Below are 70,966 nucleotides of genomic sequence, written 5' to 3' on the forward strand. Positions count from 1 at the left end.
TGTTAGATTTACGTTTATGATTTAATAAGGGATACTTATGTGTGAAATTGGAAGATTCCTTCAAGTGCTGCCATCTTTACACTGGAACTGAACATCATTTCCTGCCTTTTAGTATTTCGTGCTGAAGCAAGGGACAATCTGCGATCATCAGTATTTAGTGCAAAGCACAAGATATAAGAGAATTTAGGATGCTAGACTCGTTATGTTTTGGCTTTTATTTTCCGATCAGAAGACACAGAGTGAAGCCATTCTATAGAAAGGGCCATACGAGTCATCTGACATGTATGCTTTTGTTTACATACATAAATTGGAAGTTTGAATGCATCTAAAATTCTCAGACCCAACGAATAGAGGGTACCATCTCTTCTGAAAAAGACTATGAATAATCTAATCTTTTCAGGTTGAAGTTTCTTCCTGATAGTGTGGTGCTGTTGGAATTACTAAACCACCAACAGAATGTTTGTTCTCAAATGTTTCTGGTAATGGGACTGGTATAACTGGTAATGGAACTCAAGTACAGTATTTGTCAAGTACTTACACATGCAGTCAGGCCTGAGTCAGCAGGTCCATCCACACCAATACTCGGATGAGATGTGAGATGATCTTTTCTAAGGTAGCATGTCTACATGTTTACCTTTTATTTTTTCCTGCTGGTAATAACACATGCTCATGTTTACATGTTCAGTTAGATGTTTTCCTCGGCTACTTATGGTACGTGCTACCCATTTTGCATCTGTTATGGCGTACAATGACATATTAATTTGATGTGGTGTATTATGCCTCACTTTTGTTGCCTCGATTTTGTTCTGATAAGAACACAAGCTCATCTTGCCTCTCTTTTTTTGTCTCTTTTTAGTCCTGATAATTAAGAACATTTTTTTATCACACCTTGGTTTGATCCTGAATTCAATAGATGCGTACCCCTTTCGTATCCTCGTTTTGTTGCTTGCCAGAATAGATGCTTAACTTGGTTTAACCCTTTGTTTTGGTACTGGTAATATATGCTGCTGCAAATGATGGTTTAAACAAGTGAAATCCATTGATGGAAGTCTGAGAAAAAGTTTTATTGACATTAGGTAAAACAACAAAGGCCCTGCAAGTAGCATAGCAGAAGCTGAAGGACTGAACAAGCAGATTTCTGCTGAACAATGGGACCAAGGCCGCAGGTTCGCACGAGGCAGCATCGGTTTATATTAACCTCGGATTCCTGCTATGCTCTGTCCGTCCAAAATAGTTTCAGAATCTTTATACTGTTTTATCCAGGTCGTGGAAAATGAAGATGTCGTTGAGATTGAGGAGAAACAAATCTTGCTCCCATGAAAAGGAAGCTTCCTTTGGTACATTATTGTGTATTGTTATGGTTATAACTGGTGCATTTTTAGCTTAGAGTTGCTCCCTGTTTAGGTGAAACACAACCAAATTCAGTTATGTTGTCCAAGATTTTTCCAGTTTCACTCTGTGATTAGATAGATTGTTGTGAACACTGAACATTATATACTATCTTATTACTCTTAGATTTGAGCTAGTGGTCGTCCGTTCACCCCTCCTACTCATTGTTGGGAAATTACTGTTACTGCCCATCAATTTTATCTGGTGGATATTGTATCACATTTTTTTTCTTATAACTTTATAAGTGATTGAATTGTGTATATTGTGAGACAATTGTTATATTTATTTAGCTCAGATATAGGGATATGAAGGCGCAAGTATTTAAACAACTCATATGTATATTTTTTAAATTTCGTAGCAATGTGCTTGCATCTAGCTAGTTGACAATGTACTACTATACAAAATCTCTCTCCGTTGGAGGGCTGTGCCACATGGTCGTATCCGTGGAGCTCCCTGACCAAAGGCGGGTCGTGGTCCTTATGTAGTCCCTCAAAAAGCCTAAAATTACAGCTCACATGTGAAAGCGACATCTCATGCATTGGAAGCTTCTTCTAGAGAAGTTTGAAAGTTCATTTACAAAAGATAGCAAGTTCTTTCAAAAACTTGAAAATTCTTGTAGAATTTTTTGAAATTTCTTGTATAATTTTTGAAATGTTCTTACGGAAGTTTGGAAGTCCATTTAGCAAAAGGTCTTCTAGATAAATTGGAAAGTTTGATTATAAATTTTTTAAAAAAATCTTCAAAAAATATAAGTTTGTTTTGAATTTTATTCTCCAAAATTAATCTTCTTAATATTGTTTAGTTAAAGCCTCTTCTTTTTCTACTTACATGCTTGTGGTTGTGGGGTGATGCACTGATGCTGATGCATGCGAAACTAGAAGGAGGAACGTGACAGGGGGCGTAGCGGAGATGCCGTTTCCACATCGGGGCTTGTGGTAGATGCGTTGCTTTTGCCCTTCATACTGGAAAAACAAATACGTTCTGATAAATCGACTAGCCTAGCCCCTATACTATGAGTTGATACTATGATCTTTTTATGGCTCAACTAATTTCCTGGATAACGGAATCATATTGTATTTCATATGTTGTTTGTTCTAGAGAAATTTGACAAAATACCACACTTTCCTAGTACTTTGTCCCAAAACACACCTTTCTTTGAATTTTAGAATACTGCACATTTGATTGGCACTTCGGTAAAATACGATATTTTAGTTATTTAAGCCATCTTTTAAGGCAATGTGTTATGGTTCGGCGGGAGAGAGGCGTGGTGTGTGGCGAGCTAGATGGGAGCGACTTACGTTATTCGTCTCTCACTCCCCTCAACGTCTCCTGTCCTATGTTTGTGTAGGTATGAGCCTCACTAGATCGATCGGCTGGTCGATTAGACATAACCGAGCACGTGGAAAATAGTCATGAGGGTAATTTGGCCCAAAAAATGGCATGTGAGCCCAAATGAAAAAATGGCTTAAATAATCAAAATATGATCTATTTCTTTGGTCATGAGGGTAATTTATGCTGAAGGCAAAGAAATGTTGTGTGGCTTGACTCCTTCATGGAGGATGTAATCCGTCTAGTTGTCGATGATACTACTACTGAGCCTACAAGTTAATGTAATGTCTGGGTTCCTCTCAAAAGAAGAAAAAGAAATGTGTGGTTTTAGAAAAGTGGTGCATTTAGTCAGTGACCAAAGTAAACCCTACTACTTTTTAGTATGACCAAAATTTGAGATAGTGACCAACATTCTGGTAAGCCAATGATCCATTAAGCTATTACCAATTTTAGTTCATTTTTCATGTCAATTTTTGGCCAACTCATCACAACTAAAATCTCAGTCAAAATTTTGAGTAACCAAAGCAAGTTTGAGATAAACCCAAACATACCCGAAGAACCAGAAATTTTTGTCAAATTCCACCAGAATCTAGCCTTCTACTCCTCCTACTCGTAATTGCCCTACGAACTTACTCTATTTACGAGAAAACTGCCACCAACTATATGACCTTTGCTCTCTTCACAAAATTTTGCTTCCCCCATCCCTCGTTCACCCCCGCTCCGGCGCTCCCCACCCACCCCAGACCCCGCAGCTCGCACGCACAGGAGACGCGGCGGCGCCTAGGGTTTGGCCTTGCCGCCGGCCCCTTAGGCCTCGCCGCCGACCCGCTGCTCCCCTCCAGGATCCGCCCTCCCCCCGATCTCCGCCTGAGACCTCGCCCGTTCTCTCGCGCTGCCGGCGACCGCCGCCTCGTCGGACGGTCAACGACGACACCTCCACAGCCTCTAGCCTGCCCCGACCCAGCCCGCAACGGAAGCTCCCCCAGCTTCCTCTGCTGTCGACCAGCTGCCACCCAGCCTATTCCTCCGGCCTACCCCGACAGCTCCTTCCGCCCCCACCTGCCGGCCACGCGTGTCTGCAGCAGTAAGGTGAGCCCCATTTTCTCCTTTTTCACGCTGTTAGCTACGTGTTCAGATATGTGTTCGTCAGATGTATGTATTTTAGCTTGTCTGCCATTAGCTAGATTTGCATCTGGGTTTTGGATAGAAGTGGGATTGGATCACACGCAAGTCCAAAGAGCACATGTCCAACCACCGTCCACTCTAAATTTGTGGAATCTAACTCCGATCCACTCTTTATTGTCTCGCCCAAGTTCGCCCAATCTAAGTACATTTGGACATCCAAGGTCCAAATGGTCCTTAGTACTTATGCAAATTCGTACCGTACTGTACGAATTTACTGTACTTAGTAGGAATGTACTTACTTAGCAGGACATGGAACAATAAACATCAACTTAAGGTTTGTAAACGGCAAAATGACATAATTAATGACCACAAAAGGATATGCATGTCATCTGCAACAAAAACTCTGAACCAAGAAACTACAGTAATTTGCTGAAACTAGAATCCATCCAACATGATAAAACTAGGGACAGTGACATGCATGTCATCAGCTCAAATATGAACAGCTCAGTAATCAGTACTTCAGACAATAGGAATTAAAGAGTTTCGATATTTGTCAATTGTCTTGACAGCCTTACTGAAAGTTGATGTTAATGGAAAAGCAAGAAAGTCACGAGCCATCTTGGCTAGTATAGGATATTGCTCTGCATTCCTTTTTCACCACTTCAAGACAACACGTTTTCACCTTCCATGAGAGTGAGGAACCAGCAGATCTTCTAGATAAGTATCAACCTATGATCTTCTTGAGCGCTTAGGATGATTTGGTTGTTAATATAAAGCAAATCACAACTCCAACCCTCGTTTCCCCGGCAACATCGGGAGCATATTTGCTGATCCTCCCACCTCGGGAGGCTAAGAAATATTGCTCTGCGAATTACTTTTCATCGCGTAATAAGCATAATATGCTCTAAACCACCTGTGAACATTGGTGAACTCTTTGCTCAGCACGTCTGCTCCAAAGGCTCCAATGAAACAGTATTTCAAAAGAACAAATTTTTATAGGGGATCCAATAATGGTGCAACCAAAAGAACTTTACTAGGCTGATTCCAGTATCTATCAAACTTGGCCTTCATATCAGAGCACAACTTCTTTCTGAATCCCCCAAACCTCTTCTATGTACCTATGGGCTGTTGGAAATATTAGGTACGGAAAAACCTTTATTGCATCAGCAAAATTCTCCAGGAATCTCTAAAGTCTCTCAGCCAAGTCCCATTTGGGCAGGATTAGGTCCTACGATGTTTTGGGAATCGGCATATGCAATTAAGGCTTCCTTATTATAGTTTGAAGCTTCAGCAAGCAAGTTGTAGGTTGAGTTCCATCTTGTGGGAACATCTAAACTGAATCCTTTCTTAGGCTCAAGATCACATTGTTGTGGCAATGCATTAAAAGTGTGTAGCAGAGATGAGAGATCCAGATGATGCTACATACTTAATTATGTTTCTAACAGGCTCAATTGTATCATGGATAGCATCAATTCCATCTTAGACAATTAGATTTTAATGTGTGCTGTGCATATCTTTGCCTTCAAAAGTCCTGTTGGTCCAAAATTTGGCCTTCAGCTTTCTCACAGTAGCAGTATTAGACGTGAGTAAAAGCAAAATCTTTGTTGTACAAGTCCCAATCATAGAGGCAGTCCATAATTGTATCGCAGCAGCATTGTGAGGGTGTGGGACACTTTTAAAATTGATAGTACGCATGTCTAAATTTAATTCCTCATCAATATAACATGCAGTCAAGCAAATGTACCCAAGTTCTTGGACTGGTGTCCACATTTCTGTTGGAGCTCGAATTAGGTAAGCTGCTTGCAATCTTATGCTTCTCTTCATAGACTGAAAGGCGGTCATTTCTAAATGTATGTTGGCTGTGAACATGATGGCCTGGGTGTGCTAACTTAATCATTTTCTTGAAAAATCCGTTCTCTATCTTCTTGAAAGCAATGACTGTAGTGATCCAAAACTATTCATAAAATCCCTTACAGCAATTGGATCCAACACCAAATTGCCTACATCTCCAACAGACTCACTGGCACTGCAGTCAGTATCTGATGGGAATTCCTGGCACCCAATCAAGAATTGGTGCTTAAGATGTGATACACCTAGCCCTTGATATGACAATTCAGATTGAAGAATATGCAAATAACTTTTCCTTCCAATGTAGCTCCTCGAAATACTTCCAGGCTTTGGATCTTTTCCTAGTTCTGCGTTTGGAATGTTGAGTTATCTCATCTGTGCCTTCACCAATCAGTTCTTTGGCAATTTCGTGATTAGACATTTTGACACTAGCTGTTAACAGAACAACATAATGTGGTACTAACTAGTCCACAAGCTATATATATTCACCATTACCAGATTACTTTCAGAGGAAATAACCATGAGATTGTACATTAACAGATTTGTTACTTCAGCAAGCTAGTAAAACTAATGTTACTTGATTTTAACGTGAAAGCGTGCACTACATGACCTGGCATAGCTGGGATAAAATAACATCTACTTCCAGCTTGTTAAGCTATCCTGTTCCTTCATAATTTCTACCGGAGCCTTGTTAAAGTAAACGCTGCAGCCAATAATTTTGTCAGGACAGAATGAAGGGGATGTACAGCCTATTCAAGGAGTTTACCTTGTTAAAGTAATAACCAACATAAAGTCATAAACTAACCAACTGTCGTTATATATATAGAAAAAAAATCTAACCAACATACCTTATATGTTGCTTAATCAAGTGACCAATTCGACAAATTCATGGAGCATTTTGATCACCAGAGCGAAGATCTTTCACCTGTCTATCATCGTTCCGGATCTCAGTGGTGGCATCCTGGGTCTCTTCCTGCGATGGAAGCACGAGCACCAACCTCAGCCTCCCGACCACCATTCCTCTGCCTTGAGCACCGTCGCCACGATGCCCACTGTGACCCGGCCGCTGCCACCGTGGAAACCTCCCTGGCCATGGACACCAGAGCAAGATCTGTAAGCGGCCGCTGCAGAGTAGAGAGACTGATGCTGCCATGGAGTAAAGAGAAGAGGATGGGGGGGGGGGGGGGGGGTTGACGATGACGCGGGACAGGGGTCCACTGGCCAGCGGTGGACGCAAGGATAGGAAAAGCTGCAAGAGGGCAGGGCACGCTTCGTGTTCAGTGGACCTTGGACTGTCCGATATGATGTCCAACTGAGATCGACGAATCGGGCTGCAAACCCCTGCTTGTTTCAAACCCCGATCCTGATCCCCGATCCTGATTGATTGATCAGGATCGGGGTTCTGGAGCCTATCCCACCGAGTCCGGTAACTATTATTAGGGTATATTATTTCCCTGCACTGAGTACGACAATGCTGTTTATTGTTCACTGATTTCTGAATGTGTATCATGATATTACCATTCAAATTTTAGTTTATCTACTAGGTGTTGGCCTGTCAGTATATTTCTAATAATGGGAATTTGTTGCAGGCATAGGCTGTGCGGAGGTGCTATTGAATAAATTTACTGTCTGGCTAATTATGCTGCCTAATTATGAGTTATGCTTCTGTTTCCCGGAATCACTCCCTGTTGCTCCTTGTTAGTGATATCTTTAAATAATTTCCACCTCCACTACAAAAGAATCAACCATGCGGCTCTCTTCATCCCTTCAAGATCTGCCGACATTTTCTAGAATTGATGCTTTAGAAAGGGGCTCTAGCATTGGTGGTGATCTGAGCTCAGGGCGTGCAAAACCTGTCCGCACACTTCAAAGGGAAGGTCCTGTAGCAAGCTTTTCAAAAGAGAGAACACCCCCGTCATCACCAACAAATCGAAAGAAATGCATGAGAACTGTTGGTTATGCTGTTGTCCTGTTCCTATTAGTGTGCTCTATATACGCTTCTTTGAGATATTTTCATGTCTTTCTGTCGGAAGGTAGCTCTGAGTACTATGTGATTCTTGATTGTGGCAGCACTGGTACAAGAGTGTATGTTTACGAGTGGACCGTTAATCATAATGACGGAAACACATTTCCTATTGCTTTGAAACCTTTGGGGAATGCTCCTAAGAAAAAATCTGGCAAATTAACTGGGCGTGCCTATCAACGTATGGAAACTGAACCTGGATTGAGCAAGCTTGTTCACAATGAAATTGGGATGAAGAAGGCAATAGAGCCCCTCCTTCAAATGGCTGAGCGACAGATCCCTAGACGTGCACACAAGCACACACCTGTTTTTCTATATGCCACAGCTGGGGTCCGCAAGCTACCAAGTGCAGACTCAGACTGGCTTCTGGATAAGGCCTGGGACGTTCTGAAGAATTCATCATTTTTGTGTAGTAGAGACAGAGTTAAGATCATCAGTGGCATGGAAGAAGCTTACTATGGATGGATAGCTCTTAACCACCACATGAACATGCTTGGGACCTCATCTTCTGAAATGACATATGGTTCACTTGATTTAGGTGGATCATCATTACAGGTGACATTTGAGACTGACAAAGCCATGCAGGATGACACGAGTATTAGTCTGAGGATTGGTTCTGTAAATCATCAACTTAGTGCTTATTCTCTTTCTGGTTATGGGCTAAATGATGCATTTGACAAATCAGTGGCACATCTGGTGAAGATATTAGGAGGGACAGCAGGTAATGGCAAAGTTCAGGTCAAACATCCTTGTCTACAAACTGGGTACAAGGAAGATTATGTTTGTTCGTACTGCCATTCACTGAAACAAGATGGAAGTCCTAGTGTTTCAGGGAAGACAACAGGCTTAGAGAAGGCGGGAACAGCTGTTGAACTTGTTGGGGCTCCTCAGTGGAGCGAATGTAGTGCTCTTGCAAAAGTAGCAGTGAATCTTTCAGAGTGGTCCAATGCAAATTCTGGAGTTGACTGTAACGTTCAACCTTGTGCACTTGCCAGTACCTTTCCCCAACCACATGGGCAGTTTTATGCTATGTCCGGTTTCTATGTGGTTTTCAAATTTTTCAATTTGACTCCTGACGCTACTCTCATAGATGTTCTAAAAAGAGGCCAGGAATTTTGTGAAAAACCATGGGAAGTTGCAAAGAGTAGTGTTCCACCACAGCCTTTTATAGAGCAGTATTGCTTCAGGGCTCCTTATATCACATCACTTCTGAGAGAGGGACTGCAGATCAAAGATAATCAGGTGATAATTGGCTCAGGTAGTATCACATGGACTCTTGGTGTTGCTTTGCTAGAGGCTGGGCAGGCGTTATCTACACGGATGGATATTCAAGGATACATGATACTACACCGGGAGATAAACCCAACTATTCTTATTGCATTGTTTGTGATTTCAATTGTGCTGGTCATATGTGCCATATTGTGTGTTAGCAATTCGATCCCAAGATCATTCCGCAAGTCCTATTTACCAATTTTTAGGCAGAACAGTGGAGGTAGTTCTGCGCTTGGTATGGGATCACCTTTCAGATTTCATTTATGGAGACAAATCAACTCAGGTATGTGCCTAAGCATGTTTTCTATGTAGCTCTGGTTTTTCCTCTTGTGTAAAAGGTGTCTAGACTCCAATACTACAATTGTTTTCCTCTCATTTCTGTTGTCCACTATGTGTACCATATTTAGGACTTGAAAGTTTTTGTATCAACTGTTAGCTTAGAAGACAATATGTTACTGTTTAACCTTCTAATAACGCTTCTAAGAAGCAGCACATAGAAATCTTGCATGTCACAACACAAAGGATCTTTTGTGTTTTCACTAATACCTTGTATTAAGAACTCAATGAGTCAGTCGGCCTATTACAGGACTGTAATTTGTGTCTTTGTTCTTTCAAATCAGTAATGCTGTACTAGAGCGCGAGGATATTTGTTGTACCATGTGAAGTGAAACAATCTTGCAATTTCTGTTTGATGTATCAGTCCTTTTCTTTACTGTAGTTCAACGTACCAAATCTTTACATTTGCTTTATCTCTCCTTCCTCTGCACAGGTGATGGAAGAACAAAGACACCATTGAGTCCTACTGTTACTGGGTCAGAGTCTCATCCATTTAGTATGACCCATGGATTAGGAGGCAGCAGCGTCCAGCTTATGGAGTCTTCCAGGCAATCGCTTGGTGTAAATCATAGCTATTCTGTTGGGAGCTTAGGTCAGATGCAGTTTTCCAGTGGATTGTGGAACTCTACCAGAGGTCAGACGACACTTCAAAGCAGGAGATCGCAATCGAGAGAAGATCTCACTTCTTCATTAGCTGATCTCCATGTTCCAAAGGTGTAGCATTACATTTCAGGATGACATGACTAGTATGTGATCCCATGCCTTAACAACTTTGTGTAAATAATAGCTCCACACTGTTTGATTTCTTCTCTACCAAGATGTCAATTTTGTCGGCACACTGACAATTCAAAAAGGTTTAGGATCCACAGAATTTATTAAAGTATATGACTTGGCGCCTCCTGGAGACGATACATGCATCCATTAAACTGTATTTGTGCAATAGAACATGCCATAAAGATGAACTTGCAAGCAGTTTTGAGTGTTGTGCCAGAAGAAATGTTACACGGTTCACTGAAGTGGTTGGCCATGGGCTGCAGCTAATGTGATCAGTTCCTGGCCCAGAATATCAAGGTTTCCAGATTATGATGTTACTGCAGCATACGGAGTATACTCTTCAAAGGTTCTTATCATTTTTTTCTTCTTTTTTTTTTGTTCTACAACATAATGAACATATTTGTGGCCCTGTGTGTCATCAATGTATCATATGCGGTATGCTTTGTTAGACATCACTTGAAGTTTTGAAATCATCCATCGGTTATTCGAATGCCCTTATTTTGGGTACTCGCAGCAAAACATCAGTTAAGTTTGTTTCGTCATTAGGAATGGACATTTGGTTGGGATTTTTTTTACTGAGTAAATTAGTGAAACTGGGAGAACATTCAGTGAATTTCGAAGGTGAATTCGTCTCGATTTCAGAACGAGTCCAGAACGTATCCGTTTTTCATTTTAGGAGGAAAAAAAAAAGAAAAATCTCTCTCTGAGGACGTTACTACTTCCACTGCCTCTTCGGGCCCACATGACAGAACACGCCCAGGCTAGTTGGCACGCAAGATGGCTGGACCCAACCAAGTCTATACTTTCTCCGTTCAACAAAAAATGTTTTCCCCGTTCAACAAAAAATGTTTTAAGTTCGTTAAAATTTGAATGTATCTAGACATGACTTAAATTTAGTCGAAGTTGAGCCATGATTATTATTTAATTTACAGTATGCGGATGTCGGTCGTCCCTCGTACCTCCTCTCCCTCCTGCCCCCGCACGCTAATTTGCAGTCTGTATCACCGTCGTCCGTGCGTCCAACTCCCTCGCGAAAAAAACCCGGACGCACGCACGAAAGGAAAACCGTCCTTGTTCGTTCCGCGGCCGCCGCCACACCCGTTGGTCGTCTCCTCTCCCTCCTCCTCGCGACCTCACGTGGTCGCCTCCCCTCTCCTCCGCCAACTCCCGACTCCAAACCTCCCGATCCGCCGCCGCAACCAACTCCCGATCCGCCGCACGTCGCAGCCCGGGACGCCGCCGCCGCGTGCTCCGTCGAGGAGAACGCCGCCTACCCCATGGATGCCACCGACGAGGATGCATCCTCCACTGCCTCGCATCTCGCTCTCCCCTCTGTCACCACAGGCGAGGCCATGCCGCCGTTGCCGCTGCCGTCCATCGCAGCCTGGGAGCCGCTGCCTCCGTCCTCTGCCGCGGACGCCGCCCTCTCCCTCCCTAGACGCAGACGCCGAAGCAGACCTTTGTTTTGGATATTCAATTGCTTGACATGTACAAGTACTGGAAAAGTTGGAAGCAGGTGGACAAGAGAAGCCGACATTTAATCCCAATAATTTTCAGTGCATTGCAGGTTTGCTGTTGGTAACTTTTTTTTTGGCAAGGTTTGCTATCGGTATGTGTTTCTGAACAATAATTTATTTTATTTCAGAGCTTAGCCGATTATTTCAAACCACCGATGTCGTTCAGTCGTTGTCAGTTCGATTCTACGTGAGCTTGCAGCTTCACTTTTATTTAGCATTGGCATTATATTTCCAAGAATGATGTTTTCTTAGGCCGAAATCCGCAAAGAACTCCCACTAGAAGTTAGTGTCATATTTTTACTTATTTTCAGTTGGACTCTTGCTTTTTAGGTTGAGATTTTTTGAAGAACTATTCTTTAATCTAATGATTGGCAGATTCTACAGTGAGGCAATTGAGTGCAGAGTTTGGAGATCATCAGGTTACAGCCTGTTATTTTTCTAGAAATTTAATTGACTTTTTAGGTGCTCCATCTTGAGTAGTAGAGACGTCATCCGGATCTCCTGCCAATAAATTTGTGGATATCAACTTTTTATATGTTTGTATTTCCCACTACAAAACTTCTTTTTGACAGCCAGCTGAATCAAGAACTTATCATTTACGCTCTTAGAGATAGTTCGGCTGAATCAAGAACTTTTTTTTTGACAGCCAACTGAATCAAGAACTTGTCAGATTTGAGGCCCAGGAGTAAAATTTCAGAGTTGGAATGTGAGGATTGTGCATTGCTTTTGTGTCGATTGTATTTTTGTTGTCTGCCCGCATTGTCACAAGAGTAATGCCTCTTTATATGATATAAACAGTAATTAGACGTCAATTCTTTTGCTTTTGTCATTCTTATGAAGTGATAGATTATTTGTATATCCGTTGCGACGCATGGTCACTTAGCCAGTACTTCATGGTGTTGGACTCGGTTGTCAACACCCCACCGCACAGCACCAGCTTCCTTCCTTGAGAAGCAAGGCCGGAACACTGACGCCGGCGGCCTTGCTGCGCCGTCCTCCCGTACACTCCTCTCGCGTGCCCACCGCCGCCACCGCCAGCCCATCTCCATCCAAGAATCAACCGCAGCCTTTCTCCGAACAGCCGGCCTTCAGGTGCCTAACAACGTTAGGGAATTTCCTTTGCCCAAATCCACTTGTTCGATAGAGTTGTTTGATGGACGAAAAATTGCTGATGTTAGTAGATCCTAGGTCCCTCTTCTATCCGGACTTTATTCCTCCAAATTTTTTTCCAGTCGATTAACCCTATTTTTTCTGATTTGGTGCTGCAGGTCGTTGTTGCTGGAGCTCTTCTTTTTGGGCTCAGGTCGCTGGCCGGTCGACGCAGCGTTGCTGCACCATCGAGGGCTGCAGGTATCGGACAAAATCCCCTAAATTTATCAGCACTTTAGCTCCAGCCTCCAGGCACGACACTGTTTTGCTATGCCAAGACACTATTTTGCTTGCTGAATTTTGCACCATTCTCCCTGGAAGTGTTTGCTATGCCAAGTCACAGCCTTGGGTAGATTTTTATACTGCTTGTTGTCATCTTTTGCAAAATAAATGATAATTGAGAATGTATGAATATTTTACTTCATATTATCAAGTTTTAACACAAAGAACTAGGTCTCAGGAAACCATCAGGCCAGTTGTTGTCTCCCTGTTCTAGTGTACCAACCCCACAGGCCTAAGACTTAAAACTAAATGGTACATGATAGAGTTAGATGACTCCATTAGATAAATGAATCAGAACCTAGTATTCATATATTAATCCTGCTACAAAAGTTACTTATTCTAGTATTAGCGAGCTGAAATCTGAAAGTTGTGTCTCTGTTCATGATTATATTCTGTGAGGAATGGTTGCTTATATTCAAATCTGAAGTCGTGTCTCTGTTCTAAATATCATGTTGACGCACTCGACCTATTCACTTCAATATTGTGTTGTGCAGTGTAGAAATATACCCTATATACTTGTGGTTTTTTAAGTAATTATTTTTGGAATCATGAACTTCTCTAATAAGAGGTCAGACCATGGGTTAATAGTTCTTGTCTAAGGACATTCAGACTAAATAGGTGTAGCTTGATTATTAGTATTACAATGGGTGGACTGGTTCTTGGAACCTGAAGAAATGCTTGTGCAGCCAACATGGCTGTCTACAGGAGGCTTTTCCAAGTATATATATGAACACCTGAGGGCCAGTTCTTTTCGGCTTCCTGGACTGGCTTCTCCGAGAAGCTGCCCTCCCCCAACTTCCTGGAGAAGCCACCACCTAAATTTGATTAGGCTACCAAACTAGTTTGGCCTAAACTACTTTGAGTGCATAGCTGCCCTGTTTGTTTGGGCTTCTGCTTCAGCTTTTGGTGCTTCTAGCTCTCTAAAAGCACTTCTTCCATTTACACATGAAGCTGAGAAGCACGTCCGGAGGTGCTTCCTGCAGCTTCTGGAGGGAAGCACCAAATATGTCAATCTGTTAGTCTATGTAACTTTTCAGATCAATTAGTGATTCTTAATCCTGATAAGGGGCTTTCTGTTTACTCAACTTACAATGCTCTGAAACCAAAATAATAGGTTAAAGTTCTCCTGTTGCTGATGGCTGCTTAGGAACATCACACCATTTTAGCCTTAGACAATCTTTTGAAAAGAGGGTGGGATAGTGGCTATTATTCTGAGTTGTCATTCTTGCAGGCAACAAGAGAACTGAAAACATCACTCATTTGTTGTTCCTCTTTTTTTGGTACAAACACTCATTTGTTCATGTGAAGTATACGGGGACTGTTGTGGCTTGTTCTTTTGATATGCACAACATTCTTGAGATTTTGTCATCAGCTGATCCGTGATCCTGTTTATCTCTTTCCGAAACAGTGTCATAGACTGATCATGGTTGGTTCTGCCAGCTATATTTTGAGCCGTGTGGAAAGTTAGGGATAGAGCATGTTATCACAATATGTAGCTGGTGGATCCTTCATTACTGATTTATCAAATGTATAAGTATAACTTCGAGGTGTTACAGCAGGGGAGCAGGGTGTTGCGGCAGCTAACAACATGGCTTCTATCAGCATTGAGGATGGAGTCCTAGCACTGCATTTGGAGGCACCATAGGCTTACAGTTCTCCAGTCCGTTTGAGAGGTGTTGCTTAGAGTTAGCTAATAGTCAGAGTTTTGCTGCTTTATATGATACTCCCTCTGTTCCCTTTTATAAGCAGTTTTGGCAAGTCATTTTGGCTTGCCAAAACGTCTTATAAAAAGAAATTGTGGTTATACTATGGTAGGGAGCTTGATATGTGAACCTGGACAGCAGTTTGACTTCCCATCTATTATATACTAAAAGTACATGATGGAGCAACCAGAAAAAAGAAAGACCTCATAGAAAATCTCACAAAAAAGCAAAACATCTGGCCATCTATTTTAGTCTATGAAAACCGCAGCCGTTCGATCGTGGTAATAGGGTTTTGTTCAAAGTTCAGGGAATTTACCCACATGTGCCACGCGTGAAGTAAAACCACGCCCTTCCCCTGACCTGCCTAACCTCCAGCCCCGATCCGCTCCTCTGCTCCGCGGTCATGGCCAGGCGATCGATTTGCAGGTAGGACGCCCCCCAAGTCTTCTCCCTCCGTTCCTCTGCTGCGGCACCATATCTCTGACCGGGCAGTCCTCTTCTACGACGTCACGTAATCCATGACTCCAGGCTCCAGGATCTTCCTCGAAGGACAGACGGAAGTTGCCACTCGATCCATAGCAGGGGACAGGTTACAGGATCTTCCTCGAAGGACAGACGGAAGTTGCCACTCAATCCATAGCAGGGGACAGGCTCCAGGATCTTCCTCGAAGGACAGACAGAAGTTGCCACTCGATCCATAGCAGGGGACGAACGGCCGTTCATGTGTTCTGTTGTTGCAGACATGCAAGTAATCCATCAAGTTCTTTATTTCTTTCTCATATATATGAACTCTAATTAAATTTGATTCCTTCTGAGTTGATATTTGATCCCTTCTGTCATTCTGTGTACGTGTATTGATGCAAAATAGTGTTACCTTGATTCAATTTACTTTCATCTATGTTCTATCCTCCTATGTTGCCGTGGTCTATAGATATAGTATGTTTTTTCATACTGGTCACATATATTCACCCAATGCATACTTTAACTCGGATTCCTTCCACCAATAGCTTATATGCACAAAAAAAGGGGAAGCCTGATTTTTTCTCCATGTAGTGTTACAGTTTTGCAGCCTTGGTAGAATGATTTCATTGTATTCTATGAATTTTCTGCCATACTACTTACGCTAGGGAATACATTGCATCACTTTTGGCTGGAGGATACACAATAGCTGCATGTCAGGGCTATTACGAGGATTCTAAACCAACATACCTATACAGTCTATATTGTTTAGCACGGTAGATTGATTTCATTTATGAATAGAGGCATGCATACCATTACATGTACGGACTGCATGCTAGCTCTGCAAGTAATAGTACTGTGGTTCACGTTTTTAGCTTACAAATTGTTTATTGTGTTATCCACTTCAGAGGTGGATCGGCGTGAGATTATTATGTATCATGCAGACGGAACACAAAGCAAGAACTTCAGAAAGCAATTTATGATCCTTCCATAGGAGTCCACTGCATGTTTTTCCTTTATTTTCTGACCTGCAGGTACACTGTTAATATGAAGCCAAATACTTATCATATATATTCTGAACCACCCCCTTAAGTTTGGAAATTATGAAAGGTATGTGGGACATGCACTGATGGTTCATGGTGACAGACATCAGAGGCGCAATAATTTATTATGTTGTCTCCAGTTGCATTTAGATTGATGCAACTTCTTACTACAAATTAATGTCCATGTCTCCAACTGATATAGCCACTACAACATCAGCGATACAAACTGAGTCAGGGATTCTATATAAACGTCAGCAGCATGCAAAAATTACTATGTTAGATTATCACACCTTTTGTTTCAAGAGCAATTGTTTTTTATTCCCATAGCAAATCACATGGTATACACTGAAATCTATTACTCCCTCCGTCCAACAAAAGATGTCTCAAGTTTGTCAAAATTTGGGTGTATCTAGACATGACTTAGTGTATAGATGCATTCAAATTTAGTCAAAGTTGAGACATCCTTTATTGGACGGAGGGAGTATATGATTATTCACCTTTAAGAGACAGTTGCCAAAGGGTGTGGTTAGCATATATCAGAATGGCAGCATCAAAATATATGCCCTGGTTATTATAGTTTTTCTTAACAGTTTTACAAACTATATAGCTCAAAATTTTCTGCTGCTTCTCTTAAATTTCTGTAAGGAAAGTACATTCATGTTGTCCTATGTTTCCCTCATAATTCAACCACCCACAGCTGGTAGTATAATTCAGATCTGTTATTATACAACTTACCTTATTTTTCTTATGTTCTTATAGTTTGTGTTTGCTGGGGAAGATTCCCTAAAGTTGTTATAAAACCTACAGAGATATTTTTCTGATGCAGGTGTTGTCTGCAAAGGAGTCCATCAAATTCCTACAGGACGTTACATACTCAGATTTACTTCCTGAGTACATGTTAATCTGTTTTACCAGTTTATTAAGAATAGATGTTATTTTATTCATAATTTGCAATTAGCACCAATATAGCTTCTATCATTCTAACTTACTATATAATTTTCATAAGAGGTTCACATGCCTTTACTATGGTTTTCATGTTCCCAAAAGATGACTAAATATGTTTTATTTCAATACCCTGCCACATGGTCGTCTGCACCAACAAAGCAGAGCCCGGGGGCTTCCCTCCTTTTAAAAAAAAAATCTGTGGCAATGGAAGAAAGGAGCATGTTATGTACATGCTTAATTATCATCTTTTTCAGTGAGAAAACAAGGCTATTCAGTGGGTGCATTCTTGCCGATCTTGAAGATTACACAGTTTCTTCACTCCTTTGCTTTCTACAGATTTTTTGGTCAATTTATGATTTATGGTTGATTGTGTTCATAATCTACTCATACTGACATTTCCTTAAAAGATATTTCAGTTTTACTTCTTGATAGATACGGTCTTTATATTTCACTGGATATGGAACATATATATTTTCCTATATAGGACCATTGAAATTTATCTATATTGTTTGATATCCTAAAACTTTAAACAGAAGGTTATTTTGCAAGAAAAAAATTCATGCTCAGTTTTCCATGTTTATTGGATTGTTGACAGCTTCTGATGTTCTTTTGTGTGGATTAGTCTATGGCAACATATCGTGCTCTGATTGACGAGCCGTTGAAAAGCATGCAACCAACCAAATGAAATATTGAAAGGTACTCTAGGTTGCCCTGCAAGACTACTATTGCATAGATCAGTTTTTATTTAGTAATAGCTTCTACTGATCCTCTATAATTTGTGAGAACAGCAATAGTTGATCCTTTCACAGTTCCTTAAAATTTGGAGTTGTGAACAGCAATAGCTGATCACTATATTGAGTACCAGCTCATGGTTCTTCCTAGCTTTTGATCCTTTGTTGAAAACAGTACCAAGTAGAACAACAACTTGTATATGATTGATTAATGAAGTAATTAGGTTATTCATCCAAATACCATTCAAAGTTGACATAGTTATCATGATCGTTCAAAAAATATGCAATAATGCAGTTTTGGTCACATTTGCTGTGGTCTGATTTTTACCCCTCGGGTGTATGTCAGGCAATATTAAATAAATTGGGAATTAGTTCACTTTGGGAAACAAATTATGGATATCATGATATAACATTTCGATAACATGTATCCTTGCAAAATGTTCTCAAAGAAATTAATGGTAGGGCCATCGATGATTGCATCACGGTAGTTTACGTAGAAACTACGATCTATGATTGTCGATCTTCCGCGGAAACTATGATCTATGATTGTCAATCTTCCGCGGCAAACATCAAATGTAACAGTTTGCCTGGTCTCCGTTCTGCACTCTATCCCTCATACTTCAACTCGGTCGGCAGAGGTGAACCAGCAGGACAATGGAAGTTTAGCAACGACATCACCAACGCATAGGTTGTGCTTGGAATGCTGCTTCCTGTAGCATCCTCAAGCAGATCATATGGAACAAGATGAACACACACTGGAATAAATTGAGCTCACATTCTCCGGTAATTTATTTAATAGACCAGATTTTGTTTCGCTTTGCAATGCTCCAGGATGTCCCTTCAGTATTGTAGAATGCCGAAGCCTTCTAATTTAGTTTTATAAATTCGTTAAAGAATTTGAGCTTTCATCTTTTCACATGCTGTATTGATTCATAGTTGTCGGTTCTCAATGATGTCTTCGATTAAATGTATCGTTCATTTTTTTTCATATTTTATATCTAATCTCTGGTCCATATATTATTATTAACTTCTTCTATATCTCCACTAAAACAATATTGTTTTTGTTAGAACTCATTTCATGCGCTCAGTTTATATTTCTTTGCTTGCAGCAGGTGTTGTTTCTAATAACATATATAACATAGAAAATCAAGACAACAAACTTATTTCTTTGACACTTCCAGATCATGACCTCGCATTTGCGAGGGCCACTACTCAATCGAGTTAAGAGCCTTCCATTGATTCTATACCTCTTTTCCAAAATTCCATCGGTCTTAGTGTTAGTTGTGCAGATTTTTTAAATGCTTACTTTGGAAGATTAGACGACACATAAAACAGCTAATAAGTTTTTTTATGAAGTTGACACAAATTTATAGTAATGCCATCGATAGTGCCATGTATCTCTTCAGTTTGTAGGTCTTAGAAATTGTGTTTGAATGCTTGATTTGTGTAATTGTCCATGAAAAGGACATGTTCAGTTGCATGCTAGCAATAGTGAAGAAAAACCAACAGACACAAGCTTTCTACGGCAAATATCAGGAGCAAACTCTCAGATATATTCCATAATGTAACAAAGGAATTTTCACCTTTCATAAGTAACATTGCAGCATTTGCTCTGTTTAATGTGGTGTATCCCTCCTCTAATTTTTCAACGAATTATCATGTTTGGTAGTTGTCCCCTGTCTTTTTATTCGGTAGTTTTCAAACAATTGTTGTCATTGTGTTTCTGGCATGATACAATTCTTATTGTTTTTTGTATAATCCAGGTTGTATAAAAAAGCTAAATAGAGTGTCTCCGCAACATGATGCAACTGGATATCCTATAACATCTGCAGTTGAAAGCACTTCAGGTGCACAGATACAATATTTTTCTTTGTACAAATTTTACATTTCTTAATAGCATATTATTCAGTACACAGACTTTAACTCTTTTTTTTTGGCAAAAGACACATTTGATCATATTTTAGCACCAACTTTGCAATTTGACATATACTATCAGCATGAACATAATATTCACAATTTTCTTGAGCAGGTGTAGAGGAGAGACAATAAATGTTACTATGGTACCATGTGTGTAAACTCTATGTTTCTTTTGCATCGAACAACAAATGATTTTATTCTATTGTGAAGTATTTATTATGCCATTTGGAAGTCACTGCATTTTTGTTTCGCTCTTGCACTCATTTGTTGCAGAAATGTACCTTTCGTAGTCAAATTGTTATAGCATATTCTCGTATGTATATCAATGGATTAGGGTGATGTGATAAATATATCTATTCTAGCTAATATGGTCTCTCTTGGTGTAAGCAAATTGCCTTCTTTGTGTGTCTTCATCATAATGTGCATGCCCTGAATTTTTCTGGATTCTTCTTTTAAGTTTCGTATGTCAGGATGTGCAATCTTTCAGAAATGTGTTTTTTTTTCAGAGCAAAGATCAATAGTGTCGTAGCCTGGGGCTTAGACACCGGGGATGCGAGGCACCCCCTTTTTGGTTCCGCAGTGGGCGTTGGGGATCGCTCCGGCGAGGCCAGTGTCAAGCGTGAAGATGCACAAGACCGTTTTACCCAGGTTTGGGCCACCCTGAGGTGTAAAACCCTACGTCCTGCTTCTGAGCTTGTATTAGCCAATTAGCTAGGGTTTACAAGTTGCCGGGGGAGTCCCCGAGCGCTCCCTCCTTTCATGCTAAGTGCTACTTGCTATTTCTGGGCTAAAGCTAGTAAGAACCCAACCCTTTGACCGTTGGCGATGGTCCTCCTTTTATACTCCAGGAGATGCCACGGGTGTCTTGGTGCATGGGTGACAAGTGTTGAGCAAAGACCCTAGGCCCTTGCTGCGCTGGCTTGCATGCTCGGTACGTAGCGCTGCAACTAGGGCCCTAGATTCACTGCGGGCCAGTCACTGTGGGCTGACTGGACGGGGAATTACCTTTCTGTCGGAACATTAAATGCTTGTTTGTGCCACACTCCTCGCCCTGACCAACCCTGCGCACAGGGAGCCTGCCGGGCGGCCACGTGGCGTCAATGCTTTGCCTGCTGGGTACCGTCCCTGTTGTAGGTGCCTGCGCCCGGGAACGCCCTCCCCGGCAAGTGACCTTCCCGGGGGGCGTCCAGGCGGGAATTCTCTCGTCGCCTTCTAGGGTAACCCCCGCAGCCCGGCTAGCCTTGCCGGGCTGGTGACTCGCCGGGCAGCTTGTGCGGTGCTGCCCAGGGGGCTATCCTTGCGGGGAGCAGGTGAGGCGACCCACGCGTCAAGCAGCGGTGGTACCCCGGGTGCCACTGGTGCGACAATAGTCAACTCCTTGTGAGTCATGCAAATTTGCCTAATTTAATATAGAAAACACTTCACTTACTCTTTGTTAGCTTCAAAATAGTTTTGATTAGGTAATAGGATACCGATAAAAATGTTAAAAAATATTGCCCGCGCATGTGCGCGGGCCACTCCCCTAGTGTTTCAGAAAAGTATTAAACGTTTCAAATAACATATCTTTAGCAAATACATGTTGAGAGACTAATATTCCGTGTTTAGCATTTGTCTTGTTTGAGTTAATGTTTAGGTCACTGTCGAGATTGCCATTTGAAAATGCAAGTTGTTCATCTTCAGTTTCCTTGAACTAGGTTGCTTAAAAATCTGAAAATAATTCACATGTTTGGCAAATCATGCTATCTCAGAAAAAATGTCAAACCCAAGTTGCACTTTTGGGTTTGGAGAAAATGTGAAAACAAATCTTTCTCTATTTTCTCCTGACGCCGGTAGCCGGCCTCCCTCTTCTCCGCCGATTAGCGTACCGGACTCCTTAGCTGCCTTTCTGGAGAAATGGTCCCCATGCCGGCAAGGGTGAACTTAGAGCTGCTGGAGTAAAGGAGTCGAGTCCTGTGAAACTTTGATTCTATTCGACAGCTTCTACGATTCCAGGTACTGTGCATTTCCTTAGTTGCGCCTTCTAGTAGTAATTCGATTAGCTGTGCTGGAATTATGAGATAGTGTATTGATGGTATCTGTGGCAGTTCAAAACTTCAAATTTTAAGATGGCCATCTTATATATCTCACATTGTGCTTATTAGACGTGTACTTCCAGTGAATTTCAAGCATATGTATAGCTAGATATATGCCGGTGTTTCTATTAAAAAAATGCCGGTGTGGTTTGCTATTTGCTGTTAGTGCTAAAGGTATCCAGCCAATATATATTTGCAGCAGCACATTGTTTCAAGTCAGTGAAAGTTTGGCTACTTGCAAATTCAGTGGATGGTTCATGCTGCTAGATAAGTGCCAATGTGGTTGTCCTTTTCCTGTTAGTGCAAAGGCTCGTGATTACCTCATATCTGTAGCAGACAGTTAGTTGCTGCAAGTGCAAAGCTTTTTATTTACTTAAATACGAGCTAGCAAGAATTAACCCAATCAAGTAAAGCATAAGCATCAGGTTACTATTAGGCTATTCCTGGCCCTGTTCCCTAGGTAGAAATGTTTGTGGCATTTTCTATGTATTTGCCACCGCTAGAAAAGTACTTATTAATCATTACTAGTGTATTTGCAGCATTACCTATACTGTCAGTTGCTGTAATCTGATATGCTATCAACTCAGCATTAGAGAATTTGTAGCGGCAAAGTCATCTCTGTTTCAACAGTTACTACGTTTTTCTTTAAACATGTCTACCATGTTGTACAAAAGTTTTCCATGTTCTCATAAGGGGAAAAAAAAATACTCCCTCCATTTGTGTATATAAGGCGTATAAAATCCAGCACCAATATTAAAGCAGGCTCAGACTTCAATCAATTGCACAACTGATCTGCTGCGTGCTACATTTCTAAGCAGCGGCAATGTAGTTGAATTTTGTAGTGGTATCCACCTTCTGCAATGACCAATTATTGCTTAAGTTTCAGATTTTGTTTTAAAGGCTTAAATTTCAGATACTGTACTGTAACTTATTTGAGATAGTTATATGTGTTAACGGTAAACATAGTCTTATTTGAAATAGTTAAATTCTGAACTTGTTTTTTTTCTCAGATGTGCTTGGCTGCTTGGCAAAACTTTTCTAATGGGCTGAACCATTCAAGGTCTGCCGGGACGTGCTGAATAGCACAAAGCGTACAGTTTCTCGGCAAACAGATCATCCGATGAAACTACAGTTTGTATCATTCTAGAGTGAATCATGTATTGTACTCTGATATGATCTATAGTGAAATGGTTTGATCCTTTATAACCATCATTTCGGATTGCTAGAGACGGGTGATGAACATAAAGATTCGAACCACGCCTGCCGTACATGTTCTCATTAAATAGAAGATTGAAAACCTGATTAATTAACTGAAACAGAGTAAAAACCCATCTCATTAACTATGCTGTTGCCCGCCGTACATGCATGGGTTTCTCATTCCTGTGACAGATGCCAAGTAACTAATGAACATACATTAGTGTTAAGTTGTGCAGTCCTTTGCCCTTTCCTTCTGCATCACGTGCGAACCACGACAGAAGAAACCACTTGCACACAACAGAAGAAACCACCATATACCACTTGCACACAAGAAATACAGCAGGTGGCTGGTAAAGACATATCTATGGCGACTCAATAGAGTGAGCTTTCCAGGCTGTTGTGTGGTACGGTGGTGTGCCCTCGATTATCGGTGGATGCACCAAAACAGAGAACAGACCCAAATAATGCATGCTGCAAGTAGCAGTGCACCTGCGATCAAAGTGGCCATGGCACGCGCGTATGCGGCCACATGCACATGGATTCTTGGACATTTCCACCCCGCCAAACGATCTTTAAGAAAAGGCGGTGCATGCATGTATATGTGTTCTGCTTAATTTCTACTTCGTTCGTTTCATCTTTTGGATTTGGTCGATGAGTAGTGCAACGAACCTCGTACCTTATTGTCCCCTGATCGACGCTCTGCTCAGGGGTGGTTGATCATTAGCTCCAGATTCAAAGCATGTTGAATTGTTCATGTTCTAGAGAAGTACACGTATCAGTAGATAGCAGTACCCACAGCTGGTAGTGGACGGTGGACCGAGAACTACTCACTATACTGATTATAGAGAACATTAAGCTACACTCTCCGTTCTTTTTTCTAAAATAAAACTAACAACATACAGTGCAAAAAAAAGGTTCATCGGTATTGTTTGCAGGCCAATTTTCGTTTTTCAAAGGGCGTGGGAATTTCTCGATCAGTTGCCTGATTCTTAAGCTAGGCTTGTGAAATAGATCAGTTGAACTTCTATTAAGATGTGAGGGTCATACCTACTCTGTTGTCTTCCACATGGTATCATTGGATTAAGCTACGCACGTCAACTTCTCAATACCAAAACCAGTTTTCAAATCAACCACCTTAATGAAAAGCAAACAAATTGCTCGCTGAAAGAAAACAAACAAACTAGTAAATCGATAAGACGGCCCAAGCGTCCGGTCCGACCAACATTATTGGCCGCCCGGACCATCGACTCGCTTCAAATTATTCATCACAACCTGAAAGACGAGCGACGAGACGATGTGCCTACCATGTGACGGCGCCTCGATAGTCGGGACCAGCCATACCTCTACGTGGCTACGTGGCCAGACCCAGGCAAGTGCATGCAGGCGGGCCCGTGAGAGGCCATAGATTTGGGGCACATGCAGAAGGCCACGTACGTCTCCAGTCCAGACGCAGCGTGTATACCACAAAAAAAAAGAAGCAAACGTTAATGCAAAAGGCCAAAAGCATATCGCACTCGATCGTTTTTTATTCTCACAGGTCAAATCTGCATCACATTATTTGTTGCAGCAGCACTGTGGCTAATATTTTTGAATCATACCGGCCTTCACCTGGACGATAGATCGATCCAGTCATCCAGCGCAGGGTGCTGGCCCGGCGGAACAGTGTTTTGGTACTGTACGTCTTTGCTCGTGTATGCATGCAGCGCGTGCGTCCAATTATCGATTTTGTTATCTGCACACGTTGTTTTCCCGTCGTCTCCTGATTGTTCTCGGCTTCCATCTTACAGCTAGCACTGGTGATGGTTGACGTACACTGTAGACGGTAGTACTGTAGTAATAATTTGATATGTCCTCGTGTTAGTAGTGCTAGCAATGCATTGTGTGATTCGAGAAGAGACACGTCGATGCTCTCTCTCTGCCCGATCTGACGCAGGGCCAGCCGGCCCCGCGCCAGAGGCCAAAGCAACGTAGGCCATCTCTGTTCGTTCAGTTGGATGGATGGTAGGACGCGAGCGACGTGAGGTGACTATATATTTGTAGTCCTTGATTATTACGTTCATTTTATATGAGAAAGGTAGCCCCACCTTATCTCTTGGGTAACTGTTTGCTCATCCATCTGAAAAAAAATTCACATTTCCAGCCAATAACCCAAAGTAACATGCGGAATATTAACAACTTGTACTCCATCCGTATCACGGCAAGTGCCTCAAATTTGTCTAAAAATGGATAAATCTATATAGTAAATTACATCTAGATAGATACATGTAATACTTCAGCAATATGGGACAGCGGGAGTATTTTATTTTAAACATGTTGTTCTTGTTTTTAATCAAAATAATGCAGTAATATATATAGTTCCTCCGTCCCATATTAAGTGACGAAATATTACATGTATCTACATATTTTTTGGGTATAGATTCATTCATATTTGGATAATTTGTGTCACTTAATATATGACGGAGGTGGTACATTATTAGTACATTTTAAGAATCTTAATAAAATAAAATAAAAACATAATAAATTTTAAATGTTCACGTTTTACTTAAATTCTACACTAATTAAAAATTCGCTGCATTTTACTTCGCCGTTTAGTAAGGGGTCTCATAGGGAGGAATGCAAGAACCTTCTGAAATGGGAGAAAAGGTTGCCACTGCACACACGTACGTCCATATCGCGCGAACTCCCGATCGAGAAAACAAATTGCGCGCTGCTGCTGCGTTTGGCTAGCGGCTAGCCTAGCGTAGCTAACTAGCACGCGTGTACCACCGGCTCGCCGTGCGTGGCAACTGCACGGGGCTGGTCGGCTGGAGCTATATCGAATCGAGCTAGGCTGTAGCTGAAACGCACACGAGTTTCCGCGAAACCGTTTGCTGCGTATCGTCATCTCGATCGCCTTTTGACTTTCGGTATACGGTACATGGGTGGATGCACGTACGGTGGCCGGCCGCCGCGAGTTTTTTCGCTTTCCTTTTCTAGCTCGATAGCACCCGTCATACACCATACTACAGATAGCTACGTTGTTCCCACACGTTCCGACGAGAGGCGGCCATGCTTTTTGCAATGTTGATACGAGTGAGTATGAATTAATGCACCACCGGTTTGGTCAACTACAAAAAGTACACCAGTGTGCACCACCCGACGGAAGGAGTAGGTAGTAGCGTACAATTTTTCGTACTGCGGTAAATTAACGGCAGAGGTTACACGACGAAGCTAGCCAGTCAGCACGTATTCTCCCATTAGCCCATGCACGTATGTATTCACCACGTACACGCTACTCCCCCTCCGCAGACCGCAGCAGTAAAAACAAATCCGGATTTTAAAAAGAAGAAAAATGGGAAAACAACAAAATATCCCACCGAGTCTTGGCAGGCACGCTGGCCTCGCCCCAGCCAGACGCCAGGAAACACCAGCCTGTCATGGTCCACCCACAGACCCCAGTCCCCTTCCCCAAGCAACGCGACAAACCAGCCCCTTCTTTTCTTCCTGCCTCGCCTCCTCTGCTCTGCGCTGCTCCCCCTATATATCACTGGCATTTCCCCCTCTTCTCCACCATCGCCGTCTCAGCGTCTCTCGTCTTCCCGCATCTCAAGCTCACACGGACAGGATCGCACTCTCACAACACCACGAAGCTAAGCTCGAGTCGGACGGCAATGGGGCTCTGCATGTCTAGCGGCGCGGCGGTGGAAGAGTCGGCGGCGACGGCCATGGTGCTGCTTCCGACGGGGGAGCTCCGTGAGTACCCGCCCCCGGCCACGGCGGAGCGCGCGCTGGAGGACTTCGCCTCCGGGGAGAAAGGGTGGTTCCTGTGCGACGCCGACGCGATGGGCTTCGAAGGCCCCGTACCAGCGGTGGACGGCGCCAAGGAGCTCCGCCCAGGGCAGATCTACTTCGTGCTCCCCGCCGATGCGCGCAAGAATGGGCTCCGGCGCGAGGACATCGCGGAGCTTGCCGTCAGGGCGTCCGCCGCGCTGGTTAAGAAGGCCAGCTCTGTCGGCGGCAGCGGCGGACGGCGGAGGCGCGCCGGGTCCGTGGCTCCGCTGGTGTTCGCCCCGCCGGCGGCCGAGAAGGAGGTGGACGCGTACAAGACGATCCCGGCGCTGGCGCCCAAGAGGCGGCCCCCGGTTTCGCGCGCCATGAGCGCCGGCAGGATGCAGCCGCGGTTCGCCCCCGATCTCAGCGCCATCCCCGAGTGCGACACCAGTGAGTGATCCATAGATCGGAGATGGCGTTCCGCTGCGGAATTGATCGAATCTCGAAATGGAGAACGCAGATTCGGCGATTCGAAGTTTCCAAGCTCCAACGGGCGACGACATCCGGGAGATAACAGAGGAAACAGAGCAAGGAAGATGGCAAATCGGCCACTGATGTCGCCAAACCAGAACAACACGGAGAGAGGGCAGCCGTTGGGTTCAGCCTGATCTGACGGACGGTGCTGGCTCCGCGCACAGGAGGGCGTATCTATCTCATCATCTTTTCAGTGTGGGGGTGATTAGCATCTGTAATTTGTAGGAACAGAACCAAATTTTGCAAAGAGGACGAATTCCATAAAAAAAAGAGTTGTGAATATGTATGCTATCCGGCTTTGGCAGTCGCTCCCTCTCATATTTCATTTGGAAAGTTTGTGTAGTCAGTCATGTTTTGCACTTTGTGTGGGCATAGCTACGATGGTTGATGGGACTGTCTTATTTTAAATGTTTCATGTTATTTAGAAAAGATAACAAAAGAATTATCTTTTCTTAATGTTGCGACGGTTACTCTTTGCACTTTCTTGTCTTCCTCTTAATTCAGCAGAACTCTGCATTCTGATTTGTCGCGATCCATCCATCCAGCTTCATCTCAAGTCACATCAACCTTTTTTTACTCTTTCTCTTTTTTTGACACAGATACATTAATATTTGTGAAAATTTGAATACTTATTAGTGCTACATGTTGTTACTGCTAACCGATGGATTGTCTGCTCTGCAGTACAAAATGCACTGTGCATGGCATGGGTTTCTCATTCCTGTGGCTGATGCTCAGTAACTAATTAACAAACATCACATCAGTATTAAGTTTTGCAGTCCTTCTCGGCATTTTCTTTTGCATCACGCCATCACGTGCAAACCACCATATACCACTTGCACAAAAGAAATGCAGCACGTGGTAAAGAAATATCTATGGCGACTCAATAGACTGAGCTTTCCGGACTGGCCTGGGGTGGTGTGCCCCCGATCGGTGGATGCACCAACAGAAACAAAAACCAATAATGCACATTGCAACTCTGCATAGTAGCAGTGCATGTATATGTGCTCCGTCCGATATTTAGAGATCGTGCTTTGAATTCGGTCGACATGAGTAGTTGCAACGAACCTCGTACCTTATTGTCGTCTGATCGGCTCTCTGATGTTTGATTATTATCTTCAGGTTCAGAGAATGTTGCTCTTCCAGAAAAGTACTCGATCGTACCTGTTTTTTCTTTTTCAGAGAAAGAAGTATTCGTATTTGTAGCAAGCAGTGTACGCGGGTATAGTGCTGTATTAAAGAATGTTGGAAATACGGTACGGAGTAAGATCGTGCGGGGAGCAGAGAAATATGGATGTGTTATGTGTACGTACGGCCTGATATTGTTTGGTCGATGAACCAAGCGACAGGATCATATCCAACCGAAGAACGTGCGGAGAAGCTACGAAAACTATATAGATTGGTGTTATTGATATAACACTGTGATATATGAACAATACTCCACCCGATCTATAATAAGTATCGCTGATTTAGTACAAAATTGTACTCTCTCCGATTTATAAAGTGTCATCCATATTGTGCTAAGTTAGTACAATTTTTGTATTAAGTGAACGACATTTTTTATGCATCGGAGGAAGTAATAAAATTATAATATATCAGCGACACTTATTATGAATCGTAGAGACTGTATTTATTGATATATGGATTAAAAAAATGCATGGGTCTGAATGGATGCCACATGGTAGCGGTAAATGTGACCTTCGCCTATTGGTGATCGACGTTGATACCACGGACACACGATCCGTCGGTCGTTTGGATGGTTTTTGTTAATTATAACTACTAGCTACCAGTGGTATATTATGTAGGGTGTGGCTATTTGTTAGTCTCCTGGTTCTTAAGGAAATACCTTAAATCTCATATGTATTAGACCCTAAAATTAAGATCTCAGGGTCATCATCACTCTCCCATCTCTCAAGTGCTCTACATTAAGATCTGACGGACAAACACGTCGACTTATCTCTAACTAAAATCAGACGACTTCTCAATAGCGATTTTTTATCCTGCGTGATACCGATGAATTGCTTTGCAGGTCACTTTCAGTGATGATCTAGGATTTACAATCTATGATACCACCTCCGCGCAAAATATAATTGTGCCGCACAAATATCAAAGATACAAATCATAAGTTTAAGTTTTGTCAAACTTACAATTTGGATTAATACTTTTAATGCAAACAAAAGTTATCCTAGCTTACCGAAATGACTGAAATTTGGAGTCGAGAAAGAAGTACTTCAAAGGAAGCTATATTTGGAAACTGAGATACCAATATACACATAAGATAAGGGCTTATTCGGTTCATAAGAATTTGAAACCAAAGGGATAAGAAAAGTAGAGGACCGTAGTGCCTTAGGAATTTAAAATGAGGTCCTACCTAATGCTTAAAATCCTTAGGAATTGGGCTAATTTGGACTCATTCCTTAGGAATCTAACACTTTCATTCTTATACGAATGCTACGCATAGGAAAAATTCCTAAGGGTTGAAATCCTGTAAAATTCCTATGAGATTCATTCAAACCGAATCCTTAGGCCCCGCTTGGGAGCATTGTAAAAACTTCCACCCGTAGATGCTTACGAGCGCAAATCTGTGTGTACGAATGAAACTCCTGCAATTTATTTTCCTTGTAAAACCGATGTTTGGAAGAAAACGATGGAGCAGAAGCTGAGCGACTGTATCGATGAAGTACTTGAAGAAGCCAGCTTGATGAATGTGGCCGCACTGTCGTCGAGCACCAGCAGGAGCTGGACGGATCCACGGAGGAGCGGACGAGGCACCGGCAAGCTAGGGTCGAAGGAGAGCGACGCTAGGCGCGCACCACTTGAAGACCCCGCCAGCGGCGGAGAGCTCCGCGGCCATGCGGCGATTGCGGCAGACATCGCGAGCAGAGGAGTGTCGGACGGGTACCGGCAAGCTGCGGTCAAAGGAGAATCTGCCAGCGGCCGAGAGCTCCACGGGCGAGCATGACGTGCGGTGGTGTCGCCCCTCGTCGCCGGTGCGTGCTTTCTAGGGTTCTTTCCCGTCGCTGGCGGCGCCTTTCGTCTCTCGATAAGTCCATGAAAGTTTTTCGGACCTGCCCACCTCCGTAGTTGTTTTCGGATGTTTTGGGCCGAAACCGTGCGGAAAGAGAAACGAAAACGCCCATCCAAGCGGGATTTTGGGCTTGGGACGAATTTTTTCCAGCCCCCACTAAGACGCCGGTATTTTCGCTCGAAACCGGTCTTCCAATCAAGCCCTTAGGATTTTTTTTTTCGGAGGGCACACCATGCATCCGCCTATGCGGAGGTACGAAACTGTAATCACACCACAGTACGGAGTACACGACAACAAAAATGTTATGCAGCGGCACACAGATTACAGTTTTCAAATCAACCGCTTGATGAAAATCAAACAAAATGCATCCTACACGGCCAAAACGTCCGGTCCGACCAACATTATTGGCCGGCACCGGCAGCGTCGGCCCAGACCCCCTATATCGACTCGCATCAAATTATTTGGTTAATTAGAGGCAGTTAATTATCACGTCCCCACGCAACCGCTTGCTGGCTTGATTAATTAGAGACCTGCAAGACGACAGGCCGTGCCTACCATGTGACCTACGTGGCCAAACGGAGGCGAGAGGTTCCTGGAGTACGTAGACAATGCCTGCAGCTGGGCCCGGATGCGTATTCGACCTTGGCGTTGGAGCGCATGCACGAAGCCACGTACGTCTCCAGATGCAGCGTAAAAGATCCTGGCCCAGGGTGCTCCAGCTACCAAACGCAAATGCATCGCACTCGTTTTTCCTACTGTATTCTAAACGGGACAGATCTGCACCGATATTATTTTTTCCAATCATTCCTTCACTTTGGACGATACGATGCATACAGGATCTATCGATGTACTGCTGCACAGTGCTGGCCCGGCGGAGCAGCGATTTAGTACGTCCTTGGCTCCTTGCTCATGATATGCATGCATGCAAGTTAAGTGCCGACCAGACCAAGACCAATTATATAGGACTATCAATCTGTTGTCGACGGCACATGTTTCCCGTTCTCTCCTGATTGTTCTCGGTGCTGGGCGCCTGTTACAGCTGCCAGACGAGACGTGCAGGGTAGCATTAGTATTTTTGTTTTCGGGGTAGCAGCAGGAGTAATTTGATAGTACGTCTTTGGTTAGTTGTGCTGACCCCATACATTGTGTGATTCGAGCAGAGACACGTCGGTAGGTGGCTCGATCTGCTGCATGCATGCATGCGTGGGTCGGATGAACAGCACGCTAGCTTGCCAAAGCAAACGTAGCGCCTGCATGCATTCGTTTGGATGGATGCTACTGTACGACGCGACGTGTCACGTTCATTTTATATGAGAAAGCTTATTTTCGGACGACTGTTTATTCGTCAATATAAAGAAACCAAAATTTTAAACATTAATCCAAAGTACTCCCTTCAGACGCTTTTTAGAAATAGATACATTCATTTTTTAACAAATTTGTGACAAAAATTATGAAACAGTATTTTAAAAACTCGATATTTTCGCTCATGCTTCATTCTGGTTTCATGCACGGAAACTGTGCGCGCTCTTGCTGCGAGTAGCTAGAACGTGTACGGTGTGCAGGCGCGCGGCGGGCCGCCGGGGGCCACTGGCTCCTGGTGCTAGAGAGCTAGATCGAGCTAGCTCCAGCTGAAACGCACACGAGTTTCTTCGAAAACCGTTTGCTCAGCTCCATCATCTCGACCGCCTTTTGACTTTACTCGGCGCCCGGCCGCCGCGGGGTTTTCACTCTGCTTTTCCATCATACCATTGATATAGCTACGTTTGCTCCTACACGTTCCGCGAGACAGACGGGGATATATGCTTTTGCCCGGTTCACCAATCGAGTATGAATGATCAATTGCTACTTTGGTCAGGTTATAAAGGAGTACACTAGTGCACCGCGCACTACTCCAAAACGAGGCAAAAAGGTTTGCCAATAAACAAAGAAAATTGCTTCGAGAATAAGGAACCCAAATGCTTCGATCCGGCCATCGCTCAAGAAGGATTAATTTTGAGAGTTTTTCCGGTACCCTGTACTCCATAGGAGTCGATGGAGTACCAACATAATTTGACCGCCCGATTTGAAAGGGTATTATCTATAATTTTTAACAATATATTAAATTGGAGTTGGTGGCGATGGTACGGACGTCGCGGTACGTCACTTCATCGGAATTACGAACCTGCCACCGTTGTCCCACGCGCCTTTAATCCCGGCTCCGGCGGTCCTCAAGTGCAGAAAAAACACGTACCGTCCAAAAAAGAAAAGAAAAAACAACATATCCCTCCTCGCTCCTCTCCTACGAATCTCACCCCCACTCATGCCCGATCCGGATCTCGCCGCCGCCCTTCGGATCTCGCCAGCGCCCGCTGCCGTTCTTTCTTGGTCGCCTCCACCAGCTCGTGCGCGTCGACGGCGTCCGTGTGTGGAAGGTGGCTGCGGACCCGCGGCTCTGTCGCGCACCCCAACCGCCGTCTCCACCGGCTCGTGCGCGCCGGTGGCTCCCCGCGGGACTTGGACGGCGATGGGATGAGCCTGATGCCGGGATGGCGGTGGCCTCGCGCAAGGCAGCAGGTACCGCGTCGGCGCGAACCACCGGTGGCCCTCCCAATTGGCAGTGGCATGCGGCGACCAGTGGCCAGACACGATGTGTGGGCGGTGAACGGGCGGATAAGGCTGCGAGAGGGCGCAGGCGGGCGACGCATAGGCGTACCAGGTGGCAAGTGGGAGTTCACTGTCGATCAGGATCTTCTTCGTTTCCTTGGCTGCCTCAAAAGCCAGGCTTCCACGGGGATTGGTCATAGCCGGCAGGCCAATCTGTGCCGACTGAGCCAACGCAACAGTTTCTTGCAACTTCTTCTTCTCGCCAGCGATAACGAGTGACTCGGCCAAAGCAGACCCTGCCGCCGCGCACTCCATTGAGCGCTTGTAGTTGCCAGTAATGGTTATGGTACCATTTGGTCCCCGCATCTTCATCTTCAGATAGCCAATGTGGGTTGTCGCCATAAATTTGGCCAATGCCGGTCTACAAAGCAGCGCATGGTACGGACTGCTGAGGTCCACCACTTCGAACACTAAATTCTCGGTTCAACAGTCCTCCCTGGTGTCGAATAAGACGTCAACTCGGATCTTACCTACTGGGGCAAAAGATACTCCCGGCACAATACCATGAAAGGTAGTCCGGCTAGGCTCAAACATGTTATAAGTAATGCCGAGTTTGAGCATCGTGTCCTGGTACATGATATTTATGCTGCTCCCATTAGCGATGAGAACCCGAGTGAACTTGACGTTAATGTCTGGCCCAATGAGCGTTAGATCAACCACTAGAGCATAACCACCAGGATTTGGCATGACCTTGGAATGATCTGCCCGGCTCCAATTGAGCTCTTGTTCTGACCAGTACATAAACTTCGGCACCGCCGGCATAACAGCATTGACTTCCATCTCCCGCCTGCACTGACTCTGCTTATCAGTCGGCTTCGTGATAAAGATCATGTAGCTCTGGTGGTGCTCCTTGTACTCATTTCTTCTGGCATATTCTAGGATACCTTGGTCTTCCACCTGGTTGACAGCATTATTCGCCGGAGGGGGTCCCTGGATCTGAGCGTTAGCGCCTGTGAGCGGTGGGGGAGGGGGCAGCCGACTTGCCTCGCCCTTCTTAGCCCGCTGCATCCAGCTGCATTGCCGAGTTGTGTGATTCGCCGGTTTGCTGGGGTTAGTCGTGTGAAAACGACAAGGCTGATCCAGCATTTTCTGCTTATCTTGCCAGGGCTTCTTTTGCTCTCCCTTCTTGGCCCACTGCTGATTCCCAGTCTTTTGACGCTGGCTAAAGCCGGCATCAGGTTGATCCTGAATTGCGGCGACATGAGCTGGCCCGTACCGGTAATCCGGCCTGTCGTCACTTCTCTTGTTGCGGTGATCTTGATGATCATTCCTCCGGAATGCCCCAGCAAGATTGTATGTCGGCTGCTCTCTTTGCGGTTCTACCGGCATCAGCGATGGCTGAGTCGGGTCACCGAGTGCATACATGTCGGCGATCTTGATCATTTCGGACAGAATGGCCGGCATTTCTCTTTGCAGCTTCTGCCATATAACATGCTGCCATGCCGACATCCTTGAGCAAACCATGCTATGGCCTGCGATTCCACTATCCCTTCACAAGAGTTGCGGAGGTTGTTCCATCTCGTCAGGTAATCCCGGTCAGTCTCGTTGTCCTTTTGCTTGCATATGGACAGCTGCTGAGGGTGATTAGGCCTCTTGTAAGTGCAGGTGAAATTGCTGACAAAAGCTTCTTCAAAGTCTATCCAGCAATTGATGCTACCTTCCGGCAAATTGTTCAGCCAGATCCTGGCTGGGCCTACCAGCATCTGGGGTACATAGCGTACCGCCTATTGCGATTGCTGCCTGCCACATGCACCCAGTGACACAGTCTTCCAACCAATCTTCCGGCTTAGTACTGCCGTCATATGTTCTCGTACCCCTGGGCAGCTGGAAACCCTGGGCTGGTGTCTCCCTCATGATCCGGTGCGCGAAACAACGCGGTCCCGAAGGGCCTTGTTCTTCCAAAAACTCCGATAAATAGATTATGTTGAGCCAGTGCCGGGCATCCAGCGGCGACACTTGCATGTTCCCTACCCGGGCTCCGAGCGGGCCGAGATTATCACGTTCTCGCCTGAGATAACCTTCATCACCCATGGCCGAGTACCCGTCATCGTAATGGTCTGGCCGGTTTTCACCTCGATACAGGGGGTTGCGCCCGACACCCTGATGTCCTACAACAGTATTGGGTGCCGGACCCCGAGGTTGGTGTCCATGACCGGCCGAGTGACGCTCTTGCTGGTCTCGGCGATTGTTGCCGAGACGCAGATCACTTTGGCTGTCATCGACTCTCCTGACCATTTGCTTCTCGGCCAAGGCCAGATCATAACGCTCTAGTCACTTATCTTGGCCTGAGTTGACACTCTTGTCTCTCTTGCCACCAGGGGAGGAGGCTTGTTTGTCAACCCGGCCATCAGCGCCCCCGGCCGAGTGAATGACTTGAGATGCACCGGGCTTGCCGTGCACCCTCATGTATGCCTCATTCTGCTCGTTAGCTGTGCGGAGCAACTACTTTACGCGCAACTGCTGCAATCGGAGCGTCTCTCCCGTGAGATTTGGCAACTCTTCTGCTGCAGCCTCGGCGGGCTTGAGATTTTTAACAGGAGTGTTGTATTTCGGCTTCAGTGTCGAGGCAAAACTTGCCGACACCGCGGGCATCCCCCTGCCATCTCTAGCTATCTCGGTTCAGGTTCCTGCCACGGTTATGCACTTCCCCGACTAGGCTAGGGTTAGTCAATGCGGTAGAATTGAGACCATGGGTTTTGTTATACTCACGGAGCGAAATATCAAGCTCTTGCCGAGCACGAGCCACGTCGACAGCTTCTTGCAGCAGTTTCTGGCGCTCCAACTCCAACTCAGCCTGCAGCTGGGCCGAGTTAGCGTTTGACGCCACCGGCGCGGTCTGCCGTTCGATGGCGGCCTGGAGCTGAGTCAGCTTTGGCGGCAGAGCCGACGTGCCGGCTTGAGCAGCTATGTTCTCCGGCTTCTACATGGGGAACTTCGCCGTTCTGCCGGATTTGCTTGGGACCGCGCTACTCTCTGCAGCGCCGTTGCCAGCATCAACCCCGTGAGCCGTCACCATGACCTCCTCACGGCAGCGGGGCAGTCGACATGCCGGCCGCGAACCGTGCAGACAGCGGGGGGATCTTCGGCCACCCCCACCTGCTCGGGGTACCTGCAAGTACTGTCTGTGGCGACATAAACCTCATGCATGCCGAAGTTGATGAAACGTCCGGCGCAGGGAAGCGGTGCGTTGTTGAAGCGGCCGGCGTTGTTGTCGATGAAGCCCAGAGAGCCGAATCTCTGGACCAAATCGGAGACCACGCGCTCTCCGGTGACGAGGAAGCTTCCCGTCCGGATGAAAACTTCAGCCAGCGCCGCTGCTAGCCCCACGGTGGGCGCCAACTGTCGTGGTGGTGTCACGGCAAATGCCGTAGGATGGCTTATGTTGGGGCCGATAGATGAAGGAGGATCCGAAGGAGGGAGGACGTGATGAGAACCACGCACAAACACAAGAACACACACACGGTTTACTTAGGTTTGGAGCCCTCTTGTGGAGGTAAAGCTCTTACTCCTGCTTGGTTGTATTTTCCGATATATCAAGATCTACAATGGTGCTCCTTGAGCAGTTTTCTTGAGGAAAAAGATGAAGAAGGGGAAAAACCCTAGATGACTAAGTGAAGCCCCTCTCCTGGGAGGGGTAGTGCTCCTATTATGGACCGCCCAGGTCACACCGACATGTGTACCAAAGGCTAACGTTATCTTCTACGGGCCCCGTCGGGCACGTCCTTCAGTTCCCTCTGGGGCGCACGGCAGGGGACAAGGCAGCTTTACTTTTCCTGGCATCTGGCAACACGTACAGTGATCACGCGCCGGCTTCCGTCACCAATTCTCTTTCGGTGCTTCTTTGCGTAGTCGCCTAACACTGAGACGTAAGCAACGACTATTTTCCCATGATAAAGAGGGCGCTGCTTTACCTTGCGCCATGTGATAAGGATAAGGCCGTTGAGACATCTCGGCTCCGGCCGAGATCAGAGTATTCGTGCTTATCCTGCAATCACATAAGACAAGATAAACATGCCGGCATACACTTGTATGTCGGCCTAATATTAGTCTGGCTTAAAGGTGCCGGCTTTGCTTGTGGGTTCGCCTGTCTTCCGCTAATTGTGGATCTCGCGGCTGGAGGCCGTTGCATCCAATTCTAGAACACTTCAGCATAACCAATGGACTGGAATTTAGATCGAATTTAATCTTGCTTGTGTGTTGTTTGCCTGTAATTTAAGCGCAAACGGAAGACTATGTCCTTACGCAATTCATACAACCTTCATAGAATCGCTAGCGTCGGATAAAACCAGCTAGAATCCAATCGAAGGAGTCTTTGGTTAGGTCAACTTAAATTTTGATCGTGAATTTGACTATTTTAGACGAGGATTATGTCCTAGATCAAGGTACTCCTCAGCTTTTGGTAACAGTACTCCTAGATAATCAAGTTGGAGTACCAGGTAACCTTATCCATTGAATTAGAGATAATGAACGGCCCATATTAATTATGGATACCGTAAAAGAGCTCTTAATTTTTTATGTACTACAAAGTACTCTCTTCCGTACCTGATTAATTGGCGTCGACTTTTTTTCAAAAAAACCCGTGTGAATTTCCGAAATAAACTTGCAGTTCTATTGAAACTTTTGCGAAAACCCCCCTGTAAATTTTCAAAATTAAGACGCAGTCCACGTTTAATTGAAAATATGCAGTTTTATTTCGAAAATCTACACGGTTTTTTCCGCCAATTAATTAGGGTTAGGGACAGAGGGAGCAGCTTCCAAAACCGTTGCTATACTAACACTCGATAAGTTAAGTCAGACGATCAGTAATTAAGGACCACCGTACAGGCGTACAGTCCGCACCATTTTTAGAGCTCGGTACTCGAAGTATTTCTTTTTTGGGACTACGGTAAACTGCCGCGGTTACACGACACATGTCCGCCCGATGCACGCACATCACATGTACGTATTCTGACCACGTATTCCCACTCCCCAGATAGCAGCAGTAGAAACAAAATCCGGATTTATTAATTGGAAAACAACAAAATATCCCGGCAGGCACGCTGGCCTAGCCCCAGACAAACGCCAACCTGTCATGCTCCCCCCCCCCCCCCTCCCCAAGCTACCCGACAAATCCCACACTTCTTCCTCCTCCTATATATAACTGGCCTTTCCCCTTCTTCTCCACCATCGCCTTCTCAGGCACTCATCAGCGCTTCTCTTCCTCTTGCATCGCAAGCTTACACGAAGAGGATCGCACACACACGAGTCAAAGCACCTCGAAGCTCCAATTAATCAGATAGCAATGGGGCTGTGCATGTCCAGCGGCGCGGCGGCGGAGGGGCTGGCGGCGACGGCGATGGTGCTGCTGCCGACGGGGAAGCTCCGTGAGTACCCACGCGGTGCCAAAGCGGCGCAGGCGCTGGAGGACTTCGCCTCCGGGGAGAAAGGGTGGTTCCTGTGCGACGCCGACGCCATGGGGTTCGACGGCCCCGTGCCGGCTGTGGGCGGCGCCGAAGAGCTCCGCCCCGGGCAGATCTATTTCGTGCTCCCCGCCGAAGCGCGCCGGAACGGCCTCCCGCGCGAAGACATCGCCGCGCTTGCCGTAAAGGCGTCCGCCGCGCTCGTTAGCAAGGCCAACTCCGGTGGGGGCGGACGGCGGAGGCGCGCCGGGTCAGTGGCTCCGCTCGTGTTCGCCCCGCCGGCGGCCGAGAAGGAGGTGGACGCGTACAAGACCGTGCCGGCGCTGGCGCCCAAGAGGCGGCCCCCTGTTTCGCGCGCCATGAGTGCCGGCCGGATGCAGCCGCGGTTCGCACCCGATCTGGGCGCCATCCCGGAGTGAGCTATCCATCCATCGATCGGAACCGATGTAGAAGCGGAAACGGGATCACGGAGATTCGGCGATTCGAAGTTCCCGAACTTGGATTCGGGAGGCGCTCCAAGGAGCAACGGTCCTGGATTACCGGAAAACAGAGGAAACAGAGCAAGGAGGATCAGAATTGATGTCGCCACTGGCCAGCCTCGAGGAATAAAACACAGAGGGAAGCCGATGGGGGATTCCGGCTGATCCGACGGACGGTGCTCGCTCCGCGTACCGGAGGATATCTCATCATCGGTTCAGCGTGGCCGATGGGGGATTAGCATCTGTAATTTGTGGAGAGGACAAAGTCTATTAAAAATTGTGAATATGTAAAAGTTCCGGCTTCCGGTCTGAGATGTAATTCCATTTCTACAACGAATTTATAAGCTTTGCCGAAACTAAATGGAGTTATTAATACTCCTTCCGTCCCCTATTAAGTGTAGAAATATTACCAGACGTATTTACTTCCTCTGCCAATGGGATTAGCATCTATATAACATTTTTTAGTATAAATTTGAACTAAAATCACGACAAGAATTTACGATCGGATGGAGTAGTATACAGATACGTTCATATTTCGGTAAATTTGATGCTTAATAAGTATAACATGAGACGGAGGGAATATTAGCAGTTCGTTTGGAAAGTTCGTCTCCCTCCCAGATCCTTGATAATTGTGAAGATTTGCCGCTGGCTCTTGTCTTTGTGCAACCACTGTTGGAAAACAAAATAAGAAGAAAAAAAAAATCTGATTGCGTAGTATTTGCGGTGAGTACACCTTCTCAGTTTCTCCTTTGACTATTTTAAGCAAAGCATGTCTGCATTTCGATTTGCCGCAATCCATCTATCCGGCTACAATTGTGTCTCGTGAGGAGTTTGTTTGGCCGGCCTTGATTATCTACTCCCTCCGATTCAGTGGCGGAGCGTGACGGAAAGCTAAGAAGGGGCTAATTACATATCAAACAAAAGATATGCAAGAATTTTTTTTATTAGAAAATATTTGAATTAGGAGAGTACCTCCTCAAATTTTAGTTGGATTGATACAACCGTATATGTTCAGTTTAGTCGATTTACATGGTCACTGATATGGTTTAGAGAAGAAGGGAATGAGAAACAAATCGACATATATTATCTAAAAATTAACATAGACATGATATATATTAGGGCACATTTGAGAGGTTTTCTGAATTATAGTTTGAATTATAGGACAACTATAATATGAGACGGAGATTAATTAAACTAGATAATGTCCCGCACGTTGTTTTGGAAAATTTTAGTTAACATACATGATACATGAGTGAAATTGAGTAGTAACGAAAGTGTATTCAAAATTGAAAACATAAAATGAAATTGTATGATAAACTCTTCACTTAGTGGGATAACTTGACGGAAAGTAGCATGCATGCATGCATGTGCAAAAAATACGAGTTTCTTACTAAATAGTGTGAACAAATTAATGATGTGGTATACTTGCATATTGAGAAAAATCAAGTAGTAGGGTTCTCCTACTTAGATTTAAAAGATTATGTTCGATCTGTTGATTAATGTGGATCTGTTGATTAATGTGGTTGAGTCTTTTTTTTAGAAAAAACCAAAGCCATATCATGATAACTTTATTGATTGGAAAATAAGCTTACATTAGTAGCTAACAAACTCAAAATAAAAGACGGCGGATACTAAAGCCAATCAGAACGCTGAGACCCAACCGCCTCTCTAGCTAAACTATCAGCAACTAAATTACTCACACGCGGGCAAAGATCAAATAAAACTATATTTACGAAGCATGACCATTTTAACTAGGGGTTTTACTAATGTGGTTGAGTCTTGTTTTCCAGCCGGTTGTGCGTCTCTTTAATTGAAGAGAGCTAGGCGGCGCAACGCTGGTTGATAAATTCTTGTGCGCACTTTGCAGTTGCCTACGATTTCCTTGCTATATGTCCATGAGTCAGATGGATTATATATTCCGTAAGTGTCTACAGCTGACTAAAATCATGTGTGGTTGGTACATATACTGCTAATGCACACGAAGCATACATAGTAAACAAATATTTGCAATTTGGAAGGGGGGGTCGCAGCCCAGGTTGGCCTCCACGACCCTCCGCCAGTGCTTCGATTCATATTAATTGTCTTAAATTTGACTAAATATGTATGTATCTATGTATAAAAAACATTTAGATACATGTGATGATCGAATGGATCGAAGGAACTCTGTTTGCTGTTTGTGCTAACATCTGAAGTCATCGACCTGTTTGCTACTGCTCCAGTTACCATTAGACATGTTACTACTGCTAACCTGATTGTCAGGCTCCATCGGTCATTATCAATGTTATCTCCCCACTAGATCTATGTCTGCTCCGCAGTACTCCTGCTTTGCATCAGAAGCACGTGACGTACTGTATATGGGTTTCTCGTTCCTGTGATTGTCTGATTGATGCCCAGTAATTAACGAAGAAACATTAGCACAGTAGGATCAAGTTCTGCAGTATCCTGCAAGAGCTGTGCTCACGTGCAAACCACCATAGTCCATATACCACTTGCACACAAGAAATACAACACATGGTAGAGACATATCCATGGGCCACGGCGAGTAGCCCAGCTCAATAGAGTGAGCTTTCTAGGGTGGGGTGGGGGTGGGGTGCCCTTAGTTATCGGTGGATGCACCAACAGAAACAACACCCAAATAATGCATACTGCAAGTAGCAGTGCACCTGCGAAGTGGCACACGTACCGCACCCTGCACACTTGTCCGATAACTCTCCCTTCTTGGACATCCCTCCAAACCGTCTTTAAGAAAAGTCTGTGCATGTGCATGCATGTATACATGCCCCGTTTGATTTTTAGATATGAGTACAGTGCAACGAACCTCGTACCATATTGTCGTTTGATCGGCGCTCTGTTGGTGGATTATTAGCTCCAGATTCAGAGAATGTTGCCGGTCAAGAAAAGCATACCTATCAGCAGCAAGCAGTACCGGCTGGTCATAGAGAAATCAAGGGAATTGAGACCGTGCAGGGGGCAGAGAAATGTGGATGTGCTATGGACGGCCGGGTATTCGATGAACCGATCGAGCGATGGTGTCCATCAGAAGAAGGTACGGCGTTATTGATGATCGATGGTGGACTGGTGGTGTTTGTAAAGTTGTATACACTGTTCGGGTATGTTCTCAGTTACAATAATACTCCGTACCAGTTTGACAAGGTTTACTCAATCAACAAAGTTACTTTCTCCATCCCAAAAATAAGTGACGTGAATTTCTATAAAACTCTATAGATATTCATTGTACTTATTTCAGAATGAAGAGGTTTTATACTGAATGAACGACATTTTTATGAATCGGAAGAAGTATTATTATTGAATCTGCCGATAAATGGTTAAATCCTCCTGTCTCCTGCTGCAGAGAAAGTGTAATCACGCAACAAAAATCGATCGGTAATATCGCTGGCGGCGGAATAAACTTTCGAGTCTTCAAATCAACCACGCTGGGTGAAAAGCAAACAAGATTGCATACGCGGCCAAACCGTCCGACCAACATTATTGGCCAACCGGGCCGGAGCAGAGACCATCATCAGCTGGCCCCAGGGTTCCCCTGCAAGACGAGAGAGACGCCATGTGAGCGTGAGGACGCCTTGGGAATCGGGACCAGCCATGCCTAACTTCCTCACATACGTGGCCAAACAAAATCGGGACGTTCACGCATGGATGCATGCAGGTGGGTGCAGGCCAAGCTGGATGCATGGAGTTGGAGCGCATGCACAAGGCCACGTACCTTCTCCAGATGCAGCGTTCGAATCTAGCCGTATTCATGCGTCCTGGCTCCGCATCGCATGATCCAGCTAGCGAACGCAAATGCGCGGCACTCGGTTTTTTTTTAATTCGAACAGGTCAGATCTGCACCCCGCATCTTTATTTTTTCCAATCACCCCTTCACTTGGACGATACGGTACGGTACATACAGGATGGATCTATACACCGCAGTGCTGGCCCAGATAAACTGCGATTTGTGCTTGCCCGGCCAGTCCAATTATCATTTCTTATCGGCACGTGTTTCCCGTTCTCTCCAGATTGTTCTGGGCCTGCTAGGTCAGGTACTGCACGCATGTTACGGCTAGCTACCACCGGTGATGGCTGACGTTACGCATGGTACGCAAATAGATTTCTGTACGGGACAGAGAGGAAGAAGGTGAAGGTACCTTCACTTTGGCACGACGAGGAGCTCGACGGGGCGGCCATGTCGACAGCGAGGGAGAGAAGGCGGCGGGGAACGGCAGCGGCGGAGCTTCCCGTCGCTGTCTGCGCAAAACCCTAGATCGGTAGGGAGTGTCGGTGGGGTCGGTGGCAAACGCAGAGAACCTCGTAGTGCGTACCCCGGCCCCCACCTCTTCACATAGCGCAGCGCGACAGGGGCCCGCCAACCATATTGGGTTGGACGCCCCCGTTCAGGACGCGTCAGATCTAGACCTGGTGGGCCGTTGGGCCCACACGGCTGGGAGATCACTCTAACATTCTTTCCTTGATCTCAACTTTTTTTAACTGTATACCTTTTGCTTTACTCGTTTCACCACCGATTAGTACGTAGAGCATGTTTCATCGTCTCAACTCAATTGCCGATAGAATCAGACAGTTATGACATACCTTTTCATGTTGAAACAAATTCTGTTCTTTTCGGCCATTCTTTATCCAGAAATCATAGGCTTTTCCTTAAACCCAAGCCAACTAAGTGTTCCTTGAACACACTGGGTGGTAAGCCTTTCGTAAGCGGATCCGCAAGCATATCCTTTGTCTTTATATGCTCGAGACTTATAGTGTGATCCTGGATTTTATTTTTCACAACATAATACTTTATCTCTATTGGTTTGGTAGCATTACTCGACTTGTTGTTGTGAGTATAAAACACTGCGGGCTGATTGTCACAGTACATCTTTAGTGGTTTGTCGATACAATCCACTACTTTCAAGTCGGATATAAATTTCTTTAACCATATCGCTTGTCCCGTGGCTTCATAACATGCTATAAATTCTGCATACATCGTGGATGATGCAACTATTGACTGTTGGGATCTCCCTATGGGGTGTGCCGACCGTAGTACCCCCCCCGTCCGGATCTTGCTATCTTTATCTTTTTATCATGCTGATTTTCAACTTCAGCCTTGAATATTTTAAATTTATCCAGCGCTTCTGACCTTTCTTTTATTGGATAAATGTAACCGTAACGGGAGTAGTCGTCTGTGAATGTTATGAACGAATCATAACCATCCACACTTTTCACAGGAAATGGTCCACAAATGTCAGTGTGAATAATTTCGAGTGTGCTGGTGCTATGTATTGCACCCTTTTTTATTTGTTTTACATACTTTCCTTTAATGCAATTTACACATTGCTCTATTTCTGAGAACTCTAATGGAGGAAGAATTTCTGTTTTAACAAGTCTTTCTATTCCCCCCCCCCCTCGAAATATGGCCTAAACGACAGTGCCATAATTTCGATGATTCATTAGTCCTCTTTCTTTTCTTTTGTACTTTCTCTGACGCGGCAACATGTTCATTCACTTTACACACAGAATGTATCACGTATGGATAATAAATAAAGCTCATTGTGAAGGAAGGCAACACCCACACAATCATTATTAAACCATATGGCACACTTGCCATGTCCAAAATGACATTCATAATCAACTTTGTCCAAACGTGATACACTAATCAAGTTTCTGTGTAATTAAGGAACATAAAACACATCTCTAAGCAGAATCGTAAATCTATCAGGAAGCTCCAAGGAGATGTCGCCGACAGCCTCTAAGTCCGCTTGGACTCCATTTGCAACTTCAATGCATCTTTCGTTTCTTTGCTCCGCGTCGAACGGAATCCTTGTAAAGAATTTGCAACATGAACAGTTGCACCAGAGTCAATCCACCAAGTAGATTTCGAAAACTGTGTATACAAGGATTCATTTACAAAGGAAATGGAGCTTATACCATTGTTTGCCATGATTGACTTTAGCCATTTCAGACATTTTTTCTTCTAATGCCCGGTCTTCTTGCAGTGAAGGCATGTGTCTTTGTCCACTGGAAATGTTTTGCTGTTGCGGATGTTGCATGGGAGCTTTACCATGTGGCTTTGAAAGAGAACTTTGATTACCTTGAGGGAAGTTCTTTTTCTTATTATCCCTCACATAGTTCAGGAAACCACCATATGAGGATTTAATTATGTCATTTTCTTGCACACACATGGCCATAGTATTTTCAATATCCCACCGCTCTGGTTGCATATTGTAGTTGACAACAAAAGTGTCAAGCTCTTTTGGCAATGAAGCCATAACCAGGTGAACAAGCATTGCAGGCTTAATCTCTAGATCAGCATCCATGAGCTTCAACTTAGAAGCCATGTTGCTCATCCTGAGGATATGCTCTCTTATGCCATGTCCTCCTCCTGTGTACTTTTATGTCACCAGCTGCTTCAGCAGCTGGGTTGCATATATCTTTGAAGAACCAGTGAACTGGCTCTTTATCTTTTCAAGATACTCCCCTACGGAAGCACACTCTGCAATTGAGCCCACAATAGCGTGCTCAATTGTGTTCTTTATAAAAGCCATTTACTTTTTGTTGGTGGTGAGCCACGTTTTGTTCTCGAGTGTGTATGACATCTCCAATGGAGCATACTCCCTCTTCTTTTTCTCCCAAGCATCATCATCATCTTTTGCATCCCCGACTGGCTCTGTAGGCTTTGGTGGCTGTGGAGTGGCAACCACGCAGTCCACCTCGGCACAAACAAAGGCCAGGTTCACTTTCTTTCTCCACTCAATGTAGTTGGCACCCCTGAGGGTTGGTACGTCCTTGAGGCATCCCATCAAGTAGTACCCTCCTGAAACCACAATGACGCGAGAAGATAACAACAATCGCATGCATTAATCCAACGTTGGTCTAAATTAATTCATACAACTGTTTGTGCAATTTAATCTATGTCACCGTTGGGTAGAAAATAGAATTACTTTAACCATTAATCATGATCATGCTATTAATGACGTTGGTCAAGAAAAACAATAACACGATCATAATTAACAGAAATCACTTTTAATCATGTTCTTTTAATTTTAACAACACTTTTAAAACTATTTGCAGCGGAAACTATGAACAACATTCATAACTTTACTTTTCAGAAGCATCATTTTGCACTTTACTATTTCCTAAAACAAACATCTCGTTGGTTCAGTTTGAATAGGAGAAAAAACTAATACCAAAATTGTGCAAAAACTGAATATAAATGGTGAATCTTTTGCTTCTGAATTTTTTTTCAAGTCTTTCGGCATGGCCGGGGCAGCCCAACGGCCTGCTTGCGCACGGCCCGTCGCGGCCCAGCACATGCCCTCTTTCGCGTGCTTGCGGGCGGCCTTCTTCTCGTGCTGGGCGGCCGCGCTTCCCTTTGCCCGCTGCCCACGGCCTGTGTGCAGCCCACCAATGGCTGAGCCCCGCCGGGCGGGGTTTTCGCCCCGGATAGAAACAGGCCGAAACCCTACCTTCACCCGGCGGAAAAACCCTAACCCTGTTCTCTTTTCTTTCTTGGCGGCGGCGGCGGGATGGACTGCGGCCAGAGCCGTTGGCCGGCGAGCGGCGGCGAGCCGCCCGGCCGGCCAACTCCTCTCCCCGCCCCCTATTTCTCTTTGCCCCTATTTCTTTGACGGCGGCGGCGGAATGGACGGCCGGATTCCACCCGTCAACGACGGCGAGGAAAACGCGGCTCCACTCGCCCTACCTCCCTGTGTGGTGCTTTCGGCGCCCCCTTGGCCCCCTTGCAGGAGCGCGCGTGCACCCGAAGGTGCGCGCGTCGCCGTCAAGGGGCTCAGCGGCGGCCGCCTCTTTGCCGGCGTCCATCAATGGCCGGTGGGGGTCTTCTCCGGCGGCAAGCGGCCATGGAGACAGGGGGCCTACGGCCTCTCTGTTCTTTCTCGGGTAAGAGCTAGGGTTAGAAATTTTTCTTTTCTTTTTTATTTCCCTTTTTCTTTTCTTCTTTCTTTTTCCTCCTCTTTTCCGATGGATCTACAACTCTAGAACAGCTCTGATACCATTGATAGGTTTGCTAGGTGTAGATCGATCGGTAGAAGTTTCTGTGATTCAACTAGATTTCGGTATGGGATAGAGACAGAGAGAGAGGAAGAAGGGGAACATACCTTCACTTTGGGACGACGAGGAGCTCGACGGGGCGGCCGTGTCGACGGCGAGGGAGAGACGGCGGCGACGGCGGAGCTTCCCGTCGCTGTCTGCGCAAAACCCTAGATCGGTAGGGAGTGTCGGTGGGGTTGGTGGCAAACGCAGCGAACCTCGTAGTGCGTGCACCGGCCCCCCACCTCTTTATATAGCGCAGCACGACAGGGGCCCGCCAACCATACTGGGTTGGGCGCCCCCGATCAGGGCGCGTCAGGTCTAGGCCCGGTGGGCCGTTGGGCCCACTCGGCTGGGAGATCACTCTAACACACGGCAGCAGTGGTAATTATACAAGTTGGCCCCGATTATACTTTGGGCAACTCTTTGTTATTCGTCATTATCAAGAAAATAACCACATTTTTTAATCGCTATTTCCTCTTTCCACAAAGAAACGCGCACCCATTTCGAGATCGAATATTTGAATTTTGACCGACGATCAGACCAATAATATGTAGAGACAGAGTACTCCATCTCTTTCAAATATAGGGCCTACGCGTATCTTTAGATCGAGGATTTAACTAATGCTAATGAGTTTTACATTAGAAAAAGTATATTATTAAAATCTTTATTCTATTTTCTGTATAATTTTGCAGTACATAATCTACCTTGTATTGGTCAAATTAGCGATTTAGGGATACACGTAGGCCCTATATTTTGAAAGGAAGGGGGTATATGTTATAAAATATATACCCTTGGAAACGTTCCTAAAATCATTAGTTTAATCGTTGGTCAAAGTAAAATCTTGAAATATGTGTTTCATTTTTTGTGAAAAGTAGGAAGTATAAAGCTGGGATGATCACTTGCCTGGGCGAGGAACTTTTAGCGGAGGTGTCCATGGGATATTGTTACATGTGGCTCACATTTTAAAGTTTTCTTGATGAAACCTAGTCATGTAAAATACATCCACATGTTCACATTTTAGGATTATTTTAAAAATTTCTAATTATTATTTTAAAATTTTGGGCAACTATTTGTCCGTGGATCAAGATTTTCCATTTTGATTGTATATTATATTCACGAGTAAATACTAATAAGAAACTAAGAGGGGGATGTATTTCTAATATCAATATCAATAGACCGCAATCCACTTAAACATATTGTGTCGTGGAAAATGAGCACATGCCAACACAAGTAGAATTCAGGCCATTTTACTGCTAACGAGACCGGTGGGCAATCAAATGCCTCTCTCCTAGGTGTCAAAAAAAAGGGTGCCGCTATATTTTAGATGCCTGATTATTAAGCAAAAGATTTAAATCTAAGTTGATGAATCGGAGCTGTTCGATTAGCATCTATATTTTTATTTTTCTACTGTTCGTTCGAATCTTAAAACACAAACCATATTCAATGCCTGTGCAATCAACCTATCTGTAAATCAATAACTTAGATTTAGCAAAACCGAAAATAATATACTCCGTATTTATTTGCGTCGATAAATAAAATTTGGGATAGCCCGATTCGAAATAACTAAACGACCTATCCTGATCTACGGAATTGCTTGAGAAGAGAATCACGCCTTTCAAGTACGAAGTAGAAGAATGGTTGTCAGTGCATTACAACTTAATTTGTCGTTTGCGATCTGGATCGGAACGGTGTGTTTCGCCGCATCCAGATCGAACTCCTGATTGATGAAACACAACAACAGCAAAAAAAGAAAAGAAACCGCGTGTATTTACATGGCAACTGCGCGCCGCTCCTATTCTGGCTGGGTAGCCTGGTTAGCACGTGTAGGCCTGGTAATGGTGCGGATCAAGATGGTTGTAACGGTGGCTAATTTTTTTTAAATAATACAAATTTTTTAATCATTTTCGAAAATAATATGCGTTTTTCAAAATTTACAAAAATAATGCGACCTTGGCCTAGGCGAGGCCGAATGGGCCCACGCCGATTAGGCCCAGTCGGCCTCCGCCAGGCCGACTGCAGGCCGGCTGCCGAGCGCGCGGGCCCTCCACCCGCCAGTCAGCCTGGCCCAGGCCGACTGAAGCCCAGTCGGCTTCGCCCAGGCCGACTGGCCAGTTGGCCTCGCTGTGGCCGACTGCGGCCTGGTGGGCTCCGGGCCGGAATCTTTCCCTTTTTCTTTTTCACTTTCCCTTCCCATCACTCCCGTGTGTGCCTGAGCCGAGCAGCCCATCTTCTTCCTCCTCTGCTCGTTCTCACACAGCAGCCAGCTCCTTCTCTTCTTCTCTTATGTGTTCTTCATTTCCTCCTCAAATGCCCCCATTTTCTAGCCCAAATTAGTGCATTTTGATCCCATTTAACCCACAAAATCGCATCCCCTACCTAGTTGGCACCCAAAGACACCTCGATCTATTGTTTTCATTGGCCATGTGGAGCTAATTTTGTGGTGCAAAGTTGGAGCAATGGTGGTGGTTTGGAGGAGTTTGGAGGTGGTTGTGCTCATCCGGTGACCGTGAGGCTGCTCGAGGTTGGGTTCACACGCTTCAAGGGTAAATCCTAATCTCTCACGTATTTATCCTATAATGTATATGTATGAGGATACGTGTGTACTGCTTAGACACATGATATTTATGCGGATACGTGTGTACTGCTTCAATGTATATGTTTTGATTGGAGCAATGGTGGTGATGCCAGAAGTATGTTTTAGCGTTTGGTAGTGCTTATTATTTTGGACAACGGTTAATGTCGTACTGCTTAGTATTAGACGCGTCATAATATTTTTAATATGCCGTACTGGTTAGTATTTGAGGCGTATTAATATTTTTAATATGCCGTACTGGTTACTATTTGACGCGTATTAATATTTTTAATATGCCGTACTGCTTAGTATTTGACGCGTATTAATATTTTTTATATGCCGTACTACTTAGTATTTGATGCGTCTAAACATTTTTAATATGCCGTACTGGTGATTATTTGACACGTGCTAATATTTTTAATATGCCGTACTGGTTAATATTTGACGCGTCTAAACATTTTTAATATGCCGTACTGGTTAAAATTTGACGCGTATTAATATTTTTAATATGCCGTACTGGTTAGTATTTGACGCGTATTAATATTTTTAATATGCTGTATTGCTTAGTATTTGACGCGTATTAATATTTTGTATATGCCGTACTGCGTAGTATTTGACGCGTCTAAACATTTTTTTAGGCATCAGAGATGTCTGGTGTAGTGAAGTTTGTTTTTTACTACGGTTCCGGTACTGTCTTAACAACCGAGCACGGAGCTGATCTGAGTCAGTTTAAGTATGTGGAGTTGGATCTAACGGCCCCTCAAACATGGACGTTTAGTCAGCTGCAGGAATGGTTGGTAGGATGTTTAGCGGTCAATCCTGAAACATAGACCGCCGTCCGTGTGCAAGCATTGTGGACCAAGTCAAGTTCAAATATTTTCTGGGTTTTGAGGCCGATAGACCGGACATCAAAGTGGGTGCGCTGGTTAGAAAGTTGCGAGAAAAGGGGAACTACACCTGTCGCCTTAATCCAGGTTGTCGCTCATGAGACCAATCTAGCTGAAAGCGAGGGTGAATCAAGTTATGACTTGTCCAATGCAAACTCTGTGTCGAATGCTGGAGGTGGGGGTTATGAATCAGGCGAGAGCTCCGGGGCAGTAGCAGAGGATGAGTACACTGGCGAGGCAGATGCGGACGAAGAAGATGGTCACTTGCAGAACGAGATGGAGGATGAAGATACAGATGGTCGTAGTTCTTATGACGATGAGTCTCATGAGTCGGACGAAGAGGAGGTGCCGATTCCTGCATCATAGAATCCGCACTTCTCTTCAGCTATGACCGTGAACGATGGGCACGACTCTGCATGGCAATATCATCAGAACAACATTGCGAAGGGTGACAGATTTCCTGACAAGAAACATCTGCAGGATGCCATAGTTGCTTGGGCAATGTCCATGCAAAGGGTTTTCAAAACAATAGTCTCTTCACAAAAATATCTGACAATGGAGTGCGAACAAATAGATTGTCCCGAGAGGGTGCATGGCTATGTTCCTAAGTATGACACATATTGGGTTGTGAGTGACTTGGTGTTGCACACATGTGTCATTCCCAGTATCCCTCAAGACCTTCGTAACCTCTCGTCGACGCTTCTTGCTCGGTTGCTTTACACGGAGATAGTGGAGAGCAAAGCAATGGAAGTGAAGGCCATCATGCATAAGGTGAGGGTAAGGTTTAAGTACAACATTTCGTATGACAAGGCTTGGAGGGCTAAGCAGAGGGCTCTTGAGGAAAGATTTGGTTCGTTTTTCGACTCGTACGACTCTGTTGTCCGCCTCCTCCATACATCGCAAGCCCGTAATCCAAGCACCTATGTCGACATCCAACACTTCCTGCACCCAGAGTATCCAACTGTGAGGGTGCTGCAACGACTGTTCTTCACTTTCGGTGTATGCGTCCAAGCTTTCCATCATTGTCGACCGGTGTTATGCGTAGATGGCACTTTTCTCACTGGCAAATACAGGGGGCAGATCTTGACCGCCATTGGTCAAGACGGCAACAATCAAATCGTTCCGCTCGCATTTGCTTTCGTGGAGGGTGAGAACATTGAAAGGTTGTTATGGTTTTTCAGGCAGCTCAAGAGAGCAGTTGTGCATGATAAGCCGAATGTGTGCATCCTTCATGACAGACATGCAGGCATACTCAGTGCGATAAGGACACTGACAAACCTTGGGCCTAATGAACAGACTCCATGGCAGGACATGCAGAGTCGTTGGTGCATGCGGCATTTGGGGGCCAACTTCTTCTCGCAGTTCAGGAACAAGTCACTTATGAATCTATTCAAGAAACTCTGCAAACAGAACCAACAATGGAAGTACACTAGGATACGTGGTTATCTTGATGAGTTCGCGAAGAAACATGTTAGGGAGAGGACAACGGCACGAAACGCGGCGGCAGCAGCACATGTAGCAGCAGTGGCTGCACAGACAGCAGTTGGAACAGGACCATCTGAGGAAGAACCTGTTGGGCTTTGTGACTTGCCAGGGTTTGACTCACCCGGCACTAGGAGAAGGGTTGGGAGGCAGATTAAAAACTTCCAGCAGTGGATAGAGCACGAGCCTCTGGAGCGGTGGTCTTTGCTGCACGACACACATGGCGCTAGGTACGGCGTCATGACTACTAACCTGGCAGAGACATACAACTTTGTCCTGAGGGGAAATAGGGCTTTACCACTTACAGCCATCGTCGAGGGTATTTTCCATGGCACGGTGTAGTATTTCAGAGAAAGACGACAGAGAGCTGAAATGCATATCATGAACAACCCAAATACACCGTACTGTAAAAAGATTATGAACTACATGGATGAGAAGATGGAAAAAGTTAGGTCTCATACTGCCGCCGCCATCGGTAATCAAGAACACAGGTTTGAGGTGCGCTTGCCAACTGACAAGTTCGGCGTTGGAAATGAATTGAGGACACAGGAGGTGAAGATTGGAAATGAAGCGTGGCCAACGTGTGAGTGCACCTGCAACAAACCAAAGTTGCTTCACCTTCCTTGCTCACATGTACTTGCTGCTTGCGGGCAGCTAGGGATGGACGCAATCTCATTTGTGTCTCCCTATTACCTGAAAGAGTCTGTGCTTAGCACATGGACGGGTGAGATGCTAGGGTTTCGTGCAATGGGCAATTTCAACAAGGTAACCCCTGGTGAAAGGCGGTACATCCCTGACCCCGGGCTACTGCGGACAGGCACAGGCAGACGCCCGTCCAGGCGCATCTGAAATAATATGGATGAATCTGAACTCAGAGGACCGTCAAGATAATGTTTTCTATGCAACCATTTTGGCCATAGGGACACTTATTGTCCAACTTTCGGTACTGGTGGAGCTACTGCCCGTGGAAATTGGATGATACACCCTGCCTGAATTCAGCAGTATTTATTCAATCAACCCTTGCATGTCCATTTTATTTATTCATCCCTTGCATGTACATTTCATTCAATAATCCCTTGCATTTACATTTTATTTATTCATCCCTTGCATGTCAATTTTATTTATGCAGTTTGAAGTTTGTTGGCCTTTTACCTTTCGCACGACTTGTTGAGGCAACTCGTGCGGAAATGGTAGAAGGCGAGCGACGAGGCTTCAACTCTACACGGGTTCAAATTGACCACTCACTGCTGAGCTGCTTAGTGGACAGATGGAGGCCCAAGACACACACGTTTCACTTTCGCTGGGGAGAGATGGCTCCTACTCTCCACGATGTGTCGATGCTGCTGGGACTACCATTGGTGGGTGATCCCATAGGACCGTTGCAAGCACCAGCTGATTGGCAGGAGGGTATGGCACTACGCTTTCAAGGTATGTGTTAATTCGTGTCCTGTGTTTTAATTTGTACTCTATGTGGAACTATGTGTTAATTTATGCCCTACGTTTTCAAGGTATTCTTGTCGGAGCTGGGCCACTCACCTCGGAGGCTCACGGACCTAAGCTAGATTGGTTGCTCAATTAACAGGTTAGATCGATGTGTTTTAAGTTAATATATCTAAGAGCATAGCTCATATACTTGCATGGGTTTACTAACACTTGGTTTTTGTTGCATGCAGATTCAGAAATTTGGGTATCCAGAGACCCAAATGACTGAGTCTCAGATCACTCGGAGCCTTGAGGCATATATAATGTGGCTTCTCGGGAAGGTGATGTTCACCATTAGCGCACGCTACATCCCTATTGCAGTGGAGATCGCGAATGCAACTTGTGGTGACGACATCACACAGAGGAGTTGGGGTTTGGCCGTCTTAGCGTCTACGTATCGAGGTATGTGCAACGCTTGCCAGCTTGCGTCGCCCAAGTCAGCCCTGCTTGGATGTCCTTTATTGTTGCAGCTCTGGTCGTGGGAGAGGTTTTCTATCGGCCGACCAGACGTTACGGGTGATCACCCTAACCCTGAGCAGGAGTTGTTTGACTTAGAACACATCGACCTGCCTACTTTTGCGACTGGACACGTAGCAAGGTATGTCGAATGTGAAATTCATACATTAGTTTACATAAACAATGAATGAAGCTAACTTCTTTTTTTACAGAGACGCTTTGCACACGATCAGGTCAGGAATTGCTACCCATCATTCAACGAGCAGTTCGACGTGTTGCACTCTGAGGCGGTCGTCTGGGAGCCGTACACACAGGACGCCATCGAGGATAGATACCCTGGCGGGATGTCCACGGTCTGCACGAGAGATTAAGCTTACTGGATGACAAAATCAAAGATCATCTTCGACATCTGCGTGGAGGAGATGGCCTAGCAGAGGGTCATGAGGCAGTTTGGGGCACGCCAGTTGGTCGTTCCTCCACCGATGAAGGATCCACTTCCACAGGTCGTCCACAGGTATGTGCATTTCTCCAATTTATGATTGCCGTCCAGAATTGTCCATAATTTAATTGTTCAACTTTCTACTGCGATCTCAGGTTTACCAGGAAGGGAAGTACCGGGACCCAGACTCAGTGGCTGCAGAGGGTTCAGTCGTACGTCACAGAGTGGGAGACTGCGACGACACGGGTTTGGCCATTGGCGGCCTTTGATCTCGATCTATTCAACGGATATTTGCAGAGGTACATGACAGCTACCCGATTGACCATTATTCAGGACTCTCACCCCCAGGAGATAGCCGAGCCGAGTTTGCAAGATATGTACCCTAGCCAGTCTACTTCAGGCTCTAGACAGCACGCGGTAAGCATCTTCTCTTAACATAATGCATGTGTTTGTTACGTACTTTGCCATATATATGTAATACTCTTCGTGCCAATTGCAGGCTCAGTTGACACAGGATTACAGGCCGAGTTCACTGTGTATGGACGTTCGCTTTTGACCGGTCCACTTCTACTACCACGGGAGCCGCACCAGTCCTGGCTTAGACGAATGGAGGAGAAGCTACGCTCTGTTTATGCGGCTATCACGTGCACCCGTACTTCCGACGTCGTTCACCACCAGGTGTCCGTACGACCCCCTCGTCACTCCACGCACCAGCAGCGGCCACGTCAGCAGGAAGCACCGCACCCCCGACACCACCCGCGTCCACGTCTACCAGAGCAGTCGACGCCCAGGCCACCTCCTCCTGAGCAGGCCGGAGGTTCGTCGTGGCACCAGCCGCAGTCTTCTTTCGACTATTGGCACCGGTAGCAGCCCTCTTTTGAGGCTGGAGGTTCGGCGTGGCACCAGCAGCAGCCCTCTTTTGAGGCTGGAGGTTCGTTGTGGCGGCACCAGCAGAGTCCCAGGATGAACTTCGAGTTTTGTGTTCATTACCATGACTGCTACGCAATTGTAATGCTAAGTACTTTCCCACATGCAGGAGCCTACGGGCATAAGTCGTCGTTGTCCGAACCCTCGTGGGGTAGTGAGCAGGATCACGCTCAAGGAGAGGACTATTCTGTCCAACACAGCTGGATGTTCAGTACTCCGCCACCAGACCCCACACAGGAGGATACACAGTATCGTGAGGATGGGTCCGTGATTCCTCCGCGCAACGTAGTGCCACCTCATAGGTATGGCTGGACCACACCACAGGCACCCCCGGAACGCCGTCCCAGACGCCGTGCCTGATATTTGGATGTAGGTCCTATGTATGAGACATATTTCTACCTATGTATGAGAGAGACATGTTACTAATTTTCACATTCTTATTCAAGTTACATTTGCATATAAATAACAGCAGGACTGAAATACATATGCAATAGAAAGACTGAAATTAAAACCGACAACTTAAAATAGACGGGAAACGGTGGCGGTAAAAGGAGGCGGGAAAAGGAGGCGGGAAACGGTGGCGCAAAAACGAGGCGGGAAACGGTGGCGCGAAAAGGAGGCGGGAAAACCAGGCGGGAAAAAGAGGAGGGAAACGGTGGCGGGAGAATGAGTTTGAGAGCCTATAAATACCTCATCTCCGGTAGTCATCCAAGCATCCTTCCCACTACTGTTTTTTCCAATATTCCAATGTCCCCAAATGAGTTTGCCTTAGTCGGACCAGGGCGAGAGGCCGAGGAGGATGAAAGATGCGATGTTGCCTCGGGGGGTGGAACATCTCAGGTGTTGGTGCGGCAATCTATGCAAGGTGAAGGAGGTGACAGATTTTTTAGATAAGCTGGGCATGAGGTTTTTCATGTGCGCGAACTATGAGTATGAACCACCAGTCCCGGTTTCGCCGTACGACAAAGCCTTCGGTAAGCACATTTAGGTGTTATAAAACATGTTTTCTGTGTCATAGCAGATTTGTAACAGTAGGCTTTTTTGTAATCTCCTCTGCCCCTATGCATGTGGTATCGTTGGATTGACACGGAGATGCCGGATTGGGCGGTGGAGGAGATCAAAACAAGGTCCCAAAATGCATGGCAGCGTTTCCATGCGGAGGAGCGTGCGGAAAAAGCTGCAGCTCAGGAGAAAGAGGAGCAAGAGAGAGATATGAAAGAGCATAAGGAGGAACAACGTCGTTGGATTGACGAAGCACTAAGGAAAAACAGGGAGAAAGCGCTTGAGATGCAAGAGGAGAAACGAAGGCGCAAGGATGCTCGTGAGGCAGAAAGGGAGAGGCAAAGAGAAAGGGCCGTCGTGGCAAAGGCTGTAGAAGAACATGGCGATATGAGCGGAAAATGGCCTAAGTGGACTCAGTAGTGCTTGTGTTTCTAATGTATTTGCTATCTTTAATTATGTCCAATTGCGGTATTACCAATGTTTGTTAATTTAGTTGTGTCTTGGTTCCGTAACCAGCACATTATCGATGTATGTTAATTTATCCAAATGTCAAGTCTTTCAGTTCAAACAAACCGCAAAGAATCGACACAGAAATTGTCTAGCAAATTATCGATATATGTTACTCTTTATCCAAGTTGTCAAATCTTTTAGTTCAAAAAACCGCAAGGATTCGAGACAAAAAATGGGCCTCGGCCCTGTATGCGTTGATCATGCAACGAACTAGTGGCGAAGACTAATTACTTCCAATCGGATTCGGCGTGTTACTTTTATCCATGTTGTCGAGTATTTTAGTTCAAAAGACCGGAAGGATCCGAAGAAAAAAATGGAATTACTTCGAATCGGCGCAGAAAAAATGGAATTACTTCGATCGGTCTGACCCAAACTGACTGAAAACCAACTGGGCTTCAGTCGGCCTGGGCCCGGCCGACTGGCGCATGGGGCCCCGCGGGCTAGGCCGGCGGCCTGGCCGAGGCCGACTGGGCCTAATCGGCTTGGACCAGGCCGACTGGCCCCATTCGGCCTCGCCCGGACCGAGGCCGCATTATTTTTGAAATTTTTGAAAAACGCTTATTATTATTTTCAAAAATGATTAAAAAATTCGTATTATTTAAAAAAATTAGCGTAACGGTGCGGGTATTTGTTGGTGCGGATCCGAATGGATAGATTTTTTTTTTTGATTGGATCGGTTTGGTCTAGGTGAGTATGCGGTTTGGATTGGTCTGGTCTCTCCTCGTCCACCCTGTCTGCTTGACTCCTGATTCCTCTCCTCCCCGATTCCCTCTTCTCTCCCGATTCGCGCCGCCACCCTTCAGATCCACCGCCGGCAACTCGCCCCCTCCACCCTCCGGCTATCGCGGCACCGCGCCCACCACCCTCCTCCACACTCAGGCCGAAGCCCATCTCGCCGCCTCTCCCACGAAGATCCGGCAGCTTGGCGCTCATCTCGGAGTTCATCTTGTCCCGGTCCAAGACCCTCCACCGAGCTGCTCATCCACGCCCGCCGCCTGCTCGCCCTCCCTGCCTCCCTTCCATGTAGATCCATCTCGGTGTGCGGAGCTCCTCCCCCTACGTACCAAGCCGCCGTAACAATCTGAATTTTTGTTCCTTATTTTCGATCTTTGATTTGTTTTGTTCTTTCTTGGGGGTTGATTAAGAACTGATTTATTTTTTCTTTGTCCACTGCGGCACCGGCTGCAGGTAGTACACTGCGTCACCGGCTGCCCCACGCCCGCCGACGTCCTCTGCCTCCTCTTCGTCTGTGGAGGATTTTGACGCCTGGCTCGCCAATAAGCTTCTGCAGATCCTACGAGACGGAGTACAGGTATCTTTTTTAAAGAATATATTTAGTTAACTGCAATTTTTTTGGATTATTGATCTCATTGTGTGTTTACTTGTAGAACTCGGGGTCACAATTCATAAGGGAAGGAGAAGGACTTGTGATTATCTACGCAGAAGGAGGAGACGTAGTACAGGTATCTGCAATTTTTTTGGATTATGTACGCAGCTTGCCTAGTTTCTTTTGCCTCTTGATGATTTGTAGCACAAGTGAAGTAGCTTTGCAGCACAAATAACAACCTAGTTGGTAGAATTATTTTTAGTTTTGTTTGTGTTTTGTTTAAAGTTGCTAAGTTGTATTATTTCAGGCTAGCTTGTAAACATATCAGCAATATGTCTGACAGTTCTGGTACTAGTAATTCTGCCGATGGGACCTTAGTGGTGTCCAATACTAGGAGATCAAAAGTCTGGAAGCATTTTGAGCCAAATTTGGTTTTCGCAGATGAGATTCCAAAGGCCGTCTGCTTGTATTGTAGACTCAAATTGACAAATTCTCACAGTTCTGGCACGAGTAGTCTAATCAATCATATTAGTGTGGCCTGCCCCAAAATCGCAGAAGAAGAGAGGAAAAATTTTATAGGAAGTCTTAAAAAGTAGCAATCAGTCCTTGGATTTGTCTCTGATCCTAAAAAAAGCCGAGAGCTCCTTGCTAAGTTCTGTATACATGCGGAGGTAGCTTTTAGAAAATTTGAAGACCCGTACTTTCAGAAATGGGTAGAGTCAATGTTCTGGGAATATACATCAAATTTCAGCCTCTTGAGTAATTCTAAAAGCTAGAGTTCAACAAACTTTTGTTTGTAAACATACAGTAACAAGGTATAACTTTGGTAACGAATAATAAAAACACTACGGAATACATGAAATTTCAGCTTCATGATATATGATTATAAAAGGTAGAATAGTGTAACAGTGGAGCTTCTATTTATGAAGCCAGATAAGCTTGTGTAGTTTCAGATTTCAGAGCAATGTTACAATGGCAGTCTGATGACCCCTTCCAAGTTATGTAAATTCACATTTCGTTCAATTTTCTCAGATGCTATTGGTTACACACTAATCCTTCAAGATGCAACTTACACACCCCCAATAATTTATCATAAACTAGTAAAATTGTTAAAATGTCACTTTGAAGAAACATGGAGGAATGTCCACATCACAGTGAAGAATCTGCTCTGAAGACGGGTTTAGAGAAAAATAAGAAACCATAAGAACCTGATGGTCCAAGTTGTTAGAGAAAATACAATAATTTCAATAATAATAAAAAACAGTGCTGTACCCAAAGCAAAAACAGGCCACTGGAGTCCAATACACTTTCCGATAAAGTGCAGGCTGAGGAAATGATTGGTTTTTCGGCTAGACTGTCAAAGTAGAGCTCCAAGTCTTCTCATGGCCTACACTATTCCTTAATCAAGTGCATGTTCCCATGAATAAGTTTCCCCTAGGGTCATGTGATCCTAACTCTGGATATAACTAGTTAGTACTGAAAGTTAGAATAGGTTGGTCGATTCCATTCCTCATAATTGCAAATCTTCCCTCTGGGGCTTCTCCCGCCTCTTACATGCTTCTTTTCTGTCGACAAGATTTGGGCACAGGCAGGAAGAGGCGTGATGCAGGGAAGAATGTTTCTGGTTGATTTCTACGAAAACAGAGGGCACAGGCTCGGTATCATGGGCGGGGACACACAAGTGAAAAGCAATACCACAAGGTATTCAGCTGCGTTTTAATTCCCAAATTCGTGTGACACCCAAACAGCGGTATTCGCTGATTCGACACTCCAATACTGACATCCAATTATAGTGCAAAGGAAAGTGATGCAAGTCTGCTTGTTACTAAACTCTTCCTTAATCCTTACTTATTTAGAACCAGTAGAATTGCTACCAGTTCTGCTGCTACAACTTTGAGGGTGAACTGACAGGATCACCGACATGGACACAAGTTGGGGTAATGATCCTACACAATCAAGACAACTATGAACAGAACTATTTTAAGACACAAACAAGATTGATCTTGTAAGATACTGCGATCACCAAAATTTCACCGAATAGCCTAAAACCACGATGTAAAAGGACACACGCCTTTTAATAAAACAAAATTCACCGGATATGGCCTGCCTCATTGCAGCCTGACAGATCTTCAATAACTGAATACAAAACCAAATGGCCTCTCTAAATTCCGATCAATTTGAACAGGAACACGACGGATATTATAACTAAAATGCTTTCCCCTATCCATAAGCAGTTGAAATTATAGCAAAAGCTAGATTGAACCCGCGAATCGTGCAGAGCAATGCGAACGTACAGTACAGGTGCAAACTGAAATCGGACGAAACAAGAGAGCGAGGAAAGCGGAGATTACTTGGTCTCCCTTCTGGCCAAAACGAATGCCCACGTCGCCCGCGTACGCTCAAGCCCGCCGAGCCTCCTGATTCGCTGCGCACTCTCACCGCCCGCGGTCCGCGCGCCAAACCCTAGAATCTGGTGCGGGTGATCGAGAGATCAGTTTGAGAACAGAAGCCGTCGGAGGAGGGGGAGACTAAAACTTCACCGCATGTGGACGTTACCGGAGCGGAGGGCGCAGGAGAACGGGGCCTTGGCCGGAGGCGATTGCAAGGGATGGAGGCGGAGGCGTCGGAGGTCAGCCGCGACAGCGAGAGGATTCAGAAGAGGTAGGATGGGGAAGGGGGGCAGGAGGAGAAAGCGCAACGGGTGCTGCCGTATCGTATTAGGCAGGGAATCCCGGTGGTCGTTTGGTTGGTTGTCAACCACCAGGATCCGCTGCAAGGCCCAGGTATCCAACTTCCCGCGCAAGGTATTCCGGGCTCCGGACGCGCCTATGCAAACCTGCGACTCCCGGCAGGCGGCCAAGAGATTCCTCTTTGAATTTGGGTATTACCCGACCAAAAAAAAAATATCCTATGAGTAGGATATTTTTTTTACCCATTCCCGGCCCAATCTCATGGGTTGGTTAGCCAAGTGCATCTTGAGGCCAATCTCAAGATTTTCGCTAGGATAAACCAACTAGACCAAAAAAAAAATCGTAAATCTTGAAACGTAACATATCAACACGTATGTGTATAAAATTACCAAAAACACAAAAAAAGTACAAGCTATCACATGAAGATGAAATGGAGGCAGGGAAAGAAGGGCATGCAGTCCGGTTATCTCGGGGGAGTGGAGAACAGGCTGATTCACTAGTGGCCATTTTACATGGAGCTCGAGCAATTCAGCTGCGTAGCTTGCAATATGAAGCGAGGCGAGATGACACAAGACACAGGGCGGGCAGAGCTGGATATCCTCAGGTCGGCGTTGCCAAATTCCCGTAGCGGCTTCGCCATCTGCGTCTCCATTTGGTGTCTCCATTTGTACGCGATTGTGATTGATTGCACGTGAGCAGCAAATGAAATTACAGGAAGCCGGCTAGTTTATACTCCGTACTCATTAGTGCATTCACAACTATTTTATGGTCTTCGACTCTTCTTCGTCGTCTTTGTTTCCAGAGCAACGACTCAAACTAACACGGGCAAAATTTGGTCTCCTTCCTAACAATTTACATATGCTAATCATCTAATCCACCCATCGGCGGCTCCACTGATGAACAGACGAGGAGATCTCCTCGGGGAATGGGTAAAACAAATATCCTACTCATAGGATATTTTTTTTGGTCGGGTAATAGCCTGCACTTTTTTTTTTGGCCGGGTAATACCCAAATTCACAGAGGAATCTCTTGGCCGCCTGCCGGGAGTCGCAGGTTTGCATAGGCGCGTCCGGAGCCCGGAATACCTTGCGCGGGAAGTTGGATACCTGGGCCTTGCAGCGGATCCTGGTGGTTGACAACCAACCAAACGACCATCGGGATTCCCTGCCTAATACGATACGGCAGCACCCGTTGCGCTTTCTCCTCCCGCCCCCCTTCCCCATCCTACCTCTTCCGAATCCTCTCGCTGTCGCGGCTGACCTCCGACGCCTCCACCTCCATCCCTTGCGATCGCCTCCGGCCAAGGCCCCGTTCTCCTGCGCCCTCCGCTCTGGTAACGTCCCCACGCGGTGAAGTTTTAGTCTCCCCCTCCTCCGACGGCTTCTGTTCTCAAACTGATCTCTCGATCACCCGCACCAGATTCTAGGGTTTGGCGCGTGGGCGGCGAGAGTGCGCGGCGAATCAGGAGGTTCGGCGGGCTTGAGCGTACGCGGGCGACGTGGGCATTCGTTTTGGCCAGAAGTGTGAATTTACATAACTTGGAAGGGATCATCAGACTGCCATTGTAACATTGCTCTGAAATCTGAAACTACACAAGCTTATCTGGCTTCATAAATAGAAGCTCCACTGCTACACTATTCTACCTTTTATAATCATATATCATGAAGCTGAAATTTCATGTATTCCGTAGTGTTTTTATTATTCGTTACCAAAGTTATACCTTGTTACTGTATGTTTACAAACAAAAGTTTGTTGAACTCTAGCTTTTAGAATTACTCAAGAGGCTGAAATTTGATGTATATTCCCAGAACATTTTACTAGCCTGTACACTAAGAAGCTTTTATAACTAGAGAAGCAGCCAGCTTTGGTGATTTTGTAAAATGTGTTATTTAATTGGTAGTGCTGTTTCCATGTACCCAATCTGGAATGTCATGCATTTATCTTGCATTTTGGTATTGGCTTGAGCATGAATTAAAAATTGCTTCTGATTGCTTGGCATAATTTGTCTTTAAAGACGTAGATTATTTGCAGTTCTTGTGGACTGGGATTCTCCAGTTGCTGCTTTATGCCTTGCTTGAAATTTACTTTTTATTACTTGCTCTCTCCGATCCTAAATTGTTGTCGAAATATTACATGTATCTAGACGCTTTTTAAGAATAAATACATCCATATTTGGGCAAATTTGAGTCAAGAATTTAGGATCAGAGGGAGTATTATATTTTGACATACCAGATTTCATTTTATTTTCAAATATTGTTAGCTCTTACTCATAGTTTACATATGTTGCTGACTGTTAATTATTTTTTGCTATTTTCAAATAGTGTTAGCTCTTAGTTTACATATGTTGCTGACTGTTAATTATTTTTGCTTTACATATATCATCTTGTTGAAGATTACCTATGGTTGTGGTGATTATATTAATTTCATTTTATCCGGTTGGTTAAATTGCTGGTACAACAGATACTCTCGAGGCCAGAGTGCTAGATCCTTCCTTCGCCTCTTATCTCCCTTCCCTTCTAAGGGCAATCGACCATCCTTAAAATAGTCACATAGGACTCTTACATTTCTACACCAGCATCTTATCTTTATGATGTTGTTGATGGAGGAAGGGGACTTTGTATGACAATTTAAGAGCTGACACAAAGAATGTTTGTGTTTTAATGGTGCAGATGTGTAGTTGGTAAAACAATAGAGTTTCTGCATTTTAGTCAGACAAAAATGTTGGCCTCTCAACTCAGTGTGTTGATCAGTGTCAATGTCTCGTAGGATTTTGTATATTTTTTTGTGGCATTTGAAAATCTTGACTGTAGGCCCTTCTGTGTTTCACGTCTTTAATAAGTCCATGCCTAGGAAAAGGTTTGGATTGTTGCATTTGTCAGAATGTAGTAGCAGTTTTGAATCTCAACCTCACAGGTGACTTGATAAACGGGCATTTCCAGACCTACACCTCCAGTGTCCAGCGCTGCTAGTTCTAGAAATTTGAAGCATGCTTTCTTCACTAAGTATCACAATTTCTGTATTATAGTATTGCCTGTTTCCTGAGCTCTCTTCGAATTTCAGCTATTAGAATAACTTGCTGTTCAATGTTGAAGGAAACCGTTGGATCACGAATCCTATTTTGGTGACCTTGCTTGATGGTGACTGGCTAGTATAGCCGACCTGGCAGATTATATCATTCCATCTGCGCATCCTATTTTTTGAAGCTTGCATTACCTTGATTATTGGACCCTTTTTTGGCAGCAATATTGTGACAACTCCTATAACAATTAACTGATACAAGCATTCATGACGCATGACCACAACCATTTTGGACCATGTTTTGCTTTCACATGTTCTTCACGTCCTGCATTCAAATGGGTTTATTTGCATGTACATAACCCTTTTTATCATTGTTGCCAGGTTTTCTCACAATGGGATTATTCAGTGGAAGCTTCAAATTTTTAATGGGAATGGGATGTGGTATCTATGTAGCCCAGAACTACAACGTTCCAAATGTCAAGAAGCTGTTTAACACATATGTTTTCCTAGCAAAGCACCTCGAGGAAACATACCGCAAGCCGAAGAAAGAAGATTGATCGTCACGCCCCCCAGCGAAGTGACAGAAACATGATCTTTATAAATGGTGAAGCAGTTTTGATCGTAAACGGAACTGTGATGGCTTATACTCCTATTAGTTAGCTGTGATGTTGGTGGCACGTTTTTGTGGATTATTAGGACAAACACAATTCTCTGGGTGTTGCCTAGGTGACCCAATTCGTCATTTCCAGTGCTGGATTTCAAATGCAGAGCTTGGTGATTTCTGTTACCTCGGCTTATTGCCAAGTACCTTAGCTCTAACTGCTGTCATGGATTGATGAATTACCTACTTTTCAACAGGCCATGATTTGAGAAAAAAAAATCACTTAGGTATCGTACTATTTACTATAAATTCTCCTGAGTGACTCAACCATACTTTGAACATGGAAAATTTCTACTCCGTGATTTTTTTTTTGGAGAGAATTAGACAGTTTTTAGGACTGCACCAGTAGGAGGCTCCTTTTGAGAAAAGAGAGCAAAAACAACAATTGTAAAAGAGTAATGTCATCCATTGTCAAGCGATTTGTTAGAAAGCTGTTGCTCCGCGGACAAATAAGCTGTAGATATGGTCATGTGTGTTGCATTCTATTGGTCGTCATAGCCAGTGGCGTATGGGTACTAGGTACCATCTCCTTCGCCGAGTACCCATACGCTACCAGCCAACACAATATGCACCTGACAACGAAATATTTGAAATTATGAATGATCCCGACATTTCAAAGGGATCAGCTCGAGTATGACTAACATAACAGTGAAGGGAAATGTGAAAAACCAATTGCTACCATAAAAAAAAGTAGTTTGCTGCCGATCAATGTTGTGGTAAACTTGTTTACCATGATGCCACGGAAAAGCAAACCTAATGTAGGGCTCATTCGGCTCGTAGAATTCAAACCTAATTTTTTTCTATGTGTAACATTCATTTCACAGAAATAGAAATGTTAGATTTCAAATGATCGTTCTCAAGTTGAACTAATTCCAAAAGATTATTGACATTAGGTATTCCTAAGTATTGAGGTGTGCATGACATATCAATCCTCCGATCCTTTATTCATGTGATTTCATAATCCCGTAAACCGAATATGATCGTCAACTCATGTGGCATTGGCAAACTCAATTGCCAAAATCATGAAACTTGAGTCCTGTCGATAGATCGATGGTTGAGAGACTGCCGTTGGACCACCGGGGATGCTTTTGCTTGGGGGGACACAACGCGACTGCATGGTAGGTAAACCCAGAGCCATCCAGTCGTGGACCATGGGAGCCTCTCTCCCGTGCTGCTTTTCTTCCTCCTGGATGGTCGGCCAGTGATGAGAATCGGCGTGAACTGAATGCAGCTTAAGTGGTTTGGTTATTTATGGTGGAACCATCCCACATAGATTCAAATCATAAATTTGACATGAGTGTTCACATTTACCATAATTTAACCGGCGCTACCCTCTGTTTAGATGAACATTATAGACATACAATTGAAATTGCAAAGAATTATAAATAAATGTTTTAATGTGAAATGCATATGTGCCTCATAAATTTCATCAGGCAGACGAACTCTTGGGACTCGTGTGTTGATTCAATGGGAATAATTGCTCGTGTGTTGCAACGAACATTTGCTGATTTAACCATATTCTGATATTGATCTTTCAGAGGCGAGAACGTATTCTACGGCAAACAATGCAGCTACCAGAAGGTGTTCTTCGATGAAGGCATTAGGGATACGCTACACGATGAAAAAGTCCAGGCCTGAATTCTTCATCCCGATTATAGCAGACATCTGCGGATCTGTCTGTTCTTGGCGACTGGTTTCTGGTCCAAGTAGGGGTCTAAGAACATCTTCAACGGTGGACTCTAAAACAAGGTTTTTAAATATTGTTTAGGGGCCAACCTAAAATTTTTCAGCCCTTATTTTAACACAAGCTTCAGCACCAGCCCCTATATTTAAGCCCCTATTTTATTTTGCTGTTACATTGACGTGCTGGACCCATCTGCCGGTGAGTATTTTTCCTTCTCTCTTCATCTTCTTCCCCGAGCCGTAAGTGGGCGTGGCCGTTGGCGGCAGGGGCGGGCCTGACAGAGGCGGCAAGGGCGACGCCGCCGTCGGGGACGGCCGCCGGGGTGGGGCTGTCCGCGAGGAGGCGAGGGCGGCGGCAAGGGACTGGGCACTGGGCAGACGGAAGCAGAGGGGGCGCGCGGCCAACGGAGGGGAATGGCGGCGCGACGGGTAGAGGGCCGATTCGGAGGGGAAGGGGTGGCACAAGCCCCGGACGGCGTTGACGGGGCCGCCGTTAGCGACGACGACGGCGGACGGAAGCTAGGCGCTGTGCTGGGTGCGCGAAGCGGCAGCGGGAAGGTGCGGCCGGGCCCGCCAAGGGAGCAGCGGCATCGCAGGTTCCATGCGGGGGCGCAGGCGGGGGCCGGAGACGGAGGTAAGGCGGCCGGAGCGGCGAAGGGATGGCTGGAGATGGAGCGGGCCGGCCAACTGCTAATGTGGCATGAGTAGGGGAGCCCATGGGAACGAGGGCTCGGGGGTTTAATTTAGGGGACTTCCTGCTTTATGGCTCAAGTAGAGGCCTCGTTGAAAAGAAGTTTTTTTTGCTTCGGCCATTGAAAGGTGAGTAGGGGCACTGTTCAGGGACCCGGTACTACTGAAGATGTTCTAAGCTAACTTTTCGCCCCTGTTTTGATTTAGCGAAAACAAATGATTTTGGCTAATGTTTAGCTCAGCTGCTGATCATGATGTGGGTCTTTGGTCCCTGAATGAATTTTGCTCACCATCATGTGAATTTAAACGGCTCGTTTCCTCTGTTTATACGTTATCTTCTCGGTTTCTGAGTGAGGGTTTACTGACAGAAACATTTTAGGAAAACAGTAGTTGGTATTGTTTCGGTTTTATTTGCTCAGGGCGTGTGAAAAATGGATGGATCGTATGACCTTAAACTACTTTTCATCATGTTTTCCTTAATTAACTTGACATTTTTGTCAATTCTCTGGTGAACTATGGAAATTATACCATTTTCGGGGTTTCTTGAAAACAAATAACCTGCCACAGTTACCGAGAACTCAAAGACACAGTTTTACTGGGAAGCATGCCAATACCACCCTGCCATCTCCTCGCGCTGTTGCACCCCCCTCTCCATGCGATGCTTCCAGACAGAGGTCGCCACGCCCCCTAGGGTTGGACGAAAAGTTTGAAGCCGGACAATCTTAACGAAGTTCGTTAATTTTTAAACCAAATTAAGCATATTTTTAAGAGCTCGAGTCTCCACAACATGCCAAAATAGCCCGTTAGGTCATCGGAGCAGGCCCATCTAAAACCCAACCAAGACCGAGGCGGACACCTTGCCTCGCTGAAAACACAAACCCTAGCCCGAATATATTCATCCCAATCCCTTCCCCTATCCGGCCGTCGACTATCTCTATCCCAGGCGAGGCCCGTCGGCGGCGACGGTCCTAGTAGCAGACCAGAAGTCTGGACCCGACCGCAACCACAAACCACCACCCAAGCTCAGCCCCTCACCATCCGCCCCCGCCCCCTGCCGCCTACCTATGGGCCGGATCCGCGGCGGCTGCACCCCCCTAAAGCACGGATCTGCAGCGGCCATGCCTCCCAATAGCTCAAGTCCGTGCCGCCCTGGCTCCTCCTCAAGGACTGCCGTCGCGGCTCGTCCGCCCATGCCTCCGTCGCTGCCCTCTCCTCGCGCCACCTCCCTTTCTCCTCACGTTGGCGCCCACTCATCTCCTCGCACCGCTGCGCCCCCCTCTCCACGTGCCGCCGTGAACTTCGACGAAGTTCGCAGTGCTACTCGTGGGACGTCGCCGCACCTCCCTATGGCCCGGATCTGCTCCGGCTCGCTTCCTTATGGCTCGGATCCGCGCCGCCACGGGTCTTACTCGCACGCCGCCGGCGCGGCTCGTCCCCGCGTGCCGCCCTCGCAGCATGACCCTGCCGGTCGTCGCTCATCGCAGGGAGGACGACGCCAATCAATGCGCCTTCGGGAGGCCATAGTCGCGGCTCGTCCCCGCGTGCCGCCCTCACAGCTTGACCCTGCCGGTCGTCGCTCAGCGCAAGGAGGAGGACGCCAATCAATTCGCCTTCGAGAGGACGTCGTCGCGGCCGAACCCTGCGTGCCACCCTCACAGCTTGTCCCTGCCGGTCCTGGCTCACCGCAAGGAGGGCGACACCGATTAATGCGCCTTCGGGAGGCCGCCATCGCGGCTCGTCCCCGCGTGCCTCCCTCGCAGCTTGACCCAGCCGGTCGCCGCTCAGCACAAGGTGGAGGACGCCAATCAATTCGCCTTCGAGAGGCCGCAGTTGCGGCTAGACCCCTCGCGTGCCGCCGTCGCAGCTTGAACTTGCCGGTCCTGGCTCACCGCAAGGAGGGCGACGCTAATCAATGCGCCTTTAGGAGGCCGCCGTCGCGCCTCGTCCCCAAGTGCCGCCCTTGTCGCTTGACCCCGCCGATCATCGCTTAGCGCAAGGTGGACGATGCCAATCAATTCGCCTTCGAGAGGCGGCCGTCATGGCTGGACCCTGCGTGTTGCCCTCGCTGCTTGTCCCGGCCGGTCCTGGCTCACCGCAAGAAGGGCGACGCCAATCTGTGCACCTTCGAGAGGCCGCCGTCGCGGCTCGTCCCCGCGTGCCGCCCTCGCAGCTTGTCCCTACCGGTGCTCGCTCACTGCTAGGAGGACGACACAAATCAATGCGCTTTCGGGAGGCCGCTGTGGTAGCTTGTCCCCGTGTGCCGGCCTCGCAGGTTGACCTTGTCGGTCATCGCTCGGCGCAAGGAGGAGGACGCCAATCAATTCGCCTTCAAGAGGCCGCCGTAGTGGCTGGACCCCTCGTGCTGCCCTCGCAGCTTGTCCCTGCCGGTCGTGTCTCACCGCAAGGAGGGCGACACCAATCAATGCGCCTTCGGGAGGCCGCAGGCGCGGCTCGTCCCCGCGTTCCGTCATCGCAGCTTGACCCTGCCGGTCGTTTCTCTGTGCAAGGAGGAGGACGCCAATCAATTCGCGTTCGAGAGGCCACCGTCGCGGCTGGACCCCGCGTGCCGCCCTCGAAGCTTGTCCCTACCGGTCCTGGCTCACCACAAGCAGGGCGACGCCAATCAATGCGCCTTCGGGAGGCCGCCGTCGCGGCGGGTCCCCGCGTGCCGCCCTCGCAGCTTGTCCCTGCCGGTGCTCGCTCACCGCTAGGAGGACGACACAAATCAATGCGCCTTCGGGAGGCCACCGTCGCGGCTCGTCGTCGCGTGAAGCCCTCGCAGCTTGTCCCTGCCGGTCCTCGCTCACTGCTAGGAGGACGACGCAAATCAATGCGCCTTCGTGAGGCCGCCGTCGCGGCTTGTCCTTGCTTGGCGCGCTCGCAGCTTGTCCCTGCCGGTCGTCGCTTACCGCTACGAGGACGACGCCAATCAATGCGCCTTCGGGAGGCCACCGTGGCACGCCGCCAGAAGGTTCACACGGTGTGTTTATTTTATTTTCGTATTATACTTGGATCTGCGTAGAAACAAAATCAAAATAAGTTTGATCACTATGTTATGTTTCCAGTACTATGTTATGTTTCCAATTTTATTAGTTCCAAACGTATACTCTAGTTGTGTTCCTGAGAGACCCAGTTATCAGCAGGAGGGCATGAGCAGCGACGAGAAAGCCCCCGGAGGAGAGCAAGAAGAAGAAAGGGAGGAGGAATCGGGAGGCGGCGCGACCGCGACCGAGGAGAAGACCAAGAAGGGCAAGCGGAAGATCATGGAATCAAGCAAGCCGAAAGACTCCGGCAAGGTCAAGAGAGCCAAGACCGGCGGCGCGGTGGCGGCGCTCGAGTCGGACCTCCGTGGCCCTGACACGGAGTGGTGGTACGCCTTCCTCAGCAAGCACAAGGAACGCCAAGCCAAGTCAGGTACCGTATGAACCTCCTCCCAAACCTTGTAAACCCTAGCGCTGTCCTCTCCCCATGCCCTTACCGTTCATGTTGCATCCCCCAAATTCGGTCAAATCAAGATTTGGGGTGTGGACAACATTGTTCTTGCCGGGAGGACGAATCTTGTAGACTTATCTTATGCCGATTTGTGATTCCTCAATGAGATGCTGTTGAGGCGTGGAGATAAAATTTCGCGTTTTGATTCACTCTGATGGACAGGTGTTACTGCGCCGGTGCCTTCAGACGAGGATGAAGCATTCAGGTACTTCTTCAGGACGTCGAGGAGTACCTTTGACTACATCTGCTCAATTGTAAGGGATGATTTGATCTCAAGGCCACCTTCTGGGCTGATCAACATTGAGGGGAGACTACTTAGTGTGGAGAAGCAAGTAGCAATTGCTATGAGGAGGCTGGCATCTGGTGATTCCCAGGTGTCGGTGGGAGCTGCTTTTGGCGTGGGGCAGTCTACTGTTTCGCAAGTGACATGGAGGTTTATCGAGTCGATGGAAGAGAGGGCTCGGTATCATCTGGCGTGGCCGGACCAGGAGAGGATGGATGATATCAAAGCTAACTTTGAGGTGGTGTCTGGTCTGCCAAATTGTTGTGGCGCCATTGATGCCACACACATAGTTATGACACTTCCTGCTGTTGATTCATCAGAAGACTGGTGCGACCATGCGAAGAACTACAGTATGTTCCTGCAAGGGGTTTTTGACCA

The 70,966-nt window shown here is 45.8% G+C and overlaps 5 protein-coding genes and 1 long non-coding RNA gene across 33 annotated transcripts in view; all 6 read left to right on the top strand.

Annotated features, from left to right (window-relative positions):
• The first annotated feature begins 3,436 nt into the window (after window positions 1–3,436).
• Window positions 3,437–10,544, top strand: LOC100842062 (probable apyrase 7). Of its 2 annotated transcripts, none has more exons than XM_003557460.4 (3): window positions 3,437–3,807; window positions 7,281–9,269; window positions 9,756–10,544. In XM_003557460.4, the coding sequence occupies exons 2-3, from the start codon at window positions 7,439–7,441 to the stop codon at window positions 10,040–10,042; spliced, it is 2,118 nt and encodes a 705-aa protein (XP_003557508.1). In that variant the 5' UTR covers window positions 3,437–3,807; window positions 7,281–7,438; the 3' UTR covers window positions 10,043–10,544. The 2 variants fall into 2 exon arrangements, with proteins under 2 accessions (XP_003557508.1, XP_024312751.1); XM_024456983.1 differs by lacking the exon at window positions 3,437–3,807 and adding an exon at window positions 5,574–5,634.
• Window positions 10,545–11,129: 585 nt separating this feature from the next.
• LOC106865872 lies at window positions 11,130–23,224 on the top strand. 26 transcript variants are annotated; one of them, XR_002961775.1, is made up of 6 exons: window positions 11,130–11,663; window positions 11,742–12,032; window positions 12,260–12,319; window positions 12,497–12,705; window positions 12,882–18,708; window positions 19,689–23,182. It is a non-coding gene; the product is annotated as an uncharacterized LOC106865872 (long non-coding RNA). The 26 variants fall into 26 exon arrangements; XR_002961772.1 differs by having other exon boundaries at window positions 11,742–11,895; window positions 11,989–12,032; window positions 12,260–12,705; XR_002961774.1 differs by having other exon boundaries at window positions 11,742–11,800; window positions 11,944–12,032; window positions 12,260–12,705.
• A 3,386-nt stretch (window positions 23,225–26,610) lies between these two features.
• Window positions 26,611–27,796, top strand: LOC100842676. The gene has a single exon (XM_003557462.4). It carries the CDS (start codon window positions 26,762–26,764, stop codon window positions 27,317–27,319), a length of 558 nt encoding a protein of 185 aa, XP_003557510.1. The 5' UTR covers window positions 26,611–26,761; the 3' UTR covers window positions 27,320–27,796.
• A 10,416-nt stretch (window positions 27,797–38,212) lies between these two features.
• On the top strand, window positions 38,213–39,314 carry LOC100842982. The gene has a single exon (XM_003557463.4). It carries the CDS (start codon window positions 38,345–38,347, stop codon window positions 38,879–38,881), a length of 537 nt encoding a protein of 178 aa, XP_003557511.1. The 5' UTR covers window positions 38,213–38,344; the 3' UTR covers window positions 38,882–39,314.
• An 18,119-nt stretch (window positions 39,315–57,433) lies between these two features.
• LOC100840078 lies at window positions 57,434–64,672 on the top strand. Of its 2 annotated transcripts, XM_014896299.2 has the most exons (5): window positions 57,434–57,817; window positions 57,933–58,056; window positions 58,133–58,207; window positions 59,648–59,772; window positions 64,161–64,672. In XM_014896299.2, exon 5 carries the CDS (start codon window positions 64,172–64,174, stop codon window positions 64,334–64,336), a length of 165 nt encoding a protein of 54 aa, XP_014751785.1. In that variant the 5' UTR covers window positions 57,434–57,817; window positions 57,933–58,056; window positions 58,133–58,207; window positions 59,648–59,772; window positions 64,161–64,171; the 3' UTR covers window positions 64,337–64,672. The 2 variants fall into 2 exon arrangements, with proteins under 2 accessions (XP_014751785.1, XP_010228298.1); XM_010229996.3 differs by lacking the exon at window positions 59,648–59,772 and having other exon boundaries at window positions 57,437–57,817.
• Window positions 64,673–69,906: 5,234 nt separating this feature from the next.
• Window positions 69,907–70,966, top strand: part of LOC100843288 (protein ANTAGONIST OF LIKE HETEROCHROMATIN PROTEIN 1-like) — a 1,874-nt gene continuing 814 nt past the window's right edge. Inside the window, exons 1-2 of the mRNA XM_003557464.4 lie at window positions 69,907–70,227; window positions 70,468–70,966. The exon at window positions 70,468–70,966 is cut by the window's right edge and continues 814 nt beyond it. Of these exons, the coding sequence (XP_003557512.2) occupies window positions 69,963–70,227; window positions 70,468–70,966 (764 nt within the window). The 5' untranslated portion in view covers window positions 69,907–69,962. The remainder of the gene's footprint in view (window positions 70,228–70,467) is intronic.

The sequence above is a fragment of the Brachypodium distachyon genome, chromosome 1, assembly GCF_000005505.3.
Source record: "Brachypodium distachyon strain Bd21 chromosome 1, Brachypodium_distachyon_v3.0, whole genome shotgun sequence".
NCBI lineage: Eukaryota > Viridiplantae > Streptophyta > Magnoliopsida > Poales > Poaceae > Brachypodium > Brachypodium distachyon.

Excerpts from the sequence above, each read along its gene's own strand:
- LOC100842676 (XM_003557462.4), top strand. The coding sequence starts at position 26,762 with ATGGGGCTCTGCATGTCTAGCGGCGCGGCGGTGGAAGAGTCGGCGGCG.
- LOC100842982 (XM_003557463.4), top strand. The coding sequence starts at position 38,345 with ATGGGGCTGTGCATGTCCAGCGGCGCGGCGGCGGAGGGGCTGGCGGCG.
- LOC100840078 (XM_014896299.2), top strand. The coding sequence starts at position 64,172 with ATGGGATTATTCAGTGGAAGCTTCAAATTTTTAATGGGAATGGGATGT.
- LOC100842062 (XM_003557460.4), top strand. The coding sequence starts at position 7,439 with ATGCGGCTCTCTTCATCCCTTCAAGATCTGCCGACATTTTCTAGAATT. Across the intron at positions 9,270-9,755 it reads ATGGAGACAAATCAACTCAG|GTGATGGAAGAACAAAGACA; the intron begins GTATGTGCCTAA and ends TCCTCTGCACAG.